Here is a 57,966-nt window from a genome sequence, read left to right on the forward strand (position 1 = left end):
ATTAAGTATTATATAGAAATGTTTGAATCTGTCTCTTTCAATGAGATGTTTTCCCCCTTCTTGTTACACTTAGCTGAATTTTCATGAAGAGAGGGAAAAGGCAAATAATTCTGATTAAGATTTCTCTTTACTTGACTGGGTCCCAGGTAGTGTTGGAGCCAGGGAAGTATTCACTTGTGGAAAGTTAGAGGGTGGTTCTTTTTAGGCCAATATGGTATATCCCTCTCATTGGTTATTCTATTAAACTTTGGTTAGTCTTTATTCTATCAAAATTAAGCAAAATTTGCAAGATACCAAAGGATTTGAAAAACTTTAAAATAGCCAATCATAAGACTATACTTTCAGAGATAACTTTTATAGTTTGTTAAAATGACGAATTATTTATTTTCAAAACATAATTTTAGATAGCATACACTTGCCTTTTATCCTCTCTGAAAACACACCAATTCATAAATAAACATTTTCTTGATATTCACTATCTAGTTTTTAACACTGAAAAGCAAAGAGAATAAAATGAATTTTAAACTTTTATATAGATTGTTAAGAGACTGAACTACATTTAGACATCACTCATTAAAACTAGTGAAGTAACTTATACTTTTATTTATTTATTTATTTATTTTCATTTTTCTGAAGCTGGAAACAGGGAGAGACAGTCAGACAGACTCCCGCATGCGCCCGACCGGGATCCACCCGGCACGCCCACCAAGGGCGATGCTCTGCCCACCAGGGGGCGATGCTCTGCCCAACCTGGGCGTCGCCATGTTGCGACCAGAGCCACTCTAGCGCCTGAGGCAGAGGCCACAGAGCCATCCCCAGCGCCCGGGCCATCTTTGCTCCAATGGAGCCTTGGCTGCGGGAGGGGAAGAGAGAGACAGAGAGAAAAGCGCGGCGGAGGGGTGGAGAAGTAAATGGGCGCTTCTCCTGTGTGCCCTGGCCGGGAATCGAACCCGGGTCCTCCGCACGCTAGGCCAACGCTCTACCGCTGAGCCAACCGGCCAGGGCCGTAACTTATACTTTTAATACATCTTCCTTAATCCTTAAATATGGTTTCCTTACAAATGAGGACTTTTATTTATTTTTTATTTTTTTAATCTTATTTTTATTAATTTTAATGCAGTGGCATTGATAAATCAGGGTACATATGTTCCGAGAAAACATCTCCAGATTATTTTGACCTTTGATTATGCTGCATACCCCTCACCCAAAGTCAAATTGTCTTTTGCCACCTTCTATCTGGTTTTCTTTGTGCCCCTACCCTCCCCCTGCCCCCTTCCTCTCCTTCCTCGCCCCCTCCTCACCCCTCCACCCCACTCCCTTTTACCATCACATTCTTGTCCATGTCTCTGAGTCTCATTTTTATGTCCCATCTATGCATGGATTCATATAGTTCTTAGTTTTTTCTGATTTACTTATTTCACTCCATATAATGTTATCAATGTCCATCCATGTTATTGTAAATGATCCGATGTCATCATTTCTTATGGCTGAGTAGTATTCCATAGTGTATATGTACCAAAGCTTTTTAATCCACTCATCCTCTGAGGGACACAATAGCGAAGATCTGGAAACAGCCCAAATGAGGACTTTTAAAAAGATACGAAAATAATTCTCCACTATTTTATTCTGGTAGTCTTTTGCTTCTTACATGTTTTAAAACTGAAAATATATAGTCATAATTCAAACTAATTTTTATGTTTAATACTCATAATCTTTTTTTTTTAATAATTTTATTTTTTTAATGGGGTGACATCAATAAATCAGGATACATATGTTCAAAGATAACAAGTCCAGGTTATCTTGTCGTTCAATTATGTTGCATACCCACCACCCAAAGTCAGATTGTCCTCTGTCACCTTCTATCTTGTTTTCTTTGTGCCCCTCCCCACCCCCTATCCCTCTCCCATTCCCCCCTCCCCCCCCCCCGTAACCACCACACTCTTATCAATGTCTCTTAGTTTCACTCTTATGTCCCACCTACGTATGGAATAATACAGTTCCTGTTTTTTTCTGATTTACTTATTTCGCTTCGTATCATGTTATCAAGATCCCACCATTTTGCTGTAAATGTTCCGATGTCATCATTTCTTATGGCTGAGTAGTATTCCATAGTGTATATGTGCCACATCTTCTTTATCCAGTCATCTATTGATGGGCTTTTTGGTTGTTTCCATGTCTTGGCCACTGTGAACAATGCTGCAATAAACATGGGGCTGCATGTGTCTTTACGTATCAATGTTTCTGAGTTTTTGGGATATATACCCAGTAGAGGGATTGCTGGGTCATAAGGTAGTTCTATTTTCAGTTTTTTGAGGAACCACCATACTTTCTTCCATAATGGTTGTACTACTTTACATTCCCACCAACAGTGTATGAGGGTTCCTTTTTCTCCACAGCCTCTCCAACATTTGCTATTACCTGACATGCTAATAACAGCTAATCGAACAGGTGTGAGGTGGTATCTCATTGCCGTTTTGATTTGCATTTCTCTAATAGCTAAAGAAGATGAGCATCTTTTCATATATCTGTTGGCCATTTGTATTTCTTCCTGGGAGAAGTGTCTATTCATATCCTCTTCCCATTTTCTTATTGGATTGTTTGTTTGTTTGTTGTTGAGTTTTATGAGTTCTTTGTATATTTTGGATATTAGGCCCTTATCTGAGCTGTTGTTTGAAAAAATCATTTCCCATTTAGTTGGCTTTCTGTTTATTTTGTTATCAGTTTCTCTTGCTGAGAAACTTCTTAGTCTGATGTAGTCCCATTCATTAATTTTTGCCTTCACTTCTCTTGCCATTGGAGTCAAATTCATAAAATGCTCTTTAAAACCCAGGTCCATGAGTTGAGTACCTATGTCTTCTTCTATGTACTTAATTGTTTCAGGTCTTATGTTTAGATCTTTGATCCATTTTGAGTTAATTTTTGTACAGGGGGAGACTCATAATCTTAAGCAATAGTTTGATTGCTCACAAAAATTTTTTTGTTCTTTTTTTTAAATTTTATTTATTCATTTTTAGAGAGGAGAGAGAAACAGAGAGAGAGAAGGGGGGAGGAGCTGGAAGCATCAACTCCCATACGTGCCTTGACCAGGCAAGCCCAGGGTTTCGAACCGGCAACCTCAGCATTTCCAGGTTGACGCTTTATCCACTGCGCCACCACAGGTCAGGCCTCTCATAAAATTTTTAAGTTATTTTTCTTCTGTTCTTTTGGTATTTAAAACTTGATAAAAAATTATATCAGTCCAGTTCTCATTCTTTTATATGTAAATTTCTTTACTTTCTTTTAGATTTTTTCTTTACTTTTGGTGTTCTGATACTTGCTAGGTCCTACCTTCAGATTTACCCAAAATACTGAACTCTTTTTTGTTTGAGTAACTATAATTTCCATGTGGCAGATTTTCACAATTTGATTTTTCCCTACAATCACTATTTCCTCTTTTTTTTGTCTGAGGAAATTAAATATCTTTTACTTTTAAGTTCTTTACATATTGTTCTGAATCTCTACTTCTTATGTATTCATTCTTTTATTTGTTGAGTCTATTTTTCAGCTTTAGTCTTCCTTGTATGCTTGGTGGTATTTTAATGAGAACTCATCTCATATTGGAGGATTCCCTCATACCTGGTATTGGCAGTCTTGTGGAAGGGAGGAAGAGGCCAAGGCTCTAGAAATTCAAGCTTTGACTAAGAAGTGTAGCTCAACTTTGCCACACACATAGGTAGAAGTTCTGGACAAAAACCTAATGATGTGTTTGTGCTGGGTCCCAGTCTGTCTTTGGTGGCACTACTCTGCATTTGCTCTATAAGGCAAAAATATCAGGGAATGTCACCCTCTGCTTGGTTGTCATGTGTCTGTTAAGGCTTTAGATGTGGGAGCTAATGGAGACAATTTTAACTTTTCAATTTTCAGAATAAATAAACAGAATCTAATCAGAAACAACCTATATTTGAGGAAAATTGAGTAGTAATTGAAGTGATACATGGGTATTACCTAGAGAAAAAAAAATCAAGGTCTTGATTAATATCCATGACAGTGCTGCACAGGGTGCTCCTGATGACACACAGCTTGCTGGATGACAAAGAAAACCCTCTGCAAAGCAATTCTATGTTGTGCACTGAGCTGGTGCTGGGTAGAAGTTGGATGGTGACTATAGTTCTGGATGGTGACTTGAGTTAGAACTCATGAATGTTTTATCAATAATTCAAGGTCTCAAAATGAGTACTTGATGTTTATCATGTGGGCCTACAACCTGGAAGCACATCTAGGTTCCTAAGTGACAGGTGCAGCTAGGCACAAGCTGGTGCTGTTAATAAGAACAACCAAAAGACACTTCATGCTACACCTAATCTAGGACCCATCCCAGCCCTTCCTACCATTCCTTGAACCACCCACAGAATCCTCTTGTTCACTGATTTGATTCAGCTGTTTAATGATGCTTAGATGTAGAAGATGAACAAGGAATTCTCAGTGGACTGCTTCTCAAAGGCAATTTTCTGAGCATTTTGGGAATATCAACATCACTAAGATTTAGTTCCAGATCTGTTATTGTGAGAGGTTTTTGACTGGAATATCAGAAACAAAAGGGTTCATATTTCTGAAGTCATTTTCTCCAACTAATATGGGCTATCCACAAGGAAAGACTTCGGTGAGAAACTCAACTTCTGGAACAATTTGGAGATTATCAAATATTACAATTGTATTCTCTAAATATTATCATTTGAGTGGATTTTTGCTTAAAATTTTTTTATCTCTGGGGAAATAATTTTTTTCATCCTGAATGTCTCATCCTATTTAACAAGATTTAATCAGCAATCAAAAAACTTTCCACAAACAAAATCCAGGACTGGATGTCTTCACTGGTAAACTCTACCAAATGTACAAAGAATAACACCAGTTCTTCACAAGCTGGCTTTAAAAAAAGGAGCAGAGACCACTTCCCAATTCTTTCTATGAGTCCAGTCTTTCCCTGATGCCCAAACTAGACAAAAGTAACACAAGAAAAAAAATGAAATGTCAATATCCTTTATGAATATAGATGCAAAAATCCTAAACAAAATACTATCAAACCAGCAACATAACAGCCAAGTGGGATTTGTCCCAGAAATGCAAGATTCGTTAACATACAAAAGTCAACACACCTTATTAACAGAGAAGAACCATTTCAATAAATGCAGTTGTTGTTTTTTACAAAATCCAACACCTTTTCACGTTAGAAACACTCAACAAACTAGAAATAATAGCATATGCACTCAACCAGATAAAGATCATTTATAAAAATCCACAGCTAACATATTTAATGGTGAAATACTGAAACCTTTCCTCCTAAGAACAGGAGAAAACAAAGATGTCTCCTTTCACTGCTTATATTTTACATTTTTCTGGAAAATTCTAGCCAGGGAAATTAGGCAAGAAAAAGAATAAAATTATTTATTTGGAAATGAAGAAGTTAAAGTATATTTGCAGGTGACATAGTTGTGCATAAAGAAAATCCAAAGGAATCCACAAAAAAATATTACTAAAATTGATAAATGAGTTCAACAAAGTTGGAGGAGACAAGATCAATAAACAAAATAAATTAGTGTTTCTGTACACTAGCATTGGACAACCCCCAAATAAAGAAAACAATTTAATTTATTATTGCATCAAAAAGAATAAATACATAGAAACAAATTTAACAAAATAAGTGCAAACCTTGTACACTGAAGACTACAAAACATCACTGAAAGAAATTGGAACAATAAATAGAAAGCGTTCACAGTTTGGAAGACTTAATATTGTTAAGATAGTACTTTCCAAATTAGTCTAAATATTCCATGCAATCTCTATCAAAATACCACCTGGTTTATTTGGGTCAAAAATTGGTAAATTGACCCTAAACTTCATATGGAAATTCAAGGGATCCAGAGGAGTTAAAATCATCTTGAAAAAGAACAACAAAGTTGGAGGACTCACACCTCTTGATTTTGAAGATATATGATAAGTTTGACATTATATATTTGAATACTTTGTCACATTAAAAATATAAATACTATGATTTTATTTAGTATGTACTATAGAAAATTATATAAATTGTCTTAGGTTTCATCATAAATTTCTCAAGCCATCCTTCCTGTTTTTAACTTTACACCCTGTATACCATTTCAAAAGATCTATGCATAGATATTTTTCTCCAATATTTAAGACTAAAAAGAATTCACTATACATGTAATTCTTTAGAATTTTTAATCTAATTAATGACCTCAACAAAACATCAGTTTTTCCTCCAATTTCTGTTTTGTAAGTGCCTTTCTTTGCTGGTACATATCTAAAGAGAGACAAGTTATTTAAAAAGTTCTTATATTGATTGAAAACTTGAATGCCAATATATTCCACCTGTGATATCTATGTGCTCAAGGGTAGGCTGAAGTTTGGATCTAAATGATCTAAAACGTTATCACCTCTCCAGTTTCACTTAGGTAAGACAATAGAATCTGAAGCCACACTGTAATAGTTTGAATCCTAGCTCTGCCGTTTCACATGATGTCTGACTATGAGCAGGTAATTTAGACTCTGCCTCATCTGTAAAATGTGGCTAATAAGATGCCCACCTCATAGGGCTTTGGGAGGATAAAATCAATTAATATATGTAAAAGGCTTAAGATAATATATAATATAATAAAATGTTTAGAATATAGTGGCACATATTCTGAGCTCTTTAACTTGAATCTAACTAGAATTTGGTTACAATATTATGAACAATTTGCTCTTTGCTTTTCTCAGATTTGTTTTTTTATATCTAAAATAATATTCTAATTTTTATTTATTTATCAGTCTATGTTTTTATTTTACATGTTGATATTACTAATGTTAATATAAATATGAAATTATTCTAAAGTGTGTTAATATTATAATCACTGTTTTATCTCATAGGAGGTAATTCATAAAACTAGAATCAAAGTAAATGTAATTGAATAGTGCTTAGCATGTCTTATACCCTTATGCCTCAGAATTTCATATTCAGTTTCAGACATATTTATGGCTGAATGTATGATCTGACAATAATCTTATATATCTGAAATAATCATTAGAGTTAATTAATTCAACTAATATTTATTGAGTGATTACTATAATTAAGGCTTCTTTCAAATGATTTTTTCTAATAATTTTTATTAGAATCTAAGATTGTTGGCATGATTTAAGAATAATTCATTCAACATAAATTATAATTTATTAAGTAAATTAAATAATTAAGTTATAGCATATTTAAGGAGGGGTAATCCCATATGTGCCAAGATAAATGACATTTCATTCAATATACTAATTGAAGCCAATAAACTCATGAACTCTCAGTTAACTTACTGTATCAGGACAATTACAATATCTATACACTATGCTGGAATTCATTTTATAAATAAGTCTCTTCTCTTTATCATATATGAGCAAACAAGGCCTGAAGCACCCTTACTCACAGATTAAAATATTTTAAATCTGGGCTTCTTGTTTTTCTCCAAAAAGCAAGATGCCTCTTTTTTCAACTGTATCATTGGTATGCAAACTGGTGCAGGACGATAGAACCTTTTCTTTGAAAACTAGGCTCCTGAGACCATGTGGTACAGAACATTGTAACAAACCTTTGCACTATCATAAATTCCTCACATACTTGAAAACCAACAAATATAATTATTACAAACTGCAATATTTTAAGTGTTTATCTCCCCTAGTTAGATTATGAAAAGGGCAAATGGAGTTCTTTGAAGTTCCACTGATTAGGGTGTGGAAGACCAAGAAACCCACTTGTTTTCTGCTCATAAGTATTTTAGCTTTTGAAATGTAATGTAATAACATTGAGTCGCACAATTTAATGGAATAACAACTCCATAAAAGTTCTATACACTTCAAAAAAGGGATTAATGTTGGACACTTCCTAAATATGCTTTGACTGGAGAATATTTTCTCAATCAAGACGCAGGGTGGCGCTGCAGGCTAAGATTGTGAATAAACCCTAAAAAGCTCGCGTATTCCTTTGTTCCAAGACGGAATAAAAAATATACGGAAGAAGCTTTGCCGGAAGTACTGGGTTACCAATGAGTTTGGGGGAGCTTATACCAAACGAATTTAAGATTCAAAGCAATTTGTGAGGATTCCACCAAGCAAGAAATCGAAATTGAATATCTCAAGTCTTTTTTTGGTTGCTGAAGAGATTGGATATAAGCACTCGGGCTCCAATATGGAGACGCTTGAGAGAATTCAACCAAACAGGCAAGTGATGGCCTTTATTTTGGCGGTGTTCTTGTCTCAGGCTCACCCCGAGCCTATTCGTTATTCTGTGCTGGAAGAAACAGATAGTGGCTCCTTTGTAGCCCATGTGAGCAAAGACCTGGGCCTGGGAATTGGGGAACTGGCCGCCCGGTCGGCCCGGGTGGTGTCTGACGATGACAAGCAGCACTTGCTGCTGGATCGTCAGACTGGAAATTTGCTTTTGAAGGAGAAACTAGATCGGGAAGAGTTATGTGGCCCCACTGAATCGTGTGTATTGCACTTCCAAGTGTTGCTGGAAACTCCTGTGCAATTTTTTGAAGGAGAATTATCAATCCAAGACATAAATGACCACTCCCCAGTATTCCCAACTAGGGAAATGCTCTTGAAAATACCGGAAAACAGCCAGCCAGGGACAATTTTTCCTTTAAAATTAGCTCAGGATTTGGATGTGGGCAGCAATGGGCTTCAAAAATACACTATGAGCCCCAATTCTCATTTTCATGTTCTTACTCGAAATCATAGTGAGGGTAAGAAATACCCAGATTTGGTGCAGGACAAAGCACTGGATCGAGAGGAGCAGCCCGAGTTCAGTTTAACCCTCATGGCGCTGGATGGCGGGTCTCCACCCAGGTCTGGCACCATCACAGTGCAAATCCTGGTAATGGATGTCAATGACAATGCTCCTGAGTTTGTGCACACTCCATATGAGGTGCAGGTCCCGGAAAACAGCCCTTTAGGCTCCCCAATTCTTACAGTCTTAGCTAGGGATATAGATGCTGGGAACTTTGGGAGAGTTTCCTATGGCTTGTTCCAGGCATCAGATGAAATTAAGCAAACGTTTTCAATAAATGAAGCCACAGGAGAAATTCTACTGACGAAGAAATTGGATTTTGAACAAATTAAATCTTACTACGTGGAAATTGAAGCTACAGATGGAGGAGGCCTTTCTGGAAAAGGCACTGTAGTCATAGAGGTGGTGGATGTGAACGACAATGTACCTGAACTGACCATCTCTTCACTCACCAGCTCCATTCCAGAAAATGCTCCTGAGGCCTTAGTCTCTATTTTCCGAATTCGAGATAGAGATTCTGGAGACAATGGAAAGATGATTTGCTCTATTCCAGATAATCTGCCGTTCGTTCTAAAACCGACTTTCAAGAATTTCTATACCCTGGTAACAGAGAGCCCGCTGGACAGAGAGAGACAGGCTGAGTACAACATCACCATCACCGTCACCGACATGGGGACCCCCAGACTGAACACACAGCACAACATAACCGTGCTGGTCTCTGACGTCAACGACAACGCCCCCGCCTTCACCCAAACCTCCTACACGCTCTTCATCCGCGAGAACAACAGCCCCGCCCTGCACATCGGCAGCGTCAGCGCCACGGACACAGACGCGGGCGCCAACGCCCAGGTCACCTACTCGCTGCTGCCGCCCCAGGACCCCAGCCTGCCCCTGGCCTCGCTGGTGTCCATCAACGCGGACAACGGACACCTGTTCGCCCTGAGGGCGCTGGATTTCGAGGCGCTGCAGGCGTTCGAGTTCCTCGTGGGCGCCACAGACCGCGGGGCCCCGGCGCTGAGCAGCCAGGCGCTGGTGCGCGTGCAGGTGCTGGACGCCAACGACAACTCGCCCTTCGTGCTGTACCCGCCGCAGAACGGCTCGGCGCCCTGCACCGAGCTGGTGCCCAGGGCGGCCGAGCCCGGCTACCTGGTGAGCAAGGTGGTGGCGGTGGACGGCGACTCGGGCCAGAACGCCTGGCTGTCGTACCAGCTGCTCAAGGCCACGGAGCCCGGGCTGTTCGGCGTGTGGGCGCACAACGGCGAGGTGCGCACGGCCCGGCTGCTGAGCGAGCGCGACGCGGCCAAGCACCGGCTGCTGCTGCTGGTCAAGGACAACGGCGAGCCGCCGCGCTCGGCCAGCGTCACGCTGCACGTGCTGCTGGTGGACGGCTTCTCGCAGCCCTACCTGCCGCTGCCCGAAGCGGCGGCCGACGCGGCCCAGGCCGACCCGCTCACCGTCTACCTGGTCATCGCGTTGGCGTCGGTGTCGTCGCTCTTCCTGTTCTCGGTGCTGGCGTTCATCGCGGTGCGGCTGTGCAGGCGGAGCAGGGCCGCCTGGGTGGGTGGCAGCTCGGTGCCTGAGGGCCACCTTCCGGGCCACCTGGTGGATGTCAGTGGCACGGGGACCCTGTCCCAGAGCTACCAGTATGAGGTGTGCCTGACGGGAGACCCTGGGACTGGTGAGTTCAAATTCCTGAAGCCTATCTTCCCCAACCTCTTGGTTCAGGATGCTGAGAGAGAAACTAAAAAGCCTCGCAATTGCCGGAGTAGCTTTGTATTCAGTTAAGTATTGTATTGGCTGAATGAGCTTCTCCTTAATTTTGGCAAACCTAATTGCCATTGCAATGCATTTCTTTGCAGAAATTTTATTATTCTCCAAATATGTATATCTCTATTTCAAATCAATGCATGTCCCCAATCATGCTAGATTTCTTCCTTTTATTATTAATTGGACTTAGCATTTGTAGTTACACTAAATATTGAGTATGTATTTTCTCCATATTTACATTCTCTTGGTATTAATCCTTCCATGACTAAAAATTAGTCTAGTATAAAAAGAAATTTTGTTTTAATCAACTTTTTAATTAATCAATATCTTTTAAATGAAACATTTTAAAGCTTTTTTGTATTCTTGCATTTCTATATAGTATTTGTGGTTCTTATATGTCTATCTTTGCAAGACCGAAGTGTTTGAAATTTTTTATAGCTACCTAACCCTTTCTTGTTGATGATTCTACCAGGCTATGCCCCCTGAATAATCGTGAGCATATAATTTAACATACCCATTTCTCCCAATTTGTACATAAACACACAGTTCATTAAAACAATACACTAAAATTGTGACTTTCTCTCATTGTGAGCACCACATATGCTAGAGATTTTATTTGGTAGCTTCTTACCTCTCACATTGTAAGTGTGCTCCATAGTACTTACTAATGTTATAATTTTTAAAATTATTCTCATTTGTAAATAATAATTAGAGAAAATCTTATATAATTTGGTATCAATTTTACTAGAAAAAAACTTAGTCACTGCCTGGTAAAATGCTGTGTAAAAATGATCCCAGAACCTTAAATCCTAAATCCTTTCATTGGATTCAAAATGTGGAGGGTATCATATACTTCCTGTTCTTTCTCTTTTTTTTTTCCTGTAAATAGAAGTTCCAGTGTAGTTTAATGTATGTTTCTCTTGTTTTTTTTCTCTTGCAGCTTCTCCCCACCTTTCAAAAGAGTCAGATATTTTTTTTCCTGAGCTTCAGTTATTCTGTTAAATTGTGATTATCAGATGAGACCAGTTTTTCACTTTAATCTACTTTGTAGACATGGACAGCCTTTGTCAACAAAACAGTGATTTGTCTTTGATGTCTAACTTATCTTCTGTGTTGGTTGTCAATGTAGCTTTCACATATTTGATGTAAATTTACTTTTTCAATTATGATGAATTTTCATTTGTAAGAAATAAGCTATTTTTTCCTTTGGGGCAATAAGACTAGAAATAGAAGTGAAATAAGAAATGAAATTGATCATGTGATTCCCAACTAAATTTATATGAATATTATCATCAGGCTACTTAGTTGAAATTTTGGCACAATATAAGCTTGCTTTATAATCTAAACAACTACTTAAAATTTCAAGTGTTATCCTACTAGACTTTAATTGCTTGCACTTTTTCCTGAGTTACTTTTTTCCCTAAAAATTTAGTGAAATAAAAAAAGAAAGTGACTTACTGTTTAAGTTATTTTTGAAACAGCTTTTTAGCTTTTATCCAATTTAAAAATTGAAATGAGAAAGTGATTTTAAAACTGAGACCATAATTAAATACAAATATATTGGACATAAATATGGTAGTCAACTTTCATGACTTCATTTATTATTAACTATTTAAATGAAATAGTTTTTATGTGTGATATCAAAAAATCACATTGACATTTTCACCAATATATTTCAACACTATGGAAATCCAAGTTCACTTTTTCTATTTAGGCCAGAAAAGTCAATTTGTACAATCAACCAAATGAGACTGGCCAAACACCCAGAACCTACTTTTATAAATTTATGCAGTAAATTTATGAATTATTCTGCATATTAATATATGAATTGGTGTGTATTGATAAAGTATAGGCCATTTCTTACCACCTACAGATCACCACCACACTGGTATGCAGTAGATCAACATTTTGAAATTCAATGATTAGACTTTAGTAGTAAACATGATTCAAATAACTTCAAAAAAATGCATGCCTTTTGAAAACCAGGACAATTCTATTGTTGTAAAACAAAAATAGACAATGAAGGCCAAATATTTTAAATAAAGGGATGCGTAATGTTCAATAGTTGCAAAACTCAATGTTGGAAGTTACATCAATTCTCCCCAATCTACACATTAATAAAATCCTAAACAGAATTTCGGCAGATTTCTTTGTGAAAATGGACAAGCTGAATCTAAATACAAGAAACAATAATAACCAAAGCAGTCTTGAAGAAAAAGAATAAAACTAGAGGACTTACCAATTAGAAAATAAACCTATTATTAAGCTATAGTAACTAAGACACTATGGTATGCAGGACAAACAAAAAAAATTTTGAAGAGTCTTTTTTAAAGTTTTAGCTATTGATTTTACAGAGAGAAGAGAGAAACAGGGGGAGCCAGAAGTATCGACTCATAGTTGCTTCACTTTAGTTGTTCATTGCTTGCTTGTCATATGTGCCTTGACTGGGGAAGCCCAGGTTTTCTAACTGATGACCTCAGCATCCCAGGTCGATTCTTTTTCTACTGTTCCACCACAGGTCAGGTGAAAAAAAGAGTTGTAAACAGACCTATGGTTAACTGATTTATTACAAAATGATACTTCAGAAACAATGGGAAATGGACCTTCTTTTCAACAGATGGCACAAAGTCATTTGAATGTTTATATTTAAAATAAATTTTGACCCTAACCTCACTTATATGAAAAATTAACTTCAAAAATTTATAGCTGTAAATGTGAAGAGTAAAGTAATTATTTTTTCAAAAATACCCTACAAGAATATTTTTATGACCTTGGCATATGCAAAGATTTAAAGAGAAAACTGCTCTTGAGAAATATTGACAAATTAGATTAAATTAAAGTTTAAGAAGGTTTATTCACCAAAGTTACCATAAGGGAGTCAAAATCTAAACCATAGAGTGGGAGAAAATATTTGCAACATATATTTCTGAAAAAATACTTATACCCAGAATGTATTAAGAACTTGTAAAGATAGGTAAGAAGAAAAGGCAAATAGCCTCAATAGAGAAATAGAAGATTTTCAAGCACTTCTCAAGAATATACCTTAATGACCAATAAACATGTGGAAATTTTTCATGTGCTTGATTTAATTAATTGTCAGGATAATACTAATTAAAGTTCAATATAATATCACTATACACTCATCAAAGTAGTTAATATTAAAAGACAATATCAAATGTTGACAAGGATATGGAGCAACTAGAACTCTCATTCTTTGCTGATTTTGGTAAAACTGCATTTGAAAAAGGTTTTCCAATACCTACTAAAGCTAACTGTATGTATACATCTTAATGGACAGCAATGTAACTCTTAGGAATATATTAAACATAAATGTACAGAGACACCAAATGACATACAGTATACAAGAATGTTCATAACAGCACTACTCAAAAATCCCCAAACTGGAAAACTCCAATGTCCATCAACTGAAGACTAAATAAACAAATCATGGTATAGTTATACAATAAAATGGTGAAAATCAATGAGAATAAAATAAGAACAATATGCAACAAATTTTACAAACATAATGTTGAGTGAATGAAAGCAAACACAAGAGTAATACTCTGTAAATCCATTTGTATAAATGTTAAAAAAAAAGAAAAAATTTTATGATAATAGATGTTAGGAGTATGCTTATCTTTAGGGGGGAGGTTAGTAACCAAACAATGAAAGAAGAGGGCTATATGGTTTTGCTAATATTTTCATCTTAATTTAGGTTCTATGTATAAGAGTGCACTCACTTTGTGAAAAGTTTTTGAATTATATAATTATGATTTGTATTCTTTTCTGATGTATGTTTATTTAAAGGTAAAAGTAACATTTGTAAACTTTTGTAGACATCTATTATCACTTATTTCTTGAATATAATCAAACAAAATCCCACAGGAAAACATTTGCTCAGTACTCAAAAGATACTTTTATGCGGAATGCAAATATATCATTATAGTTTATTCTGAAAAGTACTATTTCATTTAAAGTTAATTCAGAAAACATATTTTTAGAGATTCCAATAACTAAGAACTGAAGATATGATGGGGAGAACTTCTGCGACTTAAAAGGATAAAGAGTTAGAATTTTGAATGAAACAGCAAATATTATGTGCAATAGTAAATAAGGACGCCTGGTGGCGATGCAGGCTTGAAATTTGAATGAAGGGCTCTGTGGATACCCGGGACGCCATTAAGCTGGGAATCAGAACTCTGCTTCCTAAAAGAAGGAAGCATTTTACGTAAGATCTAGGGACTGAGATCTTCAGAGAGGGCATCATTCTAGTGCGAATCAGTCAGAGAGATGTAATTTGAGGTTATTTAACGGAATCATCTGGTTTGATTGTACACCGCGTTGAAGAAACTGCACCTTCTTGAACTGGGTCTGAACAATGGAGACTGCGCTAGCAAAAACGTCACAGAAAAGGCAAGTTATCTTTCTTATTATATTGTTGCTTTTGTGGGAGGCTGGTTCTGAAGCAATTAGGTATTCCATTCCAGAAGAAACAGAAAGTGGCTCTTTTGTGGCCAACTTGGCAAAAGACCTGAGGCTCAGGGTGGGGGAACTGGCTACCCGGGGCGCGCGAATCCATTACAATGGAAACAAACAGCTCTTGCGACTCGATATCAAGACCGGGAATTTGCTTCTACATGAAAAACTAGACCGGGAGGTGCTGTGCGGGGCTACAGATCCCTGTATACTGCAATTCCAACTATTACTGGAAAATCCGGTGCAGTTTTTTCAAGCTGATCTGCAGCTCACGGATATAAATGATCATTATCCAGAGTTCCTAGACAGGGAAATGCTCCTAAAAATTCCAGAAAGCGTCCAGCCGGGGACTGTGTTTCCTTTGAAAATAGCACAGGACTTTGACATAGGTAACAACACCGTTCAGAACTACACAATTAGCCCCAACTCCCATTTTCATGTTGTCACTCATAGTCTCAGAGATGGCAGAAAATACCCAGAGCTGGTGCTAGACGAAGCGCTGGACCGGGAGGAGCAGCCCGAGCTCAGTTTAACCCTCATGGCGGTGGATGGGGGGGCTCCGCCGAGATCTGGGACCACTGCGGTCCGCATTGAAGTTGTGGACATCAATGATAACGCCCCTGAGTTTTTACAGTCGCTCTATGAGGCACAGGTCCCCGAGGACAGCCCCCTAAACTCCTTAGTTGTCACTGTTTCTGCCCGAGATTTAGATGCAGGAATGAATGGGAACGTAGCTTACACTCTAGTCCAAGGCGATGAAGTTACTCAACCATTTGCAATAGACGAAATAACAGGAGAAATTCGTCTGAAAAAGGCATTGGATTTCGAGGCAAGTCAATATTATAATGTGCAAATTGCAGCCACAGACGGTGGGGGCCTTTCAGGAAAATGCTCTGTAGCTATCCAGGTTATGGATGTAAATGACAACGCCCCTGAACTGACCATGTCGAAACTCGCCAGCTCTACCCCAGAAAACTCCCCAGAGACTGTAGTTGCTGTTTTCAGTGTTTCTGATCCAGACTCTGGGGACAACGGTAGGATGGTTTGTTCCATCCAGAATGATCTTCCTTTTCTCTTGAAACCCACATTCAAGAACTTTTACACCCTAGTGACAGAGAGGCCATTGGACAGAGAGAGCAGGGCAGAGTACAACGTCACTATCACCGTCACGGACTTGGGTACACCCAGGTTGAAAACACAGCACAACATATCAGTGCTTATCTCCGACGTCAACGACAACGCCCCCGCCTTCACCCAAACCTCCTACACGCTCTTCATCCGCGAGAACAACAGCCCCGCCCTGCACATCGGCAGCGTCAGCGCCACGGACACAGACGCGGGCGCCAACGCCCAGGTCACCTACTCGCTGCTGCCGCCCCAGGACCCCAGCCTGCCCCTGGCCTCGCTGGTGTCCATCAACGCGGACAACGGACACCTGTTCGCCCTGAGGGCGCTGGATTTCGAGGCGCTGCAGGCGTTCGAGTTCCTCGTGGGCGCCACAGACCGCGGGGCCCCGGCGCTGAGCAGCCAGGCGCTGGTGCGCGTGCAGGTGCTGGACGCCAACGACAACTCGCCCTTCGTGCTGTACCCGCCGCAGAACGGCTCGGCGCCCTGCACCGAGCTGGTGCCCAGGGCGGCCGAGCCCGGCTACCTGGTGAGCAAGGTGGTGGCGGTGGACGGCGACTCGGGCCAGAACGCCTGGCTGTCGTACCAGCTGCTCAAGGCCACGGAGCCCGGGCTGTTCGGCGTGTGGGCGCACAACGGCGAGGTGCGCACGGCCCGGCTGCTGAGCGAGCGCGACGCGGCCAAGCACCGGCTGCTGCTGCTGGTCAAGGACAACGGCGAGCCGCCGCGCTCGGCCAGCGTCACGCTGCACGTGCTGCTGGTGGACGGCTTCTCGCAGCCCTACCTGCCGCTGCCCGAAGCGGCGGCCGACGCGGCCCAGGCCGACCCGCTCACCGTCTACCTGGTCATCGCGTTGGCGTCGGTGTCGTCGCTCTTCCTGTTCTCGGTGCTGGCGTTCGTCGCGGTGCGACTGTGCAGGCGGAGCAGGGCCGCCTGGGTGGGTGGCTGCTCGGTGCCCGAGGGCCACCTTCCGGGCCACCTGGTGGACGTCGCCGGTACTGGGACCCTGTCCCAGAGCTACCAGTATGAGGTATGTCTGACTGGAGGTTCCGGGTCAAATGAGTTCAAATTCTTGAAGCCGATTATCCCCAACCTCCCGCCCCAAGGCATTAGCGAAGAAATAGAGGAAAATGCCATCTTCCAGAATAACTTCAGGTTCAATTAGTAATCTCATTATGATGTGGTGTCATTTGTAACATATCTAATTTCCCCACATACAGAGCTTGGGAGCATTATGGACAAAATCCCCACCTTCAAATATAACCTACATTTCCCTTTTGTAATGTATTTATATATTTCCACTGCACCTTATCTTGTCCAAGTTTGGAAAACTCAGTTCGGGACCATTGCATTATTTGCATAATGCCATTTCAAATCCCTGCATCCTGGTGATTTCCTGCAATGTTTGCTCCTCTTTTTGGCATTTGTTGCAATGAATAAAATCAAATACTAATGCTTTTTTCTGTATTTGGATCATTGTTTTATCACACTCTAAGTATATTTGGTGCTAAATAGCAAAAAAATTAAGGTTTTTTTTTTACATGTTTTTAAATTTTTGTTTTCAAAGGAAAATATGCATTTGGTAACAAATGTAATAGTGAAATTTACTGTGAGAAAACACGGTGAAAGCAGCAATATTCTAACTACTTTCCTTTCCTAGTTCTCATCCCCACTGGCAAACATTTTTTAAACAAACATTTTAATGGGATTATAACATACACACATTATGTTATATAAAATGACAATTCCTTAATTACAGCTCAGTGTATTTTCGGAAGGTGAACATACACAGTTTCAACATCTTAATGAAGAAATGAAACTTTACTGGCAGGTGCCCTACAATTTATCCCTTAAAATCACTATGAGCTGGAGTATACCCTGACTTCCAATACTATAGTTGGTTTTGCCTGTTTTAAATTTATTTAAGTGGAATGGTTGAGTTATATATTGTTTTGTGTTTGGCTTCTTTCCCTCAACATTCTGTTTATGACATGTAGTCATAATGCTTTCAATTTTAGCTCTTCATTCTTATTTCTGTCTTGTATTCCAGTGCATGAATATTTTATAATTTATTATCCATCTAACTGTCGATGGGTATTTGGGTTGGTACAAGCTTTGGCTGTTTGGATAATACTGCTCTGAACATTCATGTACATATCTTTTGGCAAACATGTATATGCATTCTGTTGGGTATATACTTAAGGGGTAAAATTGGCACTCATTAAGTAAGTAGTTATTTCCAAATAGTTTTCCAATGGAGTTGTACCAGTTTACACTGTTATTAGCAGTGTTTGGATGTATCAGGTCCTCCACATTCTTGTCAACACTCGGTATTGTCTGTCTTTCATTTTATCCCATTGAAAAGCACTGTTAAACCTTTTATTTCTCTAGCTTTCTATATTTACTTCCTTAAAACTAAAGAATATATTTGTAACCTTTTCACAAACTTTGTTATTAGTAGTAGCATTTTAGTGAGAGGAGGGGAGACAGAGACAGACTCTCACATGAGCCCTGACTGGGATCCACCCAGCAAGCCCACTAGGGGGCAATGCTCTGCCCATCTGGGGCCCTTACTTCCTTGCAACCAGAGCCCATTTTTTAGCACCTGAGTCAGAGGCCATGGAGTTATCCTAAGTGCCCGGGGTCAACTCACTCCAATCAAGACATGACTGCAGGAGCAGAGGAGAAGAGAGAGAGAGAGAGAGAGAAGTGAGAGGGGGAAAGTTGGAGGAGTAGATGGGTGCTTCTCCTGTGTGCCCTGACCAGGAATGGAACCTGGGATGTCCACACGCTGGGCCAATGCACTACCATAGACACAACCAGCCAGGGCACCTTTTCATAAACTTTAAACAATTTATTTTTCACTATTATTGTTTAGTACCTAGCACACTTTAAACTCTCATCCATCCTTCCCATATAGCTAACTCACTATTTTCTGGTACTTCTCTATCAAACTGAAACTTCTGCTTCTTGTTTCACTAACAAGTTTCTTGTGATCTTCTGTATGAGAGAAAAGAATAGAATGATTATTGTTTCTGTTATCTATTTCTCACACTTTCAAAACTCTCTCAAATGAACCTGTACTTTTACATAGTCAAGATTTCTGTTTTATGTATTTTCTGCTTTTGTAGGTTTGGGCAGTCTGCACCCAAGTTTCTGCCATGTTATGACAAGGTACTCTGAATGAGTTCAGGTTCAGGTTTATAAAATATCCGATTTTGCTTTAGGGTGCATTGTGATGTGTGGGCAGGGAACTCTTTAGAATGTGAGCCTTCAAATGTCAGGATACGGAGGGTTTTGTGCTGGAATTTCAAGATCCCCCCTAAATATCTCAGTGCTCTCTAGAAAAATTCCTTTTGTTTTTTTATAAACAAGCCTTAAATTTTTAAAAAAACATTTTATTTATTGATTTTATCGAGAGAGGAAGGAGCAGGGTGGAGAGAGAGAGAGAGAAAGAGACAAGAACACAAATCTGTTTCTGTGTGTGCCCTGATCAGGGACTGAACCAGCAACCTCTGCACTTTGGGACAATGCTCCAACCAACCAAACTATCCAGCCAGGGCAGCCTTAAAGTTTTTTTAAAAAAGTATTGAGGGGAAATAATTATTATTATATAATACATGTGTATTATTATTATTATACACTACCTATATACACTTAGCTGTTTTCTAAATTATTTACACATCTCATTCAACCCTCAAAATAATGGTGCAATTGGCACCACCATTTTAAATATGGACAAACTAGGAAATCCAGAATTAAAGTAACTTTCTCAAGTTACTTTATTAAGTGGTGGAATCAGGCTTTGAAACCAAGCAGCCTGGCCCCAGAGACATTGCTTTTAGTTTTTATTTTTTCTAGTTTTAAATTTATTAAACATTCAAAAAGTGTACACAATGCACATGTCAATTTAAAATAAAAATACTAAAATGGTCACCTAAGTACCTATCATCCAGCTTACTTGGAATTAGAAACAATTAAGACCTTGGAAATTCCTGTGTGCTTCTATCATTCCATATTCTATCCTTATGAAAACCAACACTATCCTACATTTTTAATTAATTATTTGTTTTTCATGGTTGCAGAAGATATGCATATATCCCTGATATATTGTTTAGCATTGTCTGTTTTTGAAATGTACAGTGTGTTCGTAAAGTCATGGTGCACTTTTGACCGGTCACAGGAAAGCAACAAAAGACAATAGAAATGTGAAATCTGCACCAAATAAAAGGAAAACTCTCCCAATTTCATACCTATTCAGTGCAGTTCGATGTGGGCTCACGCACAGATTTTTTAGGGCTCCTTAGGTAGCTATCCCGTATAGCCTCTACAGACTCGTCACTGACTGATGGCCTACCAGAACGGGGTGTCTCCACCAAACTGCTGGTTTCCTTCAATGGCTTATCCCACCAAGTAATGTTATTCCTATGTGGTGGCGCTTCATTAAAAACGCGCCAATATTCATGTTGCACTTTGGTCACGGATTCGAATTTAGCAAACTACAGAACACACTGAACTTTCCTCTGTACTGTCCACATCTTGACTAGCATGGCTGTGGGCTGCTCCGCTGTATACACGGTATTACGTCATCATCTATGCATGCACACATGCTGCCACATTATCCTACAGAAACTGGGAGGGTTTTCCTTTTATTTGGTGCAGATTTCACATTTCTATCATCTTTTGTTGCTTTTCTGTGACCGGTCAAAAGTGCACCATGACTTTACGGACACACTGTATATAAGTGGATGAATGTAGCATGGATCACCTATGGGCTTACTTTTTTCATCATTAGGCATTGAATCCACCCATGTTAATGTAGTTCATTCATTAGAGTACTTTATAGTATTCCATTTTATACACTCTTACTTTAAAATTCATTTTACTATTGACTGGCTTTGGGATTGCTCCAAGAATTTTGTTACTATGAACAATGCTTCTATAAGCATTATTGAATATATCTCCTCATTTACTTGGGCAAGAATTCTTTTGGAGTACATGCACATCTGAGAAGGTACTATCTGGGCCATACCAAGAACTAAAAAGATATCAAAGTTAATAAAACAGATAGTTAATTGATGCCAACACCAAGTTGACAGAGATGTTAAAATTATCTGACAAAGATTTTAAAATGAACTTTAAAAAAGGCTTCCAAGCAATTACAAATATGCCTAAAACATGAAAAATGGAGAGTCTCAAAAAAGAAATGTAAAGCTTCAGCAAAGAAATAAAAGACATAAATAAATAGTAGTGGATATTTTAGAAGTTAAAAATACAATCACTGAAATAAAAAAAACTCAATGGGTGTGTTTAACAACAAAATAGAAGGAACAAACAAAAATTAGTGAACTAGAAGACAGAACAGTAATAAGTACCCAATCTGAACAGAGAGCAAATAGACTGTAAAAAAATAGCAGAGCCTCAGGGACCTGTGGGACAATAACAAAAGATCTAACATTTTGTCATTGGAATTCCAGAAGAAAAGAAGAAAACTGCTCAAATTTTGCAAAAGACAAAGACCCAGAGATTCAAGAAGCCTAAGAAATTTGAAACAACATAAATCATAAAAATTCACAGAAAAGACATTATAGTTAATATTTCTGAAAACTAAAAAGAAGGAAAAACATTGACAGCAGTGAGAGAAAAATGACACAACTACCCATAGAATAATAACAATTTGAATGACAGTAGATTTGTCACTAGAAGTTACAGAGGTCAGAGGAAAGTGACATATTTTCCTGGTGCTAAAAGAAAACAACTGTCAACCCAGAAGCCTATATCCAGTAAAAATATTTTTCAGGAAGAGAATTTGTTGCCTGTAGATGTACCCTAAATGAATGAATAAAGAAAATTCTCCAAACAGAAAGAAATTTATTTTTTAAAAATGAAACGTCAAGAAAAAAGAAAAAAAAACACAGTAAACAAAAATATGGACAAATGCAATAGGCTTTCCTTTTCCTCTTGAGTTTTCTAAAGTATGTTTGACAGTTGAACCCAAAATTATAACACTGTCTGATATAGTTCTAAACGTAGGTAGAATAAATATTTAATTATATATTATATATTATAAATGGGGAGGCTAAATCATTGTAAAGGGTGATAAGTTTTCTACCCTTATCATGAACTGGTAAAATGGCAAGAGCAGGATACTGTGATGAGTTATGTATGGAGCAACCACTGTAAAATCTACACAAAATGAAACACTAAAAACTACTATAGAAAAATCAAAGTAGAATTCTAAACATTTTTCTAATAACCCACAAAAAAGCAGGAAAAGCAAACAGAAACAAAAAAAACCCAGAAAAAAACAAATAGAAAACAAAAACTAAATGGCAAACTTAAGTTCTGACATCAGCAATTACATTAAATGGCTTGAACACAACAATTAAAACAGATTGACCAAAATGTGTTTAAAAATGACCAGCTATATACTGCCTATGGGAAACTTCACTTCAAATATAATGATATAGGCAGATTGAAAGTAAAGAGATAGAAAATATATTCTGCAAATATTAAAATAAAGAAAAAGTGGCCATATTAATGTCAGATAAAATAGAGCAAAGAAAATGACCACAGTGCAACATCATATAATGATAAAAGAAGGAGACATAATATGTATACAGCAAATAACAGAGTTGCAAAATATATGAAACAAAGACGGACAGAACTTAAAGGAGAAATAAACAGAGCCACAATTAAAGTTGGGCACTTCAACACCCTCTTTCAACAAATGATAGAGCAACTAGAGCTTTCCCACTGCCTTGGCTATAATTAGAAGGCCTTGTATCATCCTTGTTGTGAGAGGATGGTAGAGGGGAATCTTGAATATTTGTTTTCTGCAATGCATTCTGTTCTTACAATATATTACAACAGGATAATATATTTGGATCTTGATTAATTAGTTAATATAGGAGAGGGATTTTATTTTAAAAGTTACAGTACAGTGAATAAGTCTAATAAAATCATGATCAAAATTTACCCATACAAAAATAAAGTGGAATCCTAAAATGTTTACTTATGACAGATACTTAACTACTCCTGTTTCCTCTCTTAAGTCATTTAATTTGATAAGATACTTGCTTCATAGGTACTTTTTTCCTTCTGTTATCCTCCTAATAGTCTAATTGTTCCCTTTACTGTGCAAGGGTAACCACAAAACAAAGTAAGTCTGTTGTTTGGGCCATTTTGTAAGTTACATAATTTAGAGAAATGATTGCTTATTTTACATCAGTGTTGCTAACCAGCTTCTACTTTTGTATAGTTTGTTGATGTGTTTGTTGGGATAATAGTGTGTACTTCTTGGATTCACAAATTACACTGCTCATCAGGATGAATTGCACTACTAATGAATAAAGTTGATTACAGAAAGTTTACATTACCTGAGGGAGTAGTTTTTTTAATTAAACGTTAGTGTGCACGAAAATCTCTTTAGGAGAAAAACTAAAGGGCAGATTTCCATTAGCACCACCGGGGAATTTGATTCAAGATCCGAAGAGGAGCCCAGATTTGACTTTAAAATCAACCCCAAGATTCCGAGGTAATCCTTTATACAAAAGGTTCGCACACTACAGTTTGAGAAACACTGACTCAACCTAAAAGTCGATATAATGCTCAGATTTTGGAAATGGTATTGACCTGCAAGCACCTCATGAAGTTATTAATTTGAACGCGTGGTGGCAGTGCAGGCTAAGAGAGGAAACCCAAGCTCTGCAGATTCGGTGGACGCCATTTCACCGGTCAACTCAAGAAGAAAAAAAAATACAGAACATATTTAAGTTAAAGCCAACGGAGACGTGTTCAGAAAGGCAGTCATCGCCAGACAAGTGGGAAGAACGAATTTGAAATTCTTTAGCAAAGACATTTCTGAGGGTCAACGGTGGACGCGGTGACTGGAAATAAAGGATTTTTCCTCTGGAATCAGACAAAACAATAGAGATGGTGGGAACAAAAGCACAGCGCAAGAAAAGGCAAGTGGCAACCTTCATTATATTGATGCTTTTGTGGGAGGTGGGTTCAGAGTCTATTCAGTACTCTATACTGGAGGAGACAGAAAGTGGCACGTTTGTGGCAAACTTGACAAAGGACCTGGGACTCAGGACCGGAGAGCTGGCTGCGCGGGGAGCCCGGGTTGTTTTCAAGGGGAACAGACAGCATTTGCAGCTAGACCCACAGACCTATGATTTGCTGCTAAATGAAAAACTGGACCGGGAGGAGCTGTGCGGCTCCACTGAGCCGTGTGTGCTACCTTTCCAGGTGCTACTGGAAGACCCCTTGCAATTTTTCCAGGCTGCCTTGCGAGTCAGAGATATAAATGACCACGCCCCAGAGTTCCCCGCCAGAGAAATGCCACTAAAAATATCAGAAATTACTATGCCAGGAAAGGTGTTTCCTTTGAAAATGGCACAGGATTTAGACGTGGGTAGCAACAGCCTGCAGAGCTACGTAATCAGCTCCAATCCTCACTTCCACGTTCTCACCCGCAATCGCAGCGACGGCAGAAAGTTCCCGGAGCTTGTGCTGGACAAAGCGCTGGACCGGGAGGAGCAGCCGGAGCTCAGGATAACCCTCACCGCGTTGGATGGTGGGTCTCCGCCCCTGTCAGGGACCACAGAGATTCAGATCCGGGTCTTGGACAGCAATGACAACGCCCCCGAATTTGCTCAGGAGCTCTATGAGGCGCAAATACCTGAAAACAGCTCCCTCGGCTCTCTGGTTGTCACCGTCTCAGCTAGAGATTTAGATGCAGGATCCTTTGGGGAGATAGCTTATGCCCTATTTCAAGTCGATGACGCTAACCAACCCTTTGAAATAAATGCAGTCACAGGCGAAATTCGATTGAGAATGTCATTAGATTTTGAGAAATTTCAATCTTATCACGTAGATGTTGAGGCCACAGACGGTGGGGGACTATCAGGAAAATGCGCTATAGTCATCAAGGTCCTGGACATGAATGACAATGCTCCCGAACTGACCATGTCCTCACTCATCAGCCCCATCCCTGAAAACCTGCCAGACATGACAGTGGCAGTTTTCAGTGTATCAGATGCAGATTCTGGACATAATCAACAAGTTATGTGTTCTATAGAGAGCAATCTACCTTTTCTTCTAAGACCGTCGTTTGAGAATGTATACACCTTGATAACAGAAGGAGCGCTGGACAGAGAGAGACAGGCCGAGTACAACATCACCATCACAGTCACTGACATGGGGACCCCCAGACTGGAAACGAAGCACAACATAACCGTGCTGGTGTCAGACGTCAACGACAACGCCCCCGCCTTCACCCAAACCTCCTACACGCTCTTCGTCCGCGAGAACAACAGCCCCGCCCTGCACATCGGCAGCGTCAGCGCCACTGACACAGACGCGGGCGCCAACGCCCAGGTCACCTACTCGCTGCTGCCGCCCCGGGACCCCAGCCTGCCCCTGGCCTCGCTGGTGTCCATCAACGCGGACAACGGACACCTGTTCGCCCTGAGGGCGCTGGATTTCGAGGCGCTGCAGGCGTTCGAGTTCCTCGTGGGCGCCACAGACCGCGGGGCCCCGGCGCTGAGCAGCCAGGCGCTGGTGCGCGTGCAGGTGCTGGACGCCAACGACAACTCGCCCTTCGTGCTGTACCCGCCGCAGAACGGCTCGGCGCCCTGCACCGAGCTGGTGCCCAGGGCGGCCGAGCCCGGCTACCTGGTGAGCAAGGTGGTGGCGGTGGACGGCGACTCGGGCCAGAACGCCTGGCTGTCGTACCAGCTGCTCAAGGCCACGGAGCCCGGGCTGTTCGGCGTGTGGGCGCACAACGGCGAGGTGCGCACGGCCCGGCTGCTGAGCGAGCGCGACGCGGCCAAGCACCGGCTGCTGCTGCTGGTCAAGGACAACGGCGAGCCGCCGCGCTCGGCCAGCGTCACGCTGCACGTGCTGCTGGTGGACGGCTTCTCGCAGCCCTACCTGCCGCTGCCCGAAGCGGCGGCCGACGCGGCCCAGGCCGACCCGCTCACCGTCTACCTGGTCATCGCGTTGGCGTCGGTGTCGTCGCTCTTCCTGTTCTCGGTGCTGGCGTTCATCGCGGTGCGACTGTGCAGGCGGAGCAGGGCCGCCTGGGTGGGTGGCTGCTCGGTGCCCGAGGGCCACCTTCCGGGCCAGTTGGTGGACGTCGGCGGCACGGGGACTCTGTCCCAGAGCTACCAGTATGAGGTGTGTCTGTCGGGAAGCTCAGGGACCAGCGAGTTCAAGTTTCTGAAGCCAATTCTTCCCAACTTCCCTCCTCAAGGAATTTGGGAGGACAATGGAGGAAAACCCCACCTTTCGGAATAGCTTCCCATTCCTTAAGTTAAGTATTGAATTACCCTACTAAACTCTACTTATTAAGTTTGGAAATCTCTTTTAACGTAAAATTACATGTTATTGATGTTTCCTTTCTTGACTAATTTACTACTGTTCCTTAGGGTGAAATTAAAAGAAATTCAGATGTTGCATATACATATACAGTATTTCCCCTATATTATGCTTAGAAGTTTTTTTAATTATTGAGAATCTGAATGAAAAGTAGATTTTTATTTGCATGTTTAAAAAACTTTTTTAATTCCATTATCTATTTCTTTTTACAAACATTATATTCCAATGTTCATATGTATGAGTCTAAGTATTGGAGACAACTGTCATCTCTATTGTTATGTAGGGAAAATTATTAATTGTGAGTGTTTGATATTATTTAATTTGCCAGTGTAAGTCTCATTTGGGGGTAACTCCTACAGTGTGGTAAACTAAAAATAAACACTAAGGATAGCTAAATGTTAAGATATCCACTTATATTTCTGTGAATTTTAGTACTCATGTCAATACAGTACATATTTTTAGAATATAAACTTTACTAAAGTGTCAACACATTACAGTTTGTGAGCTTTATGTAAGAATGTGCTGGTCTTTTTAAAACACTGGGTCAATTATCAATGCTTAATAAATATTTGCTGAATGTTATTAATGTTCCTATAGAGAATTAGAAAGCAATTTTCAAGGGAGACAGATATGTTCAGATTTTCTCTATACTACAGTACCCTTGCCAGTAAGTGAAATTATTAAGTATCAATCTTTTACTTTTCTCTACATAGAAAACACTCTCCACTAACCCTAAACTTTATTACAGGACATAAAATGCTTGAAAGTACATTTGATCTCCTTGTCTATGTCCACCTATTTGAAAGTTTAAAGGTTTTGAATAGTAAAATTCCAAATTATATTCAAATTTCTCATACTACTTTTCAAGCTTCTATATATATGATACCTGCCAAGATCTAAGCAAGTTATTAGTGCCATGTTATTGGATAGCGTCATATTTTATCTTCTATTGCTGTGTATGTATTATTTATCTTTAGTGACCATAAAATTATTTAACTTTTCAGTTTAACCACTACTTGGTCTATTTGTGTGGGTTATAATAGTAGTATTTTATTTTTAAATCTCTCTTTTCAATTTTCCATCAAAGTCAGACAGTTTATACTGTAATGACAAGTGAGTAAATATTTTATTTTTATCCTTAATTAAAATGGAAATGGGCTTAATTTAATTACATTTGGCTGTGTGTTGTATCCAAACAAGTGAACTGCCATTGCTCTTTTGTCGTAGATGATTAGCAATTGGTCCAATGAGCACAGAGAACACTTATTGTTTTGTACTCCCATATTTATAGCCTCTTCTTCTTGGAATAGCATTTTTCCTTTGGGGGAACTGCTTCTTCTAATATTCTCACTCCAACTCATGTGGTTTTAGTTGATGCAGTGATGTTTTTCAATAACCCCATCTCTATCGTCCCTGAGGGTGTACACGTAGATGGGCCCTTATTCAAAGATGACAGGTCAAAACTCTTCCCTAAAAGAATATCTTTGACTTCATTGACTTTATTGCCTTCACGTTTACAGAAAGATATTGCCTGAATTCTGAGCTTATATTGAATTCTAATAAAACAAATGGCCATTTCCTCTCAACTTTACTGTGCTATGCACACAGTGAATTTATAAAGAAAAAGAAATTCCAAGGTTTATGTAGCCCAGAGACTAACAATACATCACTTTTATTTTCAGGAGTGATGGCATATTTCAATTTGTTTGGTAGTATAAATTGTATTTAAAAATTCATAACTCCTAACACAATAGGACAGATTAGCATTTTTGTGATAGAATGTAAGCTCCTCAAGAGCAAGGATTTTTGTGTTTATTGTTTTATCTCCAGAAGCTAGAAAATTTTTTCATAGAGAAATATTTATTGAATGACTAAATTAATTTGTCTCCAGTTGAGTTGTGTAAACTGAACGTGTACCTTTATAAAGAAGATGAATATAGACAAATAGGTATTACTTTGCTCTCACAGTTATTGTTAGCTCCCTGGATACGACTGCATAATAGGTGAGGGGAAAGGAGTTTCTAACACTCTATGACCCAAAAAGGCATTCACTGTGTTTTAGCTATTATTATATAAATACATTGCTCTTTGGAATAAAAACTATCTGAAGTTGTAAAACAGAACGCTTGGTGGCGCTGCAGGATAAGAGAGTAAAAAATTCTGTGATTTCAAAACTACATAAAGCTGAGCAGACTCTGGCAGTTCACAAAGAAAGCATTTTACACCACTGGGGATATGTTTCAGAGGAGCAGCTATCGCTGTCCCCATGCCAGTCAATGTTAAGACTAACTCAAGCTTATTGAACTGAGATAGCAGAGTTGGCTGTAAAGCAATTATTTTGTGATTTAATACTGGATCTATTGGACCGGAGGAAGGATGGAGACGCTGCTACCCAAAGCTCCCCGGAAAAGGCAAGTGACCGCCATTATTATTCTATTACTATTGTGGGAGGTGGGCTGTGCGACTATTAAATATTCTGTTCTAGAAGAGAGGGACAGTGGCTTTTCTGTGGCCAACTTATCAAAAGATCTGGGGCTGGGCTTAGGGGAGCTGGCCACGCGTGGCGCCCGGATTCTTTCCAAAGGGAACAAACAGCATTTGCAGCTAGAGCAGAAGAGTGGGAATTTGCTCCTAAAAGAAAGATTGGACCGGGAAGAGTTGTGTGGTGACACGGATCCGTGTATACTGCATTTCCAGGTGTTACTGAAAAACCCGGTGCAGTTTATTCAATGTGAACTACAGCTCCGAGATGTAAACGACCATGCCCCAGAATTCTTGGAACAGGAAATACTCTTGAAAATGCCGGAAAGCAGCCACCCGGGGGCTGCATTTCCTTTGAAAATAGCTCAGGATTTAGACGTGGGCAGCAACACAGTTCAGAACTACACAATTAGCACCAACGCCTATTTCCGCCTTTTTACTCGCAATCACAGCGATGGCAGGAAATACCCCGAGCTAGTGCTGGACAAAGCGCTGGACCGTGAGGAGCAGCCAGAGCTCAGGTTAACCCTCACGGCGGTGGATGGTGGGTCACCGCCCAGGACTGGGACTTCCCAGGTTCTCATCATAGTTCTGGACATAAATGACAACGCCCCTGAATTTGCTCAGCTGATCTATGAGGTGCAGGTCTCAGAGAACAGCCCTGTAGGCTCCCTTGTGATCGCTGTCTCCGCTAGAGATTTAGATTCTGGGACGTATGGAGAGCTCTCCTACTCATTTTTCCAATCCTCAAATCAAGCTATTCAGGTATTTGAAATAAACACAGTCATGGGAGAAATTCGATTAAAAAAAATGTTGGATTTTGAGGAAATTCAATCTTACCGTATGGAAATTGAGGCTTCAGACGGTGGAGGCCTTTCAGGGAAATGCACCGTAGCCATAGAAGTAATGGATGTAAACGACAATGCCCCGGAACTGACCATGTCATTACTCACCCGTGAGATTCCAGAAAACACCCCTGACACTGTGGTAGCTATTTTCGGAATTTCAGACCTAGACTCTGGGGACAATGGCAAAATGAAGTGTTTCATCCAAGACCATCTCCCCTTCCTTCTGAAACTTACCGTAGAAAATTTCTACACCTTGGTAACTGAAGGAGCGCTGGACAGAGAGAGACAGGCCGAGTACAACATCACCATCACCGTCACTGACTTGGGGACACCCAGGTTGAAAACACAGCGCAACATAACCGTGCTGGTCTCCGATGTCAACGACAACGCCCCCGCCTTCACCCAAACCTCCTACACGCTCTTCGTCCGCGAGAACAACAGCCCCGCCCTGCACATCGGCAGCGTCAGCGCCACGGACACAGACGCGGGCGCCAACGCCCAGGTCACCTACTCGCTGCTGCCGCCCCAGGACCCCAGCCTGCCCCTGGCCTCGCTGGTGTCCATCAACGCGGACAACGGACACCTGTTCGCCCTGAGGGCGCTGGATTTCGAGGCGCTGCAGGCGTTCGAGTTCCTCGTGGGCGCCACAGACCGCGGGGCCCCGGCGCTGAGCAGCCAGGCGCTGGTGCGCGTGCAGGTGCTGGACGCCAACGACAACTCGCCCTTCGTGCTGTACCCGCCGCAGAACGGCTCGGCGCCCTGCACCGAGCTGGTGCCCAGGGCGGCCGAGCCCGGCTACCTGGTGAGCAAGGTGGTGGCGGTGGACGGCGACTCGGGCCAGAACGCCTGGCTGTCGTACCAGCTGCTCAAGGCCACGGAGCCCGGGCTGTTCGGCGTGTGGGCGCACAACGGCGAGGTGCGCACGGCCCGGCTGCTGAGCGAGCGCGACGCGGCCAAGCACCGGCTGCTGCTGCTGGTCAAGGACAACGGCGAGCCGCCGCGCTCGGCCAGCGTCACGCTGCACGTGCTGCTGGTGGACGGCTTCTCGCAGCCCTACCTGCCGCTGCCCGAAGCGGCGGCCGACGCGGCCCAGGCCGACCCGCTCACCGTCTACCTGGTCATCGCGTTGGCGTCGGTGTCGTCGCTCTTCCTGTTCTCGGTGCTGGCGTTCATCGCGGTGCGGCTGTGCAGGCGGAGCAGGGCCGCCTGGGTGGGTGGCTGCTCGGTGCCCGAGGGCCACTTTCCGGGCCACCTGGTGGATGTCAGCGGCACGGGGACTCTGTCCCAGAGCTACCAGTATGAGGTGTGTCTGTCGGGAGGCGCAGGGGCCAGAGAGTTCAAGTTCCTCAAACCGATTGTCTCCAACTTCTTGGGTGATGGGGCTGGTAGGGACACCCAAGAAGACTCTAACTTTAGATGTAATTTTGGGTTCAATTAGAAATTTCTTCTTGACAAGATGTGAGAAATGATATTATTCACTAATGTATTTCCCAGCCCTTTCATTCACAGAGTTTGCTTATGCAGACATTTATAATTATTGTCGTATTTATTGTTACTGCAACCTGTTGAAGTATTTTACATTCTGAATGGCTAGGAATCTTGTGCTGTTTTGTACAGTTTTTTCTCACATTTGCCTGTTCATACAATAGCAGAGCAATGGTGTTTCTTGGGTTTTGGAGCATAAGCGTTTTGGAGGTTACAATGCTTTCAGATTCCTGATATTTGAGCTTGCTCATTGATATCTTGTTATGATTAAGTGAATTGTGTTTTATGATTATCTTCAGCATGAGTAACTGTTGTAAATGATGGCTTTCAATTTTAAAAATAAGTTTCATTTATGCAAAAATTTTCCTTGGGTTCCTTTAATGTTTCAAAAAACACTGTTGTCTTTTCTCAAATGAACTAATATTTTATCTGAATGTTTTCTAAGTTGAGCATTTTCTTTCACAATTGATGGCATATAATTAGACCATTTGCTATAATTTTAAATTACTCAATCTCTGTTAATGGGAAAAAAGTAGAAAAATATTGGTAGATTTATGATTACTTCATAATAAATAGTTTTAGGTATGTAAATAATGACTCATTCTTTTTTTATTTAGTCACATGATTTGAACATATTCAATATGAAAAAGAAAGGAAATTAACATAATTAGTTGAGCCCATTATTATTAAGTCAACATCATTTAAAAATATTTTTATGAATTCATATAAGGATAAGTTAGCAGATAGGTAATAACAGTTTTATAACATGGACCTATAATAAATATCTATGTTTATCATTGAAACTACTAGATTTTCCTTTAATATAATAAGACAAAACAATATGAAACAATGGAATTTGCTTAAGCTTAGATAATTCCTATGAGGTTAAAAACAAGATTATTATATTTATATTAATGTAACTGCCTGCTTTAAAATGAGCAAATAGCCCTCGCTGGGTAGCTAAATTTAGAGTACCCTCCAATACGCCAAGGTGAGGGCACAAAAAGAATAAACCAGCCTGACCAGGCGGTAGCCCAGTGGATACAGCATTAGCCTTGGAAGCTGAGGATTTAAATTTGAAGCCCCAAGGTCTCTAGAGGGCTTGAAGCCCAAGGTTGCCGGTTGCTGGCAAAAGGTCATTAGCTCAGTAGAAGTCCCCCCCCCCCCCATTGAGGCACATATGAGAAAGCAATCAATTAACAACTAAGGTGCCCTAACTATGAGTTGATTCTTCTCTCCCCCTTCCTGTCTGTCCTGTCTGTCTTTCTCTCTCTCTCTCTCAAAAAAAAAAAAAATGTCAACCAATGATTGCCTAAGTAAAGGGAATAACAAATTGATGTTTCTCTCTTTTGCTTTCAAATCAATAAATAAAATATTTTTAAGTAAGCAGATAAACATTCTTATACTTTCACCCTCCTCTCCTCACCTTACTTTATATTTTGTTATATCTAGTTACCTTATCAATGTTTATAACATCTACAATGTATACATATTAAAAAGATAATTGCCATAATTCTTTAGATATTTTGTTTTAAAATTTTAATTCATCATACAATTATGCTTCATATTTTCAAATTTTATGCAAGTCTGGCTTACAGAGGTAACAACTTTTGAAGCATTTAACTGCTTTTTTCCCAAGATACTTTCATATTTCTAGATAATATGCTTATAAAGTGATTTCTCTCAAATTTTAGTTTTAGATATTATCCATTTATGTTTTTTCTTAAAGGGCGCACACATAAACACACACACACTTGCACATTTCCTCTCCCCCATCCTTTCTCATATCAATATAACAAAATTCTGTTTAGTGTTTATATAAATATAATTTTGACTATGTAGATATAGCTTACATTTGAACCTCGTGGTGTACTGAGATTTTTTTTCTTTGCCTCAAGTAAATAATTGCCTCATTTTTCACTTTACTTTTCTGTGTACAGATTTTTAATTAATAATAAAGTTATATAAATTTATACATTATGAACTTATATAGACTCTAAAATCTAAAGCTCCTAATTGTATTATTAAACTTACCAAGAAATCTCTCAGTTCCATTATTTTTTCTTGGAGCCATCCTAGAGCGATGCAGCCTCCTGCCAATTGTATACTATTTGCTCTGTAGACCTATTGCATAGCTGGCAATTTGGAACTCACTTTACCCTTCATCCTAGGAATCTCTTTTATCACTCTTCTCTCTTTTGGTTTACTCCCTGAGTTACTGAAAAGTATTTGGTAATAAATTTATTGAGAATTTGCATAGTTGAAATTTTCATATGTTATAAAATTAAACATTTTCTATTATTGAGTATGGGATTTAATCTAAAAATCATTTGCTGTGCCCTAGCCGGTTGGCTCAGTGGTAGAGTGTCAGCCCCGCATGTGGAAGTACCGGGTTTGATTCCTGGCAGGGCACACAGGAGAAGTGACCATCTGCTTCTCCACCCACCCACCCCTCTTTTTTTCTCTCACGCTCTCTCTCTCCCTCTCCCACAGTCATAGCTTGATTTGTTAGAGTGCATAGGCCCCAGGTGCTGAAGATGGGTCCAAGGAGCCTCCACCTCAGGTGTAAAAATAGCTCAGTTGTGAGTGAACATGGGCTTCAGAGAAGGGTTGCCGGTGAATCTTGGTCTGGGCTCATTTGTGAGTCTGTCTTTCTATCTCCCCTCCTCTGACTTGGAAAAGAAGAAAAGAAATCATTTGCTGCCAGTATTTTGAAGGCTTTCCTTGACTTGTCTTTCTGCTGTTTACTTGTCTCTGATCCTTCCTTTTTTGTCTTTATGGGTCCATTTCTTTTAAACCTCTGCTCTCTGTTGCCTGGATGAGGTTCAGGAGGGAATTGAGATAAGTTGGTGTACTCAAACTAGAATGAAATGCAGTCTTTATTGTTAGTCATTTTATTGAAACTTCCCCAGACTGGAATCATTTATATTTTTCATGTCTTGGTTTGTTGGATTTCATCAGATGTAGTTCTTCAAAGAAAAATTTATAAGTGCTGTATTTCTTGAATTCTCACACACTTGAGAAGTACAATTCAAATGGATATAAAATTCATTAGTCAACTTTCACTTCCTCAGAGATGTGTTGACGTCAAGTATTTATTAGTCTTTCCATCATACTTTCTCTATATTTTTTTATATTTGGCTAAATTTCATGCTTAAGTAGGATTTTTTTTAGTAGGATTTTTAAATAAATATAAAGGCTAATGAAGTATTTTATGAATTCTTTCCTGTACATTGCATTTTTATCTTTGTGCTTGAGCAACATCTTGGCTAGATATAAAATTATTGAACTTTGTAGACATTTCCTTCATGTTCTGTGTACTGAATGTTGATGAGGATAAATATGAAGCCTGTTTGCTTTACCTGATGGTGATTTGTTTTCTATCCTCAAATTTCATTATCATTTTCAGGCTATGTCTTGATTTTGATAATTTTTTTATCACCTTTCCTCCTGGAACTCAATGTACCCTTTCAATCTGTTTCATGCAAATATTTTCAAGTGTGTCATTTATTTACTTTTTATTTGTTTATATTTAGTAAGTATAATTGGTTTTTAAATCTGTCTGATACTTCCAATATATGAATTTTGTGTAGGCATATTTCTGCTACATTAGTTCTGATTCTTCTCATTCATGTTGTGTTTGTTTCTTTGACTTATATGGGTGATTACCTTAAATTTTTATTTGAAGGGTGTCCTCCAAGCTTAAGTTGCATGTTTCTTTCTTCAAAACATATATTCATTTGTTTCAGCCAGAATTCTAGAAACACTATCAGTAGGGACCACCACAAAACAAGTTTATGGATTGAGATTTCTTGCAACTCAATTTATGAATATTCAAAATACAAACACACATGAAGTCAAATTAGTAGGTACAGTTTCCCAGGCATGGTTTCTTTTTCGCTTGTTTTCTTCTCTGCTTACTATTGAGATCCTTCTGTATAATTCCCTGGAGTTGAAGGGAAGGGTGAAACTTTCAATTAAGTTTCAGAGTAAATTATAAATAATTTAATATATTTAAGGTCACAACATAATTTAACTCTAATACACCATTCAATGGAAAATACTGGAAGATAACTATTAAAATGAGAGAGTGATCTGGCCACCCACACCAATGGGGTTCCTGAAGTGGTCTGACTGCCCAGGTGACAGTGGCCCCTGTAGTGGTTGGTTGTTGTGATCCAAACATGAAGAGACAGCAGGCACTCACTGTGTAAGAAGCTGAGAACTATACAGAATTTTGATGGGTGTTGAGGCCAGGTGTTGTTGGAAGGAAGAACTGTGGCATTCTCATTGAAAATAATCAGTCACCCAGCTGAAGGGTTAACTTCCAACTTTTCCATAACCAGCTTAAGTCTAACATATGAAATCTTAAAATTGACAATAAAAGATAATTCTTCGGATAGCTCAGTTGGTTAGAGCACTATCCAAAGTGCAAAGGTTGCCAGTTTGATCCCCAGTCTGGATACATACAGGAACAGATGTTCCTGTCTCTTTCCTGCTCTCTCCCTTCCCCTGTCTATAAATAAAATAAACATAAAAAAGATCATTCTTAGTATGGTACCTTTGTTAATTAAGAAAATATGCAGAATGGCCCTGGCCAGTTGGCTCAGTGGTAGAGCATCGGCCTGGCGTGCAGAAGTCCCGGGTTCGATTCCCGGCCAGGGCACACAGGAGAAGTGCCCATCTGCTTCTCCACCCCTCCCCCTCTCCTTCCTCTCTGTCTCTCTCTTCCCCTCCTGCAGCTGAGGCTCCATTGGAGCAAAGATGGCCCGGGCGCTGGGGATGGCTCTATGGCCTCTGCCTCAGGCGCTAGAGTGGCTCTGGTCACAACGGAGCGATGCCCCAGATGGGCAGAGCATCGCCCCCTGGTGGGCAGAGCATCGCCGCCTGGTGGGCGTGCCGGGTGGATCCTGGTCGGGCGCATGCGGGAGTCTGTCTGACTGTCTCTCCCCGTTTCCAGCTTCAGAAAAAAAAAGAAAAGAAAAGAAAATATGCAGAATGATGTTTGAAGACAGTGGCTAGAGTTACTTTTGGAGCGTTCAGAGAGGAGTATGAAACTTTAGTTGCATGCTCTTCTTATTTAGATGTCTCTGGAAAAACTGCTTTAAATGAGGTCATATTGCAGCTTGGAGAACCTACTGAAAACAATTTGACAGAAGAATTTACTCACATTGTCATGATATCAGTTACAGTTATTACTGAAACAATATGTGCAAACTCTGGCAGGACAGTCAGTTGGTTAGAGCATTGTCCCAAAATGCAGACATTGTCAGTTTGATCCCTGGTCAGGGCACATACAGAACAAATAGATGTTACTGTCTGTCTCTCACTAAAATCAATCAATAAATAAAAAGTTTAAAAAAAATTTTGTACTCATTTGCAGATGTCCAATTGTAAAGCCAGAATATTTTACCTAATTTCTTAAAGCAGTTTAGTCCAAGAAACAGTTTCCACAAATTGAAAGTTTTTACCCACCTGTTGATGAACCAGCTATTGGAAGTTAAAATATATTGATCTGTCAGGACGACAGGAAAAAAAAACAGATCTTCAAAAGGAAAACGTTTGTATTTCTGAACATCAAGCAGCATAAAAAAATTAAGTTTAGCCATTGTGTTTGGAGGAGGAGATACCAGGCTGGTAACAGATGAAAATGAAGAAGATAGTTTCTGTTCAGCTTCTGGAACTTATGTTATTGATATAGGAATAACAAATTCACAGACCTTAATTTTTTACTCCCAGAAAAGAAAGTGGATTTATTCAATTATAAACATGCTCCAAAGACAGGGTCTTAGATTCCTGAAGCAGAAATTGGATTGGCATTTATTTTCATGACTATAGAGCCAGACAGTACAGGACTCAGGAAGATGACTCCAGGGCAGAGCCTTTCTCAAGGCTTGCCAGTCACAGAGAAGCTCATGCCAAATGCCCCAGTGAACACTATGACATACATAGCTGACACAGAATCAGAGCAGGCAGACACATGTATGAATTTGAATGAGAGGCCAAAAGAAATACATATAAAGCTCCAGAATGAAACAAAAATCCAGGATGCAATCACAAGAAATATCTACTATAAAAGAATCCCCCAAAATAAGCTCTGATAATACTGTGTTATCAAATACTCCACTGAGGATGAAAATCCCAAACTATCAGCTTTCACCAAGGAGGATCCCAGGTGTAAACAGAAGTAGAGATCGGGCTTCCCAGCAACCACAGACCAGCTCCATCAGAAACCGCTTCCAGCCATCCACCAAAAAAAGGGAACAAGATGAAGAAAAACAAGAAATTTCAATTTCTTCATCTAAATCAGTAAGAATGGAAATGTCTTGTTGTCTTCTAGAACAAACACAACTTGCTACACCCTCTGTATGGAAAAATAAAGAGCAGCATCTATCTCAGAATGAGCCTGTGGAGGAAAACCAGATTACTCATTTACATATGTAGATTCAAAATCCACTGTGAAAAATTCTGCGGATAAATCTCTACAGAAAGACTAAGGTAATAAAAAAAAAAAAGGAAAATTGAAAATTGATGATTTATCTATAGAAAATGAAGTATTGGAACAGTCATTCAAGAACACAAAACCAAAGTTAGATGTTGAAGTGAAAGTTTAAAAACAAGAGGAAGATGTCAATATTAGAAAAAAGCCAATATTGAATATAAAAGCCAATATTGAATACTTTTAATGGTGAAACAATACCAGAAGGTAGCAAAATATTGCAAGAAAATAGAATTGAGAACAAATGTGAGCTCAAAAGAATTACAACAGTCAGCTAAAGAAGAACTGTCTAACAAGGACAGGCTTCAGGATGATGGCAAGACGCTTCCAAGGAAGGTGTTACTGACTGAATTTAGATCTCGAGTGGTTAGTAACTCTGCCTGCAGAAATGCCCTCAGAGTAAATAATGAATACGGGTGACTAAATAATTTCATGGAATTGATAAAGTTCATATTCCTGGAGCAGGAAAACTTCCACAGGTCATGGAATATCAGAGCTCATCACACTCAAAAGAATACAGAATTAAAAGAGTGGTTAAGGCAGGGAATGGAAATGCAAAATCAACATGCAAAGGAAGAGTCTTTTACTGATTCTCCTCAAATACAATCCTAATGTAAAAAAAGAAAAAGATGATAACTGAGGATCTTATAAAGAAGCCATGGAAAAAAACATTTTCTTTCAAGCATTACTTTCTGTCTTCTCTGGGATATATGCATATAGTACATACAAGGGATTTAAGTTACAAACATTCTATGACCTGAATTGTTAAAATAAAATGCACAAAACTCCATTTTTTTGTGTGTGTCACAAAAATCAATAAATAAAATGAGAGAGTAGTCTAAGAGAGAGGAAGTCAGAAGAAACAGAAAAAAGAGGATCCAAAACAGAACAGAGATGAAATGGATCTCCAAATGATATTGAAGAATGATTCCTAGATGATGGTTTGTGTCTCAAATACAGACCATCCAGTGTAAAGCTGTATGGGACAGGTATTTTGAAGAATATTATCAGCAATTCTCTCAACATATAATCAATTGGATAAAACTATTAAAGCCACAGAGTAAAGAAAATGGGAGAAATAAAATTTTAGAAACAGGAGATTCAACCACAGTGAAAGGCAAGGAGAATTCCAAGAATGCTAGCAAAGGAAAGTCTTGGAATGATAGCTGACAGCAGATGTAGACACCACCCACCCAATTAAAGGGAAAATTGGTATCTCAGAAGATATTGGAATGACTATGTGAAAAACTGTAATAAGAGGCAATTGAAAGTGTGGGAAGAATAAGTGATATATATAAAGAAAATCAAGTAAATGAACTGAAATAGCACGGCAAACATTATCTTCAAAAACGTGAGAAAGAAAATATAATTAGTACACAACAATGCTCTGAATGACACTGTGAGTGAAAGAGGCACTGAAGATCCTTGGAAGTGTACAAAAGCTGAAATCAAATCTAATGCAATAAAGAGTCAACTGATAATGTCTAAAATAAAGTAATTAAAAAAATAAAATAAAATAATTAAAATACAGATTAACAGCAAAAGAGAACTAAGAGTTAAAATATGTCATGGTTAAATGCCATTATACCAACAACTTGAGAATTAAAAAGGTACAATTAAAAATAAAGGTATGTCAAAAGAAGTCAAAAATTATTTTAAAATACGAAAGAACAAAGATAAAGGAGAAAACTTTTTTAATCCAAAAAAGAATATTTACCCCAAATCAAGATCAAACCATCAGAGTTAAAATTGAAATACTAGGAGCACTGCCACAAAGGTAAGAATGACCTACTTGCTATTGTTATTTTTAAGAGTATACATTGTACACCCTTGGAGATGCTAGCCATTGAAATTATATGTGAACAGTAAATAATATTATTACTTATAGCAGGTGAGGGTTAGGGGACAGAAAGTATTCCAGAAAGTATCATGGGTAAAGAGTGAAGACCTTGAAACCAGAAGGATTATTTAATTCACAAGAAACTGGAAAAAAAAAAAAAAAAGGCCTGTTACTTTGTAGTATGAACAGCATTATTGTCAAACAGTTAACAAATAATTTAAAGGTTAACTTTTGATGAAGCTTCATTTTTTAATATAGTCTTTACTATCCATTTAAAAAAACAGGAGTCTTTTTCTTTTCTTTTCTTTTTTTATTTTACTTTTTTTAGGATTTACTCCTGGTAGGGATTCAGAGTTCAAGTGCATAGCACTAGATTAAGGAAAACAGATGGTTTATTTTTCTACGAATCCACATGATAAAAGGGGAGGATGATGTAAGCGCTTACTAGCATTGCTGTGACCATTTGAGGGGTGAAAAATGTAATGAAACAGCAGAGACCCTGAGGAACATAAAACCACTCCAGCAACTCTTCTTTTAATCCGCCATCTTTTTGTTCTATTCTTTAAAACGGGAATAACATCCACAAAACGCAAGGTGGCGCTGCTGGCTAAAAAGAGAAAGAAAAAATAAAATACACAAAGGATGTTGCAGATTCCAATGTTAGGAGATCTGGCCAGACAGAAAGGTACAGGAAAGAAAACCGTGTTGACAGGATTTGGGGGAAAGTAGGGATACCTCCCTACAAGCATTGCTATTATAAGCTCATTTCTAAGGATTCGGTTGCTGCCATTTCTGAAAACTGCTTGGGGCCGAGTGAAAGTAGTTTTGAAAGACTGATAAAAAGAAGATGGAGGACAGAGTGAAGCGTGTGATGCAGAAAAGGCAAGTCCTACTTCTTTGTCTATTTCTGGGAGTGTCTTGGGCTGGCGCGGAACCGCTTCGGTATTTTGTGGCTGAGGAAACCGAGAGAGGCACCTTTCTGGCCAACCTAGCAAATGACCTGGGATTGGGGGTGGGGGAACTGTCAGCTCGGGGACCTAGACTTGTTTCAGATCAGGACATACGCTTTTTATTACTCAATCCGCTTACTGGTGATTTACTTCTAAATGAGAAGTTAGATCGAGAGGAACTGTGCGGCCCCACAGAGCCCTGCCTGCTGCCCTTTCAGTTGTTACTTGAAAAGCCTTTTCAGATTTTCCGTGCTGAACTATGCGTCAGAGACATCAATGATCATTCTCCAGTGTTTCTAGATAGAGTGATTCCCTTGAAAATATTAGAAAACACCACTCCAGGGGCGGCATTTCTCCTAGAAAGGGCACAGGATTCAGACGTTGGAACCAACAACTTGAGAAACTACACCATCAGCGACAATGCCTATTTCCATATTAATGTGCATGATAGTGGGGAGGGGAATATCTATCCCGAATTAGTGCTGGATCGAGTGCTAGATCGCGAAGAGGTGCCTGAGCTCAGTTTAACCCTCACCGCCTTGGATGGTGGCTCTCCGCCCAGATCCGGGACCGCCATGGTACGCATCCTCATTTTGGACATAAATGACAACGTCCCCGAATTTGTACAGTCTCTTTACAAGGTGCAGGTGCCGGAGAACAGCCCTGTTGGCTCCCTGATTGTCACCGTGTCAGCTAGGGATTTAGACACGGGAAGTAATGGGGAGATAGTTTATGCATTCTTTTATGCCACTGAAAGAATTCTCAAAACGTTTCAAATCAATTCAACAACTGGCCATCTTTATCTTAAAGCCGAATTGAACTATGAGGAAATGCAAACTTACACATTAACTATTCAGGCCAAAGACGGCGGAGGGCTTTCTGGAAAATGTACCGTGGTGGTGCATGTAACAGACATAAATGATAATCCACCGGAACTGCTCATGTCATCACTTACTAGCTCAATTGCAGAAAACTCAGTTGAGACTATTGTAGCTGTTTTTAGGATTAGAGACAAAGATTCAGGTAACAATGCAAAGATGGTGTGCTCCATCCAAGATGATCTCCCCTTCGTCCTGAAGCCATCAGTAGAGAATTTCTACACCCTGGTAACAGAGAGACCGCTGGACAGAGAGAGCAGAGCTGAGTACAACATCACCATCACCGTCACCGACTTGGGGACACCCAGACTGAAAACCCAGCACAACATAACCGTGCTGGTGTCAGACGTCAACGACAACTCCCCCGCCTTCACCCAAACCTCCTACACGCTCTTCATCCGCGAGAACAACAGCCCCGCCCTGCACATCGGCAGCGTCAGCGCCACGGACACAGACGCGGGCGCCAACGCCCAGGTCACCTACTCGCTGCTGCCGCCCCAGGACCCCAGCCTGCCCCTGGCCTCGCTGGTGTCCATCAACGCGGACAACGGACACCTGTTCGCCCTGAGGGCGCTGGATTTCGAGGCGCTGCAGGCGTTCGAGTTCCTCGTGGGCGCCACAGACCGCGGGGCCCCGGCGCTGAGCAGCCAGGCGCTGGTGCGCGTGCAGGTGCTGGACGCCAACGACAACTCGCCCTTCGTGCTGTACCCGCCGCAGAACGGCTCGGCGCCCTGCACCGAGCTGGTGCCCAGGGCGGCCGAGCCCGGCTACCTGGTGAGCAAGGTGGTGGCGGTGGACGGCGACTCGGGCCAGAACGCCTGGCTGTCGTACCAGCTGCTCAAGGCCACGGAGCCCGGGCTGTTCGGCGTGTGGGCGCACAACGGCGAGGTGCGCACGGCCCGGCTGCTGAGCGAGCGCGACGCGGCCAAGCACCGGCTGCTGCTGCTGGTCAAGGACAACGGCGAGCCGCCGCGCTCGGCCAGCGTCACGCTGCACGTGCTGCTGGTGGACGGCTTCTCGCAGCCCTACCTGCCGCTGCCCGAAGCGGCGGCCGACGCGGCCCAGGCCGACCCGCTCACCGTCTACCTGGTCATCGCGTTGGCGTCGGTGTCGTCGCTCTTCCTGTTCTCGGTGCTGGCGTTCATCGCGGTGCGACTGTGCAGGCGGAGCAGGGCCGCCTGGGTGGGTGGCTGCTCGGTGCCCGAGGGCCACCTTCCGGGCCACCTGGTGGACGTCGGCGGCACGGGGACTCTGTCCCAGAGCTACCAGTATGAGGTGTGTCTGAGGGGTAGTTCAGGGACCACCAGCGAGTTCAAGTTTCTGAAGCCAATTATTTCTAATCTGCAGTCCCAGGACACAGAGAAGGAAGAATATCCTGCATTTCGGAATAATTTGGATTTCTGATAAATAATGAAAAATAAATGCGATTATTGTGTGCATATATTCATCAGAATTTTATTCCTTGTTACCTGTAGAGAACTGCTTTCACATTATTTCAAGTATTCTTAACATCACAGAATAAATTTTTTTACACAGAAAATGATTTAGCTTTAGCCCGAAGAACCCTCCACAAAGCGTGGAAGATGTGTCTATTTTATCTCTAAAAATTATGCATTTGCAGTCTATTTATTACATGACAAATCTTCCTTGAGATGTTATAAATTAATTTTTGTTGTCTTCAAACTTTATTGCTTTTTTATTTTATGAGTTGATTTTAGTGCTGTAGATGTATACCTACCCTAAGTTGTAGAAGCACAGCTTTTACAGTATCTTCTAAATCTAAAGCATTTTTAAAAGTTCTTACAGCCCTGGCCAGAGAGCTCGGTTGGTTAGAGCATTGTGCAGATATGCAAATTATGGGTCCCCTGTCAGGGCACATTGAGGAACAAATTGATGTTCACATCATATACTATTTTAACACTTAATCTTAGATGTAAACCTATAAGGAGAGGTGTTTTTTAAATGAGCAAATTCATGGAGGTTCAGTGAATTTGTTAATATCACCAATTGATAATAGACAGAGCTGAATATCTTTTCTAGATTTTTCTGTCACTGAGTATAAACCAATAATCCAGCTTTTCTGAATTATTTATTTATTATTATTAAAGCTCTTATCTAACAAATCAAATCCAAAAAAATTAAAAGACCAATTTATGCTGTGCTTCTTTTTTTTTCACAGAAAAGATTAATGAACCTGAACAGAAACATTACATCATTTTTATTTGTTTGTTTATTAACCTCCTTACATTGTAGTAATATTTCTACAGTAGTTTTTGCTTACTTTTAAAAACACATTTTCTGATTTAATTTGAAAGTTTACTTTTTTAAAGCTTCTTATTCAATATACTGTATCGCTAAATCAGGAAAGTATAAGAAAAAGAATAGTATTAAATATGTAATATTAAAAAGAAACAAATGATAATTAAATTATTTAGAGATGCTAGGGAGTTAATAAGAAGCTTTGTCTGTAATAATCTGAAACTGCTTAACATTAACCAGATAATTTTAGTATAGCTGTATTCTGAATATATTATGAATTACTCTAGTAACTCTTAAAATAGTACTATTACTGGGTGTTACTAATGGGGTATAGTGTAAGGACAAAAAAAAGCAGTAGAATTCTATATTGTTTTCATAGTGTCAGGATAAAATTATTTAGTTTTATTTTTTAAAACAAATCAATGACATGGAAAAGGACGGGAGGTAATTTTTCACAGTGAAATAAATGCACTTTGTACTGAATCTTGTTTGGATCTTGATTTAAACAACTGTGAAAGAAATGGAGAAAATTTTAATATAGATGTGTATGAAATAATTTAACCTAATCTCTTAGGTATGATATAGCATTGTAGTTGTTTTTTAGTTCATTTATAGTTAGAAGAGCATAATGAGTTATTTATGGATGAAATTTAGTTTGTCTGGGATGTAAGAATGTTAAGGAGATAAACAATACAGCAAAATATTTATAATTGTTGAAGCTAGTTATGAGTACCTGGGTGTTCATCATACTATTCTTCTTTATGGAGTTTTAATTTTTTCAAAATAAAAGGTTTTGTTTCAAAATGATACTGTAAGAAAAGCAGCAAACAAAAATAGAAAATCTTTCTGAATACAGAATCACCACTGCTGTCAAGATTATACCTCTATTAGTCAAATGCTCCCACCTTTCCTTGTGTCTTTGTTTAACATGATAACTACTATCTGAACTAATTCTGCTCATGCATTCTTCTGCCACACACATATTGAGTGTTTTTCTAGTCACAATAATGGACGCATGCAAACTCGGTTACCCGGTGGCATCAAATTACATGTCTGATGCATGTGTGTGTTTATAAAGTTAATCTGTCTCTGCCTCAATGTCCTCATCTCTATGGGGGGTACTCACAACAGCCCTATGTAATAAGTACTATTATACTCTCCACCTTACAGATAAGAAAACTGAGGCAGAGGTTCAATAATTTTCCCAAGGTTCATGGCAACAAAAGCATATTCTGAAATTTTCTGTTATTTCAATCCTATGTTTAAAAAAATTTTTTTTGCATGTATTCTTTCTTCTCAGCCAGGCTATTACATACATATTTTCTTTTTACTCCAAACTCAGCACTAGTAAAGGTAAGAAGCCCCTACTAATGCCATTTTTCATGTGGTCCTCGGACTATTATCTGCACTGTAAGGTCTAGCGATAATAAAGTTATTGTTATAACCTGTACAATCTGGCAAGAATTAGAAATAGTGAATTCATTTTTATCCCGGAAAATGTAAGATCCTGTTAGGACGCGTGGTGGCGCTGCAGGATAAGAAGGTACAAACCGGAACTGCAACGGCGGCTCCATTAACCGGCAAAACTTACCAGCAGAGCTTGCAAACCCACGGGAAGCTCGGGTGTCACAGAATAATTGGGTCCTCTAAAAAGGACTAATCACTGGGACGTTTTTGAGGTATCCCGTGCTATTATTACAGTCTCAGATACCGAGTTCTTCAGAGCTCAGCGGAACCAGCCTCACTAGAGGCTGTACCAAGAACAATGGAGGCCAGCAGGATGCTCATTTGCAAACAAAGGCAAGTCCTTTACTTCTTTATTTTCTTGGGCTTATCTCAGGCGAGCACTAAACCTAGGCGCTATTCTGTAGTGGAGGAAACTGAGGGAAGCTCTTTTGTAACCAATTTATCAAAGGATCTGAGTCTGGGACAGAGGGAACTCACCAGGCGAGGAGCTAGGGTCACTTCCAAAGGGAACAGACTGCATATGCAGATCGATCAGGAGACAGGGGATTTGTTGCTAAATGAGAAACTGGACCGCGAGGAACTATGTGGTCACACAGAGCCCTGTGTGCTGCATTTTCAGGTGTTGCTAGAGAATCCCTTCGAGTTTTTTCAAGCTGAGATACAAGTAATAGATATAAATGACCATGCTCCGGTGTTCGTGGAAAGAGATATGGTGCTAAAAATATCAGAGAGCAGTCCTACTGGGACTGCACTTCCTCTGAAGAATGCTCAGGACCTAGATGTAGGCCAAAATAATATTGAGACCTATATAATCAGTCCCAACTCCTATTTTCACGTCCTCACCCGCAAACGCAGCGATGGCAGGAAATATCCCGAACTGGTGCTGGACAAAGCATTGGATCGTGAGGAGGAACCTGAGCTCAGGTTAACCCTCACAGCGCTGGATGGTGGCTCTCCACCCCTGTCTGGCACTGCTCAAATCTACATCGAAGTTGTGGACATCAACGATAATGCCCCTGAATTTGAACAGCCGTTCTATAGAGTACAGATCCCTGAGGACAGTCCCATAGGTTTCCTGATTGTCAAGGTCTCTGCTACGGATGTAGACACAGGAGCCAATGGAGAGATTTCCTATTCACTTTTCCAAGCTGCAGAGGAGATTAGAAAAACCTTTGAACTCAATCCCATTACAGGAGATATTCGACTGAAAAAACAACTTGATTTCGAAGATATTCAGTCTTATGAGGTCAATATCGAGGCCAAAGATGCTGGAAGCTTGTCTGGAAAATGCACTGTTCTGACTCAAGTCATGGATGTGAACGACAATGTCCCAGAAGTGACCATGTCCGCACTTACCAGGCAGATCCCTGAGAATTCCCCTGAGACAGTGGTTGCAGTGTTCAGTGTTTCAGATCTGGATTCTGAAGATAATGGTAAAATGAGTTGCTCCATTCAGGACAACCTACCTTTTTTCCTAAAATCTTCCTTGAAAAATTTTTACACTCTAGTCACAGAAAAACCGATGGACAGAGAGACCAGAGCAGAGTACAACATCACCATTACTGTTACTGACATGGGGACACCCAGACTGAAAACCCAGCACAACATAACCGTGCTGGTCTCAGACGTCAATGACAATGCCCCAATCTTCACCCAAACCTCTTACACGCTCTTCATCCGCGAGAACAACAGCCCCGCCCTGCACATCGGCAGCGTCAGCGCCACGGACACAGACGCGGGCGCCAACGCCCAGGTCACCTACTCGCTGCTGCCGCCCCAGGACCCCAGCCTGCCCCTGGCCTCGCTGGTGTCCATCAACGCGGACAACGGACACCTGTTCGCCCTGAGGGCGCTGGATTTCGAGGCGCTGCAGGCGTTCGAGTTCCTCGTGGGCGCCACAGACCGCGGGGCCCCGGCGCTGAGCAGCCAGGCGCTGGTGCGCGTGCAGGTGCTGGACGCCAACGACAACTCGCCCTTCGTGCTGTACCCGCCGCAGAACGGCTCGGCGCCCTGCACCGAGCTGGTGCCCAGGGCGGCCGAGCCCGGCTACCTGGTGAGCAAGGTGGTGGCGGTGGACGGCGACTCGGGCCAGAACGCCTGGCTGTCGTACCAGCTGCTCAAGGCCACGGAGCCCGGGCTGTTCGGCGTGTGGGCGCACAACGGCGAGGTGCGCACGGCCCGGCTGCTGAGCGAGCGCGACGCGGCCAAGCACCGGCTGCTGCTGCTGGTCAAGGACAACGGCGAGCCGCCGCGCTCGGCCAGCGTCACGCTGCACGTGCTGCTGGTGGACGGCTTCTCGCAGCCCTACCTGCCGCTGCCCGAAGCGGCGGCCGACGCGGCCCAGGCCGACCCGCTCACCGTCTACCTGGTCATCGCGTTGGCGTCGGTGTCGTCGCTCTTCCTGTTCTCGGTGCTGGCGTTCATCGCGGTGCGGCTGTGCAGGCGGAGCAGGGCCGCCTGGGTGGGTGGCTGCTCGGTGCCCGAGGGCCACCTTCCGGGCCACCTGGTGGACGTCAGCGGCACGGGGACTCTGTCCCAGAGCTACCAGTATGAGGTGTGTCTAATGGGAGGCTCAGGGACAAGCGAGTTCAAGTTTCTGAAGCCTATAATGTCCAATTCCCAGGTCCATTACCCTGGGCCCAAAATACAAGAAAACCCCAACTTTAGGAATGACTTCAGCTTTAATATTCAGTGACAATAATTGTTTATGTTATTCAAAATATTTTAAATTGGTAAGTTTAAGGTGGTGGTTTTTCTGGCAACCTATTATGAATGTTTAAATCACACTAAGCTTTTTTACAAACTCTTATTATTCTTTTGTTTTAAAGAATGGTATCTTATCTTTTCTTCATTGCTGTGAGAGACGAGTGGTCCTATTTCTTGCCTCTCAAAAGACTGATGAAGTCAATAGTTGTAAAGAAAAAAATCTTTGATCCTGAATAGCTTATGGATGTGTTAGGAAAAAAATAGTAGGAAGTAAATTCTATAGAATTGATTGTGTCTGAGATTTTTATTTTTTAATTAGTTTTTAAACTGTTAGGTATCTAAGAGCAGTAGTGCACTAACACTCACGGAGAAGTATGCCTAACCAGGAAGGAAAGACAGGGCGCCAGGAGAATTTGGCTCTTGCTTTTATTCTGCTCTCCCAGTACTACTAATCTTTGATACTATTTCCTCTTACAATTTCATGCTAATTATGGTTCCTTTCATTAATATGTCAGTGTTAGTTTTAATGTAATTGTTTTAATTAATTTCTATTTAGCTTTATTGATATTCAAAGAAGGGGGAAGCTACACGGTGTTTATCCAGTAAGATGAAATAGCAGAGCAGTGAAACTGGCTTTTCCTATTTAAGAAACATTGAGCACCTGTGCTCAATGCAGTGGCCAGCCAATATTCATTCATTTTTTTCTACTTTCTAACAGATCCCAAATTTTATTGAGGGCATTAGTCTGTTTATTCAGAAGAATACATTTTGCCAATCTCTTGGCAGTTAGAATGGAGCACCTGACTAGGTTTTAGTCAATGACACGTATATACAAGTGTTGTAGAAGAACTTCCAAGAAAGCTATTTAAAGGGAGATGATTCATCTAGGAAGGGGTCCTTTTTATTCTTTTCCAAATAGTCATTGCTACTTAGAGTGTGTAAGTTATGGTTGGAACAAAGTCAGCCGTGTTGGGCTTTAAAGAACAGTAAGAATGGAAATAATGACTAAAGACAGTGAGTATGGAATAAACTTTAAGGAGATGTGGGTCCCTGATGATCAAGAAGTCAGTATGTCATCTCTGGATTGACTGCTTCTAAATATTTTTACTTGAGAAATTAAGAAACTTCTATCTTATTTAAGCTATCATAATTTCAGTTTTGTTGTACCTCCAGTAAAATCCAATCCTAATCCTTTAACATTATGGTTTTTCATTAAGATGTTACATAATTAGTAAACCACACAGATCTCAACTGTATAGTATGAGCTAATGGATCTGTTTTAAGCTTTTGTTTTTTTTATTTCTAATTTAATTAAGAGTAATGTACAGGGTGCTTTACATTAAGTATCTTTTTAACCTTCAGCCAAACCTATGAGAGTTTGTATATCATTCCCTTCTTTTACATATGAGAAACTGAAGCTAAGAAAGGTTAAGTAGCATGCTCTCAAATCTGAGTAGTAAAAGGAATTTTTTGAGACATATTCTAAGTCTACTTTAGTTGAGTGCCCCACTTCTTAACTCATGTGATATAATGGCAGGTGTTAACTGGTAGCATTGTCTTCCTAAGCAAGGAAGTGAAATCCATCTATTCCATGAATTACATTTCTATGTAGAAATGTAACTTTGGGTCTGTAGTTTGTATTTGTTTCTATACCAATGGCCACACCACCCTGAACAAATAAACTGAAAGTTCTTATAGAAGCACTGACCTATCTAAGCTCAGTCAGGCACCACAATTGGTCTTTATTATAAATGAATCAGTCCAAATATCTTCCTGTACATTCTTAAGATATTACACTTATTATTGTAAAAATGAATGCCCTGAATTGGGAGTAGAATTATCCTATGGTTGTATTTCTTTCATTTCTTATATTATCCCTTCAGTATTTTTATGTCACCGTTGAAATATATTTTCATTTTTTCTTGAAAATTGAAACTTGCTTTGAAAATCTTTTATTGAAACTAAATACAATATATATATTTGAGCACACCTTTTGTTTTAAAGAAGTTGTATTCTGGTATTAATCCTAAATAAATAATTTTAGAAAATTATACACAATTTTGTGGAGGAATTTTTATCACTAAATAATTTAGAGATATTTAAATTTTAATAAGAAATATAGGTAGGTTCCAGTTATTTCCTTTTAACATTAACCATATGTTGTTGACAACTCCTCTTTAAAGGTATTCTGAAGAAAGATGTCAGGGGCTACCAACAAATTTATTTTAAAGAATGATTCACCAGAACTATACTAGACATTGTCCATCATTTTATTAGCGATAATACTATTCTTGTGTATTGATGAAATTTTGTTGACTCAGATGATGGGTGCATGAGAATCTATGCTTGTGTTATGTACTAGGTTTCTCTTGCTGCTATAAAAAATGACCACAGTTACTTGAGACAGTAAAAATATATTATCTTACAGCTCTATGGGTCAGATTTTAAGTATGGGTCTTACTGGGCTAAAATCAAGGTATCAGGAGGAATGCATTTCTTTCTGGTGGCCCTAGAGGAGAAACCATTTCTTCATCTTTCCTACCTTCTAGGTGCTGCCTACTACAGTTACTAATACTCCACTATTCCATCTTCAAGGCCGGCAGCATTGTATCTCTCTGACTATTCTTCTGTAGCCACATTTCCCTTTGAGCATAGCCAGGAAAGGTTCTGTCCCACCCACATAATCCAGGATGACAAAGTCTTCAGTTTACTTATATCTGTGAAGTATTTTTGTTATATAATATAATATATTTACTGATTTTTGGGAATTAGGTTGTGGACATCTTTGTATGGGTGGCCATTACTCTGCCTACCCGTTTGGCTGCTGGGAAGGAAATGATCCAAACTAGTTGTACCACTTATGGCCAAGGAAGGCACGTAAAGGTCATTATTCAAGGAGGTTAGGACTCATTAATTAGGTGTTTTGATTCCAAACAAGGTAATTAACAAACTTCTAAAAATCAACAAAGACATTGAATAGGTGAAGACATCATAAATTTCCACTGAAATTCAATTCAAATATTAGAAATGGAAAAACTGAATAAAACAATAAGAGACTTGCATCTAGAACATATAAAAAACACTTAAAACTCAATTAAAAAATGACTAATAAATGCAGTTAAAAATGGATGAAGCTCTGAACTGACACTCCTCCAAGGAAGACACAAATGCCTATAAGCACATGGAAGGATGCTCAACATCATTACTCATCAGAGAGAGCAAATCAAAATCATAATGAGATGTAACTTCACACCCACTAGGGTGGTTGGAATCAAAATGTCAGATAACAGTAACTGTTGGGAGGATGTGAAAAAATTAAAGACTGATACACTGCAGGTGAGAATGTGAAGTGGTGCAGCTGCTTTGAAAACAATCTGGCAGTTACTCAATTAAACATTAAAGACATTATATGATCTAATAATTCTACTCCTAGAAAAATGAAAATATATGTCCACACAAACTTGTATATGTATGTTTATGGCAGCATTAGTCATAATAGTAAAAAAGTGGAAACAACTCAAATGTCCATCAACAGTGGAATGGATAATCAAAATATGATATATCTATACAGTGGACTCATCCTACCACAAAAACGAATGATATACTGACACATGCTACAACTTGGATGAAACTTGAAAACATGGAAAGGGAACGAAGACAGTCACAAAAGTCCACATATTGTTTTATTCCATTTGTATGACAATCCGGGATAAGTAAGTCAGAAAATAAATTAGTAGTTGATAGAATGTGAGGAAGGAGGGCTGGGGGATAAGGGGGTAATAGCTAGAGACTATGGTGGTGTTGAGGTAATGAAAATGACCTAAAATTGACTGCGGTGATAGATCCATTACTCTGTGAATATTCTAAAAGCAACTAAATTATACACTGTAAATGGGTGGACTGTATGTGGATGATATTTTATTAAAACTATTTTTTTAAAAAACTAAAACATCATTAGTACCATGATAATTAAAAAAGAGAATTCAAAATTTTGGCAAGGCATGGCTTCAGAACTTTTAATTCGGGAAATAAATTTTAAATTGCAAAATCTCACAGTTTCCACACTTGGGCATTGCACAGAGGAGAAGTAATCTACCTCTACTAGGGCACGGGTTGAACACTCTCTTTAGAACCACCACTGATTGCAGTTTTGCAGTGTGTATTCATTTGTAATTTTATAATATATACCGAGAAAAAGATGTACTTGTGAAGCTGGCTCAAGGTTACTTTGAAAAACTTTTGCTCCTAAATGTACATTAGTTTCAGCTTAAATGTCAATTAAATTATTTCATCAAATCCCTCAACAGCTTTAAACAGTAACATAAGTGGGTTTGCTTTCTATAGTTCTCCTGTGCAACACCACAGAGTTCTATCTGAACATACAGAAACTGCATGAAAATAGAATTCAGTGTTTGATAATACAGAACACTATTTGCGCAATTTATTCTACATACAGTAATAGAATTTTGTACCCAATGTTAAAACAGAACATGTGAGACTCAGTAAGAACGCATGGTGGCGCTGCAGGTCAAATGATGAAAAATGGAATTGCCTACACAGCTCCGGTATTGCGCCAAACAGTTTCAGGCTGCCTGGAAGCTTAAGAATAGCGTTCCCACACAGAGCAAAAGGAAGTGTGAAACCACCTTAAAAACCCATTTTCTGCATAGTTTTGCCGTTCTGGACTGCAGGACCGGGCTGCTAGGATCTTGGTCATACATACAGGAAGCTCCTGTGAACCCAATTTTCAGGAAGGAGCAATGGAGATCGGATGGATGCACAATCAAAGACAAAGGCAAGTCTTTGTTTTCTTTGTTTTGCTGAGCATGCCTGGGGTGGGAGCCGATTTAGGGCCCTATTCAGTAGTGGAAGAAACAGAGAGAGGGTTCTTTGTGGCAAATCTAGGAAAAGACCTGGGATTGGGGTTGACAGAAATGTCCACCCGCGGGGCCCGGATCATTTCTCAGGGGCACAAAGAGCATTTGCAGCTCAAGGTTCAGACGGGGGATTTGCTCATAAATGAGAAACTGGACCGTGAGGAGTTATGCGGTTCCACTGAGCCTTGTCTACTACATTTCCAAGTGCTAATGGACAATCCCTTAGAGATATTTCAGGCTGAACTAAGGGTGGAAGACATAAATGACCATTCTCCCGTGTTCAGCGAGAGAGTAATGATTCTAAAAATACCAGAAAATACTCCTCTAGGAATGGCATTCCCTCTGAGTAATGCTCTGGACTTGGACGTAGGAAGCAACAATGTTCAGAACTATAAAATCAGCCCCAACCCCCATTTTCAAGTTCTAACCCACAACCGCAGCGATGGCAGAAAATACCCAGAGCTGGTGTTGGACAAAGAGCTGGATCGGGAGGAGGAGCCTGAAATCGCATTAACCCTGACAGCGCTGGATGGAGGCTCTCCTCCACGTTATGGGACTGCTCAGGTGCGCATTGAAGTGGTGGACATAAACGATAATGCCCCCGAGTTTGGGCAGCCGCTCTACAAGGTGCATATTCCTGAGAACAGCAATGCAGGCTCCCTGGTTGTCACCGTCTCTGCCAGCGATTTAGACAGCGGAGAAAATGGAAATATAGTATACTCACTCTCTCAGCCCTCAGAAGATATTACCAAAACTTTGGAGGTAAATCCTATGACAGGAGAAATTCGATTAAGAAAACAATTAGATTTTGAAAGAGTTCGGTCTTATGAAGTGGACATCAAGGCCACTGATGGGGGAGGTCTTTCAGGAAAATGCACTCTTCTCCTGCAAGTGGTGGATGTCAATGATAATGCCCCAGAAGTGACCATTTCTGCACTGACCAGCCCCATCCCAGAGAACTCGCCTGAGACTGTAGTTGCTGTTTTCAGTGTTTCAGATCCTGACTCTGGGAACAATGGGAAGACTACTTCATCTATCCAGGATGACCTTCCTTTCCTTCTAAAACCTTCAGTCAAGAATTTTTACACCCTGGTGACAAAGAGAGCTCTAGATAGAGAAGAAAGTGCCGAATACAACATCACCATCACAGTCACCGACATGGGGACCCCCAGACTGAACACACAGCACAACATAACCGTGCTGGTGTCAGACGTCAACGACAACGCCCCCGCCTTCACCCAAACCTCCTACACGCTCTTCATCCGCGAGAACAACAGCCCCGCCCTGCACATCGGCAGCGTCAGCGCCACGGACACAGACGCGGGCGCCAACGCCCAGGTCACCTACTCGCTGCTGCCGCCCCAGGACCCCAGCCTGCCCCTGGCCTCGCTGGTGTCCATCAACGCGGACAACGGACACCTGTTCGTCCTGAGGGCGCTGGATTTCGAGGCGCTGCAGGCGTTCGAGTTCCTCGTGGGCGCCACAGACCGCGGGGCCCCGGCGCTGAGCAGCCAGGCGCTGGTGCGCGTGCAGGTGCTGGACGCCAACGACAACTCGCCCTTCGTGCTGTACCCGCCGCAGAACGGCTCGGCGCCCTGCACCGAGCTGGTGCCCAGGGCGGCCGAGCCCGGCTACCTGGTGAGCAAGGTGGTGGCGGTGGACGGCGACTCGGGCCAGAACGCCTGGCTGTCGTACCAGCTGCTCAAGGCCACGGAGCCCGGGCTGTTCGGCGTGTGGGCGCACAACGGCGAGGTGCGCACGGCCCGGCTGCTGAGCGAGCGCGACGCGGCCAAGCACCGGCTGCTGCTGCTGGTCAAGGACAACGGCGAGCCGCCGCGCTCGGCCAGCGTCACGCTGCACGTGCTGCTGGTGGACGGCTTCTCGCAGCCCTACCTGCCGCTGCCCGAAGCGGCGGCCGACGCGGCCCAGGCCGACCCGCTCACCGTCTACCTGGTCATCGCGTTGGCGTCGGTGTCGTCGCTCTTCCTGTTCTCGGTGCTGGCGTTCGTCGCGGTGCGGCTGTGCAGGCGGAGCAGGGCCGCCTGGGCGGGTGGCTGCTCGGTGCCCGAGGGCCACTTTCCGGGCCAGTTGGTGGATGTCAGCGGCACGGGGACACTGTCCCAGAGCTACCAGTATGAGGTGTGTCTAATGGGAGGCTCAGGGACAAGCGAGTTCAAGTTTCTGAAGCCTATAATGTCCAATTCCCAGGGCCATTACCCTGGGCCCAAAATACAAGAAAACCCCAACTTTAGGAATGACTTCAGCTTTAATATTCAGTGACAATAATTGTTATGTTATTCAAAATATTTTAAATTGGTAAGTTTAAGGTGGTGGTTTTTCTGGCAACCTATTATGAATGTTTAAATCACACTAAGCTTTTTTTACAAACTCTTATTATTCGTTTGTTTTAAAGAATGGTATCTTATCTTTTCTTCATTGCTGTGAGAGACGAGTGGTCCTATTTTTTGCCTCTCAAAAGACTGATGAAGTCAATAGTTGTAAAGAAAAAAATCTTTGATCCTGAATAGCTTATGGATGTGTTAGGAAAAAAATAGTAGGAAGTAGATTCTATAGAATTGATTGTGTCTCTTGAGATTTTTATTTTTTAATTAGTTTTTAAACTGTTAGGTATCTAAGAGCAGTAGTGCACTAACACTCACGGAGAAGTATGCCTAACCAGGAAGGAAAGACAGGGCGCCAGGAGAATTTGGCTCTTGCTTTATTCTGCTCTCCCAGTACTACTTATCTTTGATACTGTTTCCTCTTACACTTTCATGCTAATTATGGTTCCTTTCATTAGTACATCAGTGATAGTTTTAATTTAGTTGTTTTAATTGCTTTCTATTTAGCTTTATTGATATTCAAAGAAGGGGAAAGCTACACGGTGTTTATCCAGTAAGATGAAATAGCAGAGCAGTGAAACTGGCTTTTCCTATTTAAGAAACATTGAGCACCTGTGCTCAATGCAGTGGCCAGCCAATATTCATTCATTTTTTTCTACTTTCTAACAGATCCCAAATTTTATTGAGGGCATTAGTCTGTTTATTCAGAAGAATACATTTTGCCAATCTCTTGGCAGTTAGAATGGAGCACCTGACTAGGTTTTAGTCAATGACACGTATATACAAGTGTTGTAGAAGAACTTCCAAGAAAGCTATTTAAAGGGAGATGATTCATCTAGGAAGGGGTCCTTTTTATTCTTTTCCAAATAGTCATTGCTACTTAGAGTGCGTAAGTTATGGTTGGAACAAAGTCAGCCGTGTTGGGCTTTAAAGAACAGTAAGAATGGAAATAATGACTAAAGACAGTGAGTATGGAATAAACTTTAAGGAGATGTGGGTCCCTGATGATCAAGAAGTCAGTATGTCATCTCTGGATTGACTGCTTCTAAATATTTTTACTTGAGAAATTAAGAAACTTCTATCTTATTTAAGCTATCATAATTTCAGTTTTGTTGTACCTCCAGTAAAATCCAATCCTAATCCTTTAACATTATGGTTTTTCATTAAGATGTTACATAATTAGTAAACCACACAGATCTCAACTGTATAGTATGAGCTAATGGATCTGTTTTAAGCTTTTGTTTTTTGATTTCTAATTTAATTAAGAGTAATGTACAGGGTGCTTTACATTAAGTATCTTTTTAACCTTCAGCCAAACCTATGAGAGTTTGTATATCATTCCCTTCTTTTACATATGAGAAACTGAAGCTAAGAAAGGTTAAGTAGCATGCTCTCAAATCTGAGTAGTAAAAGGAATTTTTTGAGACATATTCTAAATCTACTTTAGTTGAGTGCCCGCTTCTTAACTAATGTGCTATAATGGCAGGTGTTAAACTGGTAGCATTGTCTTCCTAAGCAAGGAAGTGAAATCCATCTATTCCATGAATTACATTTCTATGTAGAAATGTAACTGTGGGTCTGTAGTTTGTATTTGTTTCTATACCAATGGCCACACCACCCTGAACAAATAAACTGAAAGTTCTTATAGAAGCACTGACCTATCTAAGCTCAGTCAGGCACCACAATTGGTCTTTATTATAAATGAATCAGTCCAAATATCTTCCTGTACATTCTTAAGATATTACACTTATTATTGTAAAAATGAATGCCCTGAATTGGGAGTAGAATTATCCTATGGTTGTATTTCTTTCATTTCTTATATTATCCCTTCAGTATTTTTCTGTCACCCCTGAAATATATTTTAATTTCCTCTTGAAAGTTGAAACTTGCTTTGGAAATCTCTTATTCAAACTAAATATACTATATTTATTTTAGCACACCATTTTTTTTAAAAAAGTTGTATTCTGGTATTAATCCTAAATAAATAATTTTAGAAAATTATACACAATTTTGTGGAGGAATTTTTATCACTAAATAATTTAGAGATATTTAAATTTTAATAAGAAATATAGGTAGGTTCCAGTTATTTCCTTTTAACATTAACCATATGTTGTTGACAACTCCTCTTTAAAAGTATGCTGAAGAAAGATGTCAGGGGCTACCAACAAATTTATTTTAAAGAATGGTTCACCAGAATTATACTAGACACTGTCTATCATTTTATTGGCGATAATACTATTCTTGTGTATTGATGAAATTTTGTTGACTCAGATGATGGGTGCATGAGAATCTATGCTTGTGTTATGTACTAGGTTTCTTTTGCTGCTATAAAAAATGACCAAAGTTACTTGAATCAATAAAAATATATTATCTTACAGCTCTATGGGTCAGATTTTAAGTATGGGTCTTACTGGGCTAAAATCAAGGTATCAGGGAGAATGCATTTCTTTCTGGTGGCCCTAGAGGAGAAACCATTTCTTCATCTTTCCTACCTTCTAGGTGCTGCCTACTACAGTTACTAATACTCCACTATTCCATCTTCAAGGCTGGCAGCATTGTATCTCTTTCACTATTCTTTTGTAGCCATATCTCCCTGTGAGCATAGCCAGGAAAGGTTCTGTCCCACCCAGATAATCCAGGATGACTTTCCCTTTACAATGGTGGTCCCCCACCCCCAGGACACAGTCTGCAGAGAAAGAATATATAACTTACATTGTTTCCATTTTATTTATATTTAAGTCTAAATAATGTTTTATTTTTAAAAAATGACCAGATTC

At 40.4% G+C, this 57,966-nt stretch overlaps 7 protein-coding genes and 1 pseudogene across 8 annotated transcripts; all 8 read left to right on the forward strand.

Annotated features, from left to right (window-relative positions):
* The first annotated feature begins 8,021 nt into the window (after positions 1 to 8,021).
* PCDHB4 (protocadherin beta 4) lies at positions 8,022 to 12,092 on the forward strand. 2 transcript variants are annotated; one of them, XM_066343376.1, is made up of 2 exons: positions 8,022 to 10,481; positions 11,511 to 12,092. In XM_066343376.1, the coding sequence occupies exons 1-2, from the start codon at positions 8,201 to 8,203 to the stop codon at positions 11,570 to 11,572; spliced, it is 2,343 nt and encodes a 780-aa protein (XP_066199473.1). In that variant the 5' UTR covers positions 8,022 to 8,200; the 3' UTR covers positions 11,573 to 12,092. The 2 variants fall into 2 exon arrangements, with proteins under 2 accessions (XP_066199473.1, XP_066199472.1); XM_066343375.1 differs by lacking the exon at positions 11,511 to 12,092 and having other exon boundaries at positions 8,022 to 10,679.
* Positions 12,093 to 14,171: 2,079 nt separating this feature from the next.
* Positions 14,172 to 17,613, forward strand: PCDHB5 (protocadherin beta 5). Its single transcript, XM_066342803.1, has one exon. It carries the CDS (start codon positions 14,949 to 14,951, stop codon positions 17,334 to 17,336), a length of 2,388 nt encoding a protein of 795 aa, XP_066198900.1. The 5' UTR covers positions 14,172 to 14,948; the 3' UTR covers positions 17,337 to 17,613.
* Positions 17,614 to 23,886: 6,273 nt separating this feature from the next.
* On the forward strand, positions 23,887 to 27,583 carry LOC136375738 (protocadherin beta-6-like). Its single transcript, XM_066341460.1, is given in 2 exon segments — positions 23,887 to 26,422; positions 26,424 to 27,583. Coding segments are annotated over 2 exon segments (2,409 nt in total). The 5' UTR covers positions 23,887 to 24,106; the 3' UTR covers positions 26,517 to 27,583.
* A 910-nt stretch (positions 27,584 to 28,493) lies between these two features.
* On the forward strand, positions 28,494 to 32,008 carry LOC136375739 (protocadherin beta-17-like). Its single transcript, XM_066341462.1, has 2 exons — positions 28,494 to 31,497; positions 31,954 to 32,008. Exon 1 carries the CDS (start codon positions 28,934 to 28,936, stop codon positions 31,322 to 31,324), a length of 2,391 nt encoding a protein of 796 aa, XP_066197559.1. The 5' UTR covers positions 28,494 to 28,933; the 3' UTR covers positions 31,325 to 31,497; positions 31,954 to 32,008.
* Positions 32,009 to 34,573: 2,565 nt separating this feature from the next.
* LOC136377214 (nibrin-like) lies at positions 34,574 to 38,510 on the forward strand (annotated as a pseudogene).
* A 1,884-nt stretch (positions 38,511 to 40,394) lies between these two features.
* On the forward strand, positions 40,395 to 43,655 carry LOC136376039 (protocadherin beta-7-like). The gene has a single exon (XM_066341795.1). It carries the CDS (start codon positions 40,558 to 40,560, stop codon positions 42,940 to 42,942), a length of 2,385 nt encoding a protein of 794 aa, XP_066197892.1. The 5' UTR covers positions 40,395 to 40,557; the 3' UTR covers positions 42,943 to 43,655.
* A 1,759-nt stretch (positions 43,656 to 45,414) lies between these two features.
* On the forward strand, positions 45,415 to 49,969 carry LOC136376038 (protocadherin beta-13-like). Its single transcript, XM_066341794.1, has one exon. The coding sequence runs from the start codon at positions 45,563 to 45,565 to the stop codon at positions 47,957 to 47,959; it is 2,397 nt and encodes a 798-aa protein (XP_066197891.1). The 5' UTR covers positions 45,415 to 45,562; the 3' UTR covers positions 47,960 to 49,969.
* Positions 49,970 to 52,570: 2,601 nt separating this feature from the next.
* Positions 52,571 to 56,045, forward strand: LOC136376820 (protocadherin beta-16). Its single transcript, XM_066343193.1, has one exon. It carries the CDS (start codon positions 52,731 to 52,733, stop codon positions 55,125 to 55,127), a length of 2,397 nt encoding a protein of 798 aa, XP_066199290.1. The 5' UTR covers positions 52,571 to 52,730; the 3' UTR covers positions 55,128 to 56,045.
* Positions 56,046 to 57,966: the final 1,921 nt, after the last annotated feature.

The sequence above is a fragment of the Saccopteryx leptura genome, chromosome 6 (genome assembly GCF_036850995.1).
Source record: "Saccopteryx leptura isolate mSacLep1 chromosome 6, mSacLep1_pri_phased_curated, whole genome shotgun sequence".
In the NCBI taxonomy this organism is placed as follows: domain Eukaryota; kingdom Metazoa; phylum Chordata; class Mammalia; order Chiroptera; family Emballonuridae; genus Saccopteryx; species Saccopteryx leptura.

Coding starts and splice junctions, on each gene's coding strand:
- LOC136376038 (XM_066341794.1), top strand. CDS start 45,563: ATGGAGGCCAGCAGGATGCTCATTTGCAAACAAAGGCAAGTCCTTTAC.
- PCDHB5 (XM_066342803.1), top strand. CDS start 14,949: ATGGAGACTGCGCTAGCAAAAACGTCACAGAAAAGGCAAGTTATCTTT.
- LOC136376820 (XM_066343193.1), top strand. CDS start 52,731: ATGGAGATCGGATGGATGCACAATCAAAGACAAAGGCAAGTCTTTGTT.
- PCDHB4 (XM_066343375.1), top strand. CDS start 8,201: ATGGAGACGCTTGAGAGAATTCAACCAAACAGGCAAGTGATGGCCTTT.
- LOC136376039 (XM_066341795.1), top strand. CDS start 40,558: ATGGAGGACAGAGTGAAGCGTGTGATGCAGAAAAGGCAAGTCCTACTT.
- LOC136375739 (XM_066341462.1), top strand. CDS start 28,934: ATGGAGACGCTGCTACCCAAAGCTCCCCGGAAAAGGCAAGTGACCGCC.